Source organism: Crinia signifera, chromosome 2, assembly GCF_055691185.1.
Source record: "Crinia signifera chromosome 2, ASM5569118v1, whole genome shotgun sequence".
In the NCBI taxonomy this organism is placed as follows: Eukaryota; Metazoa; Chordata; class Amphibia; order Anura; family Myobatrachidae; genus Crinia; species Crinia signifera.
In genome coordinates this window covers 396,410,579-396,482,667 of record NC_139218.1, presented here as the reverse complement: position 1 = coordinate 396,482,667, position 72,089 = coordinate 396,410,579, and the positions used below count along the sequence as shown (strand labels likewise).

The following is a 72,089-nucleotide window of genomic DNA, read 5'->3' as shown; positions in this document are numbered from 1 at the left end:
GTCCTTTAAACCGGGAGACAAGGTGCTAGTACTTGTACTCATTACAGAAAGTAAGATTTATACTCAATGGCGAGGCCCTTATAAGATCATAGAGGTGGTGGAACCGGTCAATTACAAGGTTCAAAAGGAGGGTTAGAAGGGAGGGACAAATCTACCATATAAACCTGTAGAAAACATGGAAGGAAAGTACCAGTCAGCCCTCTTTGGTAGCAAAAAAGGTTCCAGAATGCCAGGTACTTCATCCAGCAGTCTCAGCTCTGCTGGATGAAGGTGTCACTGGGCTTATACTGGGTAGCGGCATAAGGCAGTCAGGGTCTTCTCTCCTCCACGGGCAGCAAGGATCAACGCGTTTCATGCGCAAAGCGCACTTTTTCAAGATATCTTTTTTTGAAAAAGGTCCAAGAGGTGGACCGATACGTCGATGCCTACCTGTTGCCATGCTGCCTGATTAAAACCACTTATGCCTGCTTCTAAAAGACTGGTGAGTGACTCCGTTATTGTTCTTATGCATCCAGTGGACTTATATCTAGCCTGCTGATTGGAGTGTCACCCCAGCAAGTGACTTGTACCCTGATGGGAGTGCCAGTATCATTTGACTGTATATATATATATATATATATATATACTAGGTGATTCATCGCGCCCTACGGGCGCTCTTCACACCGTCGTAAGGGGCTGCGCACTCTTAATTTGTGAACGTTTGTATATGAGAAATATGGTTAGAATTGTATGAAAGATGCCCTGTATTGCAACTTGGGTGGGGGGGGGGGGGTCGCGGGAGGTGCCGCGAATTGCGGGAGGGGGCATCGCGAAGGGTGCAGCGAATTGCGGGGGTGGTTGCTGCGAATCGCAGGAGGGGTTGCAGAGAATCGCGGGAGGTGGGGTGGCAGGGGGTGGGTTGCCGCAAATCGTGGGAGGGTGGGTCGCGGGGGTGCCGCGAATCGCGGGAGGGGGGGTCACGGGGTGGGGTGCCGAGAATCACGGGACGGGGGGTTGCGGTGGTGTGTGTGTGTGCCGTGAATCGCGGGAGGGGGGTTGCGGGGTGTGTGTGTGCCGTGAATAGCGGGAGTGGGGGTTGCGCGGGGGGGGGTGTGTGATGCGAATCGCCACAAGAAAAAATCAACACAGAAAGGTCAACACATGTAAATGTTGACATAAGTGTGGCACTTCATTGGTGTCCATGTCGACACATGAGAATGAATATGAAAACATTCAAAAAATGAAAAATAAATCTTCAAAAACTCATGTCAACCTTTTTCATTGTCGACCATAGCCATGGCAGTGTTTTGCATGTGCCATTTAATCCTGGGGCTGCTGCGAATTGCGCAAGGGGGGGTCGCGGGGGGGGGTTCTTTTTGCCACGAATCGTGGGAGGGGGTGTTTTTGCCGGGGGGGTCGCGGGGGAGGGGGGGTGTTTTTGCCGCGAATCGCGGGAGGGGGGGTTCGGGGGGAGGTGTTTGCCGCGAATTGCGGGGTCGCGAGTGTCTTTTTGCCGCGAATCGCGGGAGTCGTGTGGGGGGGTGTTTTTGCCACGAATCCTGGGAGGGGGTGTTTTTGCCACGAATCGTGGGAGGGGGTGTTTTTGCCGCGAATCGCGGGAGGGTGTTGGAGGTTTGCCGCAAATCGCGCGGGGGGGGGGGTGTTTTTGCTGCAAATCGAGGGGGCCGCGGGGGGGCGCTCACCTGGTGGCTGTGGAGTAGCAGTGCTGGGCAATATGGGGAGGCAGAGGGTGTCTGGCACTGTCTGTGGGCTCACTGGGCTGGTTCTCTGTCATGTGAGTCAGTCATGTGAGTCAGAGGCTCCACCCAGCGTTATACACACACACACACACACTTTGAGTGACAGATGTAGCCAAATATATGATAGATATATATATATATATATATATATATATATACATATTTTTTTTTAATAAAGCATCCAAACAGCTGGCATGCTCAGAAGGTGGCACTCAGGGGACTCTTTAAAGAAAATCACTCCGGGCTCATTAAGGAATCCCCTGGGTGCCGCCTTCTTGTTACTCTCTATATATATATAGTGGTGTCTGATGTGAGGCTGCTGTGCCCAGTGTGTCTGCTCAGATCACAGCTGAGATACCCAGAAACTGCTGCTGATGGTGGTAGTATTGTATCCATGCTCTGGGGTCTGTAATACAGGTATGCTGCCTCTAACTGCCAGTGATCACAGATTCCAATTATATTGTGATATACTGCTGTATAAATATATACAGCGGATGCCTCTAACTGCCAGTGATCACAGAATCCAATTATATTGTGATATACTGCTGTATAAATATATACAGAGGATGCCTCTAGGAGCTGGGGTGCCGGCGTTCACAATACCAATGAGGCATCATTCTGCCAGGAGAGCAGTGCCGGAATGCTGACATTAATGACGACGCCAAAATCCTGACTGCTGGGATGCTGAACATAAGTATGCGGGTGGGTTAGGCTTCAGAAGGGGAGGTTTGATTTAGGCACATGTCGTACACAAAAACGACATTGGACCTGAACTTACAATCTTGGCGGGACGTATGACGGATTGTGTGCACATCGTGGGATAAGGATTGGGCTGTGTCTGTGAGAAACGGGACAGAACAAGATTTATCTGTATGTGGTGCACAAAAGTAGATAAGGAAATACATAAAAAATACCTTATATTAATTCTATTAAAACTGCACAATATAGTAAAAGGGCTCTTGTGTGTGCGTATTTATGTGTGGTTTAGGTGGCAATAGGGCTGCACTATAGTATCATCTACTGTATCACTACAACAAACTGACTCACCTTAACATTCAAATAATCAATTCAATAAATAATGGGGTTTTAGTTCATGAATTGATCAATGCATTTAAGCTTGCAGCCCATCGCCAAGGGACCCCACCTCTCTGCAAGTCCTACACGAACAACTGGTTTTCTTAGGAACATATATATGTCTAGTGTCCGTGAGTCTCCGATACCACTGCCATCTGCTGGCAGAGAGTCAAACTACGTCTCTTTCTCACACATGCACAAACACAGAAGGTAGCAGACTAGCTTTCGAAGCTTTTGCTTCGAGCGGGCTTACTAGTGTAAAGGTGCACACACACTAGAAAGATCTACGATCTAAAGATCTGCGCAAAAATTAGCCTTGAAATCTTTTGTCCGTCCTGGACCAAAGATTTCAGGCCAGCGCACGTCTTCACCAAAGATTTTTCTTAAGATCCCGTGTGTGTGTGTTCCTATGGATCTTTTGTTAAATCTTCTGATCTTTCATGCAGCACGTAAGATCAGAAGATTTAGCAAAAGATCCACGGGAGCGCGCATTGGACCGATATCGGCCGATTTTCGGCTGATTGTTGGTAAACATCGGCCGATTTATCGGAAATCGGCCAATCGGCAAAAAAAATCGTTTGTGTGTGGGCACCTTTATAATACGAGTATCCCTTGCAGCACATTTTAACAGATCCCACGTGCTCTCCTGTGCAGTTAATCACCATTTTTTTTACCACAAATCGGCCAATCTAGATCGAATACGCATTCACGCGGATCTTTTGCTAAATCTTCTGATCTGAGAGATTAGAAGATTTAACAAAAGATCAATAGGAACGCACACGGGATCTTTGGTGCGCTTGCCTGAAATCTTTTGTCCAGGACAGATAAAACATTTCAATGCAAATTTATGCGCACATCTACAGTAGATTGCAGATCTTTCTAGTGTGTGAGCACCTTTAAATGGGAATGACGTTAATCTCTACTGTATAAAATACTGGTACTGTGCATTGTCATAATTGCACTTGCTGTGAATTCATTTTGCAATTAATACTAATTCAAAAAAGTATTATACTGTATGAGAGTGGTATTGATCTGTTCCTTTTGAGCTGAGCAGATGAAATGCTGCCCATACACTTATGAGATATTGTATACAATCATTCCATTGAATCACAGACCACATCTGTTCGATGAGTCAAATGATTGAATGCACATTTTATGGACATTGTGATGCGATGTGCGGGCACCCCGGTCATATCTATCGCCTTAGAGGTCTTATGTTCTGTACATTATATTTATCGAATTGTACGTGCGCTCGAATGCTGTTTTGTGCACTTTTGCTTTATCGAACTGTGACGTGCGATAGGTGAAGATTTCTGGTCACTTCCTGGCCGCTCCTCTTCCACCCAATGTGCACATGCTGTGCGCACGCTACTGAGTCCCCAAACTGCAGACAAGGTAGGCAGGCTACACCACTGACCACCAATGATTATTATGCTGTGTAACCACCATTATACTGGCCCACTGCCCAAATTGCTGCCCCACTGCAAGCTACTGGCCGCACAGTGGAATAACTACTGTAAGGCAGGCCCCGCTGCTGCTTGGGGGAGCAAGCAGCAGTGGGGTCTGTGTGGGGGCCTGGCACCGGCACACTGACATGTTGCTGCTGCCCACTGACTGAGCACTGGAGGGTGAGTCAACCGCAGCGCGGGCGCGGTCATGACACAGACAGTCACAAATCCCCACTCATTCAATTGAACTGTACACAGAGCCGGCGCTGTGTACATGATGGGTTGCAGCCTGGGACGCGTCGGATGGGGAAGCAGCAAACTGCTCTCTCTCCTGCTTCTCCATTATGCGTGTGGCACTGGATAAGAGCCGGGAAGCCAGCAGAAAGGAAGCAGACAGACAGCCCCATCCACCCCTCACACTTATTATTGTAATAATAGAGGTGCATTTTGTATACCAATATTAACAAAATGCCATGGGGAGCGCCACAAACTTTTTGGCAGGGGGGAGCAAAATGTATAGTTATGCCACTGTGACCGCGCCCTGTTCACCATTATGATCATGCGATTACACACGATTTCTACATCGTAAGGGGCATGCGATAAATGACATGATTGTACGCACAACAGAAAGCTTACTAATGAGATTTATCACAAGGTGCGCTTCAATGGAAATCGGACCAAATATTGCTTCAAGTGCAATCGTACAGTGTATGGGCTACATAATAGCGGCGTTTCTTATGCGGACATTAAATGCTTTTTGGAACACATTGTGGTCCCGATTCTGGTTCACTCACAAAAGCAAATTCTCTCTTTAATGGATAAAACTATGTGTGCTGCAGGTGGGGCAGATGTAACATGCGCAGAGAGAGTTAGATTTGGCCAGTGAGCCACGTTAATCCTATATGGAGACGGTAAACGGTTGTTAGTTCGACACACCTAAGGTTGACATGGTCTTAGGTCAACACATAAAAAGTTCGACATGGCTGTAGGTCGACAGGGTCATTAGGTCGACACAAGCATTAGGTTGACATGGGGAAGGTCAACAGTCAAAATAACTACATGGGATTTCAGTTTTTCTTTGAGCCGACATGTGCCGACAGGCGGTATTTCCTGCCCGACCATCCACTAGGGCTTGGTGGGAGTATAGAATAGTGTGTCGATACGGTGTCCATGACAACTGTGTCGACATTCGGGACCAAGAAACCTGATAACCCCAGATCAACCTATCGATTGTCATCCTTCCCCATGTCCATCTAATGCTTGTGTCGACCTAATGACCCTGTTGACCTAACCCCATGTCGACCTTCAGTCATGTCGACCCTGAGGCATGTTGACCTTGTGGTGTTGACCTAATGCTTGTCTGTGTAGTGACCGTATCCCGAATGGGAAATAAACCATTTATTGAATAAGACGCTGAATAGAATTAGTTATATATAGAGAAGATTGATTTTGGCACACTGGAATCCCCGCGCAGGTCACTTCAGGGGTGATTCAGCCCCGTGCAAGTCACTTCAGGGGTGATTCAGTCCCGCGCAGGTCACTTCAGGGGTGATTCAGTCCCGATGGTGCGGGTTTGCGTATGCGTGAATATTCCGCATGCACAAACCCCCGGAGTGAAAGCATTCAGCAAGTCTCTTTGCGATGATAGAACTTTTGGGCTTAGAACCCAAAGTCCTCTCTGCGCATGTGTTGAGTGATAAGCGTGCTGTGGCCCTTATTTAGATCTGGTCGCAGTAACATGTGCAGAGAGAGTTACATTTGGGTGGGGTGCAGTGTAAGAATAATGCAGCCAGTATTTGCCCTGCACAGAAACAAAATAACTCTCTCTATACATGTTACATCTGCCCCACCTGCAGTGCACATGGTTTTGCCCAGTTTGAGAACGCATTTGTACTGCGATCAGATCTGAATAATGCTGCTTTCCCACTGCCTAAACAAGTAATGACCCGGTATTTGTAAATGGGTAAGAGCCATATAGACCCTTTCCCACTGCATCTCTTAAACGGTAAATTGCTGTTTAACTGACACAGACACCCTTACTCACACAGACGACCCTGCTGACACAGGCACCCTTACTGACACAGATACCCCTACTGACACAGACTCCCTTACTGAGACAGACACCTCTTAGTAGTTACCAGATCATTCACCACTTTAGTCAGTGCTGTCACAGTGGAGTGTTGAGAGCAAAAGCCTGACTGAAGCGGGTCTAATAGGGTGTGAGAGTTAAGAAAGTGTGTGAGGCGAGAGTAGACCGGTCTCTCCAGTAGCTTGGAGAGGCATGGGAGCTGAGAGATAGGACGATAGTTAGAGAGAGAGTTAGGGTCAGCATTGTGTTTTTTCAGAATGGGAGTAATCACTGCATGTTTGAGCAGAGATGGAAAAGTTCCAGTAGCAAGAGAGAGATTGCAGATTTTATTTATGCCCAGCACAGGGGAGAGATCACACGGTGGTTACTCACCATCAAATTATTTTTTCTCTTTTCGCAGCGTATTCCAGGGCTTACTCTTATACTGCACGATGATGGCCGAATTGGGGGCGGGCACTGACATCATGTGATGTCATCCACCCGCCATGAGCAGGCAGGGGCAGCATTTCTATGGGCGTGCCCACTATTTTAGTGACCACCCCCTATCTGTCAATCAAGCAGCGAGCGCACCAGCGAATTAAAAATTTGCCGAAGGCGCTCGCTGCGAGGGTTTACACATGCACATTATGGAGCATACGCAGAACCCCCACCATGTGCGAATAGATCAGATCTATTTGAATTTTGTACTGCGCTGTACCTCCCCCTCCCCCCCCCCCCCCACCCCCCACCCCACCACACACACACACACACTGGATCCGGCTCTGGGTAGAAGGTGGTGGTGTTGGGGGGTTCGATAACATGTATTCTGATTTGCATTTTTTTTATAAGAGGCATCCACAAAACATATACATCAGTCTATGGCGGCATTCAATCCCGGATTCCAACAGTGAGAATCCGGCCCGTTTTTTGGTTCCTTCCAATTGAAACTCAGTAGTTGGCATTTAATGTACTGACTGTTGAGTTTCGGAAAGTCCACAAATCGTCGAAAACAGTCACGGATTGTCGTAAAACATCCGTGAATATGACAATCCGTGGGCGTTTCCCACTAAACCGATCCGACTTGTTTGAATGTTGGATCTGATTTGTCAGAGTCTGCTTTCAATGTTGCCAGAAACGGCAGCACTGAATAGGTGGCCGAGATTGAATACCGCCCTATGTGTTGCCCTTAAGGACATTAAGGCATTGACAGGAAATGATCATGGAGACGCTGGAAACAAGGACACATATAAAAAGTTCCATGTTCCTTGATTCTAACAACAGGTTTCACCAAGTTCCAGGATTACCCCTTTACACAATTTCAGCAAACAGGAACGAGCTTAGTTATTTTTGCAAGGGAATTCCACTGAATTCAATGTGCCGCCCAGGCATTGCCACAATGCCCCGCCTGCGAACATAGGGGCCTCGTACAGTAGTGCCCGCTTCCCAAGTGTTCACATGCACATACATGAATTGTGAAGGAAACCTTGCAGTGCCAGCTGGCACAAGGGCCCTTATTCTGATTGAGTCGGATGGCTTAGAATGCGGAGGGACGGACGATGGTTGGTGTTTGCGCATGTGCAGAGGCGTATCTGCGCATGTGCGAATGCCTCACACGTACGAACACGGCGTGAGATCTGTGCAGAAAATGATCGTACGGAACCATCCGAGCAGGGGGTGGAGAGGGGCGTGAAGGGCTGTTTGGGCTCATTACCATATGCGTACGCCCCGCGTTTCATGGGCTTTCCTATGAAAACGCTGGGCGTACGTATGGTAATCCGGCCATGACGCACATGTGGGGGGCAGACATATGTCATAGCCGGATGCCAGCTGCCCGCCCATAGCCCTGCTTTTGCACACAGAAATGCCTGAGTGGTCTGGAGCACTCGGTACTGCCTGACCACTCGGTCCAGCATTCGATGGTCGGCGACCATCGAATGATGGGGGAGGTTCCCACAGATGGAGGAGGTGTTCACATGAAAAATCCACTCGCGGTCCGTTCGGTCGGCGTCTTACCACATACGGACGGTGTGAGCGATCCGTACGGTAGGCGAAGCTGAGCACACTCGGTTCCTGTCCAAAAATACGCATCCATCCGAACCACCCTGAATAAAGCCCAATGTGCTGGTAAGGGCCTTATTCGGATCTGATCGCAGTACAAATTTGTTCTCAAAATGGGCAAAACCATGTGCACTGCAGGTGGGGCAGATGTAACAGGTGCAGACAGAGTTAAATTTGGGTGGGGTGTGCTGAAACTGAAATCTAAATTGCAGTGTAACAATAATGCAGCCAGTATTTACCCTTCACAGAAACAAAACAACTCACACAAATCTTACGCTCTCTCTATACATGTTACATCTGCCCCACCTGCAGTGCACATAGTTTTGCCCATTTTGAGAACAAATTTGTACTGCGATCAGATTTGAATAAGGCACCAAGTCTAATCGAACTCCCCCTAAGATTGAACCTCATGAATATAACGTTATGCCGTATGTTATTCTCCAACCAGAGCTGTGGGACAGGGTTTGAGATCAAACAAACATTTGCTTTGTCTTCTTGTCCTACAGGATCCTATATATAATCTCAAGGAAACCCTAATTTTATCCAAAAAAGCAAAGATGGACCAGTTGTTCAATGTCAGCACCCGCCTGGTTCTCCTGGGTCTTATGGAGATGGGACAATTCCAGTTGATGTATTGTGCCTTTATTTCTATTATATATTTATTTGTTATGCTTTTGAGTATTACTATTGTGTCTGTGGTTATGACCGAGTCAAGTCTACACGAGCCCATGTACATCCTCATATGTAAGTTGATCTTCAATGGAATGTTCGGGAGTTCCACCGTGTTGCCGAAGCTGATAGTTGACCTGATCTCCTCATCGAAGACCATCTCCTATGGTGGATGTATGACGCAGACTCTGTGTGTTTCACTCTTTGCATTTTTTGAAATGAGCACGTTTACCCTCATGGCGTATGACCGGTACCTGGCCGTCTGTCACCCATTGCGCTACGTCACACTGATGACCAACAAGAAGGTTCTAACGCTCATCGTTGGATCTTCCGTAATGGACATCATTGCTGTCTTTGGTGGTATTCTGATGACTTGGGCTCTTCCTCTGTGTGGAAATAAGATAAATAATATATACTGCGATAACATGTCCCTCGTTATTCTGTCCTGCTTGGACTCATCTCTCAGTAAGCTCTATTCAGCTGCTGGGGTCTCCTTCTACCTGATTGTCACCATCTCGGTCACTGTCTTCTCCTACCTGCGGATATTTGCTGTCTGCCTGAGAGTCTCCAAAGAGTCCCGTCAGAAAGCCGCCCACACCTTGGTCACCCATTTACTCAACTTTTCTGTCTTCTTGTTGGGAGTTTTCTTTGTCTTCATCAGGTACAGAGTGAGCAGTGTTGACCTTCCCATTATGGTCCATGTTCTGCTCTCGATTACTCCTGCTGTTTTCCCACCGCTCCTAAACCCCCTGATATACGGGGTCCGGACACGCGCCTTGAAGATAAAAATCATTCACCATTTGCAGAAAATGAAAGTCGAGTTAAACTGGATTAAACTCTAGCTGCGACCTTTGGGCCTGATTCAGCGGTGAACGCCCTGTTGATGTTGGACACAGTGGAGTAACTTTTTTACACTGGCGCATGTGCCAAAGCCGCATACACGTTGCCAATGATTAGCGAGAGCGCATACAGAGTGGTTAATATGTAATCGTATATTAAAGGGTGCAGCTGGATGGGAGGGGCGCAGAAATACGTGGGCATTTCTGGACCCCTTTCTGGCCGTATCCCAGTCAGGCCCCGCAGCTCAGGAAAGCCACTGAGTCTGAGGCAGCATAAGGCTGAGGTCCGATAGTGCAACCGATGGGCGCACAGTGTTCCTGCTCCAGTATGTGAGGAGCGGATGTGAGATGTTGGCGCCTCTGTACACAAGATGGCGGCTAAGCCATTAGCAGTCATTGCAATTGTGGGTGCAGCCTGCATGCACCCCTAAAGCAGGCCCAATGTACTGAATGCTGCCCCAGTATTGGCTCATTTGCTGTGCTCCAGGGGACGTCACTGTAAGGGGAATTCCTATCTGGTGGCAGCGTTATAATAATCCTGAATAATACCTGAATCCTGCTGCAAAAGCGGTTTCCATTGGTAAATAAATTCTCAAAATTCCTCTGACCGCCGGCTTCATAAAACGTCTTCTCTCACGAAAAGAGCCGGGAGCCACAAAAAGCGTGGAACAGGAAATTGAATCATCGGAAACGAATGCCAGGGGGCAGGCAGATGACATCACTGGATGTCAGCTGACCACCCTCTTCCTGTACAAGAGCAGCACAAATCTGAGTCACCAGAGAGAGACTTAGTATTGCTAGCGTTGTGGAAATCATTCGTAGTCGCCGACCATGGAATGATTTTGACACTGCACACAAGCTGCGAATGGATGTTTATGCATGCGTGCAGGTGATATTGCTGCGTGTGCCGCGGGTGTTCGTGCAGCCGGCGTTTAGGTGACTCGCAAAGCTGAGAATTTCGCAGCTTTGCGAGTCAACCAGAATGACCTCTTTATACTGTGCTGTACACATGAACAGCAGGACTGGAGAACTGTGCGTCACCATCTGAATGTTATACCAGCACACTGTTCTAACCTGCCAGACCGAGCCTGAGCACTTCGAGGCATTTGAGTAATATCTACTTCAAGGATGCAGATGATATATATATTAATCTGCAACACTGTTGCTTGTCACACAACTAGAGTTTCCCTTAGGTCAGTGGTTCCCATCCTGGCGTACTTGAAAATAATATTAGTTATGGCGGAAAAGAAGAAGTCTGCCTTTGCTATGGCGATGGACCACGTAATTGCTATAGAGATGGACCACGATGCGTAAATTCTGGTGCCGTCTGCAGCATCATCAGCGTCTCCTTGTGCTTTTGCCTGACCAGCAATCCACTGGGAGCCACCGGCGCTGTACTCAGACATCTGCGATCATCTGCCCCATGGGTGGAGGAAGCAGAGGGCATAAGCGGGAACTCCGGAGACAGTATTATTTTGTATTATTTATTTTACTTATTAACAGTTTCTTATATAGCGCAGCAAATTTCCTTGCGCTTTACAATTGGAAACAGTGATTCAACAAATTGGGTATTTACAGACAGTTAAAATGGTAGGAGGGCCCTGCTTGCAAGCTTTCAATCTATAGCCAGTGGGTAGACACAGAGGGACCCGATTCCCGACTGCACACTACTCCTCCTCAGCTATTGGAGACAGTACACAGCCAGCGGCCATACACAGAGGGACCCGATTCCTGACCGCACACTACTCCACTTCCACACCACTCAAAAGTACTGTGGATATTTCAAATTGAGAGGAGGGGGTACTCATAAATGAAAAACCTAATTAAGGGGTACGGGATAGAAAAAAGGTTGGGAACCGCTTGCCTTAGGGGAATAGGAGGCAGCTTCAGAGATAAGTCTAGTGATTTATACAGTACAAAATATTACCATAGTGATAAGACGGGTGTGGTATAGGGGTCCGACAGTCAGAATCCCGACAGTCGGGATCCCGACTGGCCAGACTCAGACAGCATGGTGAGCGCAATAAAGCCCCTTGTGGGCACTGTGGCTCGATACACTCGCCACCTATTCTATTCTCACTCTATGTGGGTCGTGGACCCCCACGAGGGAAAATAGCAGGTGGCGGTCGGGAACCCGGCTGTCAGTGTTTTGACAGTCGGGATCCTGACGTCAGGTAAATGCCTGTCGGTATCGCGACTGTCAGGACCCCGTCCGGCACCCGATAAGACAATCCTCCTACAAAAATAGGGATTTGTATAGTAGCAACATGGAATTAGAATTTGAATAACAAATAACCAGGACGTGTCTGATCACATTGCGAATTGAAATGTATTTTCTCTGAAGAACAGTAATGTAGATATCAGTAGCATTTACGGTCTATCACTTTTGGAAACATATTACTGCCTATTTATTAATTTCCAATAATATGATTCGCAGATCATTGAATATATTGTGTATCATGCCTGCTTTTAGCAGATTGATTGATTGATCTGACTTTGTAATATATCATAAAATATATGTGAACACTTTGTGTTGTGTTGAGTTCCTAAATATCTATTGAGGGCACATAATATACGTATCATCAAAACCATTAATCTAACTTGTCAATAGGTTTAGTGCTATAGAATAAGAAGCCTGGAAATTCTTCTCCATACGAGAGTCTGTCGCTCAGTCGACCACCTTATATTTAATACATTACACTTTTTCTTATTTTTCACACAGGCTGCTGCTGCCGCTCTCCCCCACTCAGCAGTCGGCACTGAGCAGCATGTGCTGAGCGGGGGAGAGAGGCTGTGCTGCGGTGGAAGCCTCTGCTCTCTACACCCACTGCCCGGTCTCTGCAGCAGGGGAGGGGGATCCCAACAGGGCCAGTGCAAGTCCCCCGCCCACCCCAGGCAAATCCCCGCCCGTGCCGCCCGCTCCACCTCTGGGGGGGATTTCATCGCAGCGCTCCGGGGCGGGGGAGGGGAAGGTTGCGGACGATAATGTGGCACAGGGGGAGGGGGGGGGTTGCGTTAATCCACGGGCGGGATGGGGGAGGGCTCACTGACTCACCTGCTTTCTATGGTACCTCTCCTCAGCGGCTCAGTACCGCCCTCCAGTGGCCTAGTCCTGCCTAGTGGTAGCACCGGCCCTGGATCCCAACTGTCGGGCTTTTAATAGTCACTGGTCTACTGATGCTGTCCCTTGTCTTTGTCACACTGGTGATCAGGGAGATTTTATGCTGATCTGTGACAGACAATTGACCTGTGTATATATGTTTTTATGTTATGATGCAATTTGTTATATTAAATTTCCTTTGCTAAATGGCCTCTGCACTAGGTTTATCTTCTCTGCGACAGAGGTACACCCCTCCTGCATGTTATATCACTTTATATACAGTATGTCACATAATCAGATTGTTTGCATGGGGACTCCAAAAAATGCCCAATCCCGGGATTCCCAGGATTGGCCTCTAAAAAAAAATAATAAAATGACCCCACCCCCCTAAACTGTCCGCTCCGCACATGTCATTATAAATGCCCACTAAGCCTGCCCCCCAACAATCCTCCCATCCCCCCTGTGAGTGACAGTGCAGTCGACTCACTCACTTTGGTGGTGACAGGCAGGAGCAGGAGTCAGTCTCCTGCGGAGGGGCATCTAGGGGCAGCACAGCGGGCGTGTGGCTGGGCGTCCGGGTTCGGGACAGTGATCTGTGCTGACAGGCATACGGCAGCCGGGATGCGCAGTGTAGGGATGGCCATCGACCTTCGAAAAATCATCGATGGTTTGTGGCCGATGTCAAATAATTTTGCCATCGATGTGGGAGAACCAGATAGTTTCCCTACATCGATGGCAAAGGAGAAACGATGTTTCCTTTTTTCTTTTTCTCAAGGTGCCGGGATCACGGAGCATAGCTCCGCCCCAGACACCAGGAAGTCCCGCCACCGAGTTCTGATTGGCCCACTGGCCATTCAGTCAAATATAATGGATGACCATCCACAGCTAAAACAATCGATGGTTATCCATCAAATATTTTGCCACGATCAATGGCTGGGTGCAGAATCGACATCGATGGCAATCATCAATGGCGTCTGCACTGATGGCGATCCCTAGCGCAGTGTGACATGTCAGGGGTCACGCTGCACAGCCTGGGTGCCGCCATGCCTGTCAGCACAGATCACTGTCCCGAACAGCGGCACCGCCGGGGGTGAGAAGACTCAGCCGGGCAGCATCTGAGCCATATACTAAAGTGCCCGGCTTTGAGAAAAAAAAAAAACAAGTTAATTTTACACGGGGTACTAATCCCGGAATCCCAGGATTGGAAGCTTCTGGACCACAAATGTAGAGAATGTAAGGGACAATTCTCGGGGTATGAGGTGGTAGGAGCAGGTTGGGGAAAGAACCACCCCAACACTACCATCAGGACAACCCCAGGAACTGGCGTGTATGTGAGAATGTTTAGCCCTGAGAAGAGAAGGCAGCAGGAGAAGAGGTGTCAGAGGGAGCAAGCCGGGTTTCAGTAATGGCTAGGAGATGGAGAGGAAAAGATCATAGATGGGGACCAGTTTATTGCCAACAGATCCGGCATCCCATAGGTCACATGATAGTAAGAGTTTGCAGAAGAAGATTATCAGGGTTGGCGTTGGATGGAGGTGAGAGTTATATGGAGGGCTGGGATACAGAGCGTAGGGTGAGCAATAGAGTTCCTAATTTCAGTAACAGAATTCACCCGTTCTTTGTATTGGTTTTCTGGTTAACCTCTATTGACGTTTCTATAACCTATTACAGATCACTGTGATTAGTCGTTAAATGGACGATTCTACACTAGGTTTGTATAAACCAGGAACCAAGTCTCTTTGCAAAGCAGATGTCCAACCTGAAGACCAACAAGTCCCGGATGGAAACTATGGCCAATATCAGCACCAGCTTTGTGCTCCTAGGACTCGTGGAGATGGAAACCCTAAAATACCTGTATTCTGCCCTCTCTATACTTCCCTATTTCTTTATTATACTTGAGAGTACAATTGCAGACGTGGTGATCACTGCTAAAAACCTCCACGAGCCTATGTACATCCTCATATGCAACCTACTCCTCAACGGTATATGTGGGAGCTCCTCATTCTTCCCGAAATTACTGATGGACTTACTGACCATCTCCCGGGCCGGCTGCCTTGTGCAGTTATCATGTCTGAACATTTTCACCTATTTGGAGATCGCCACCTACACGATCATGGTGTATGACCGGTATGTGGCCATTTGCCACTGTCTAAGATACCTCTACCTAATGACCAATGAGAAGGTGGTACAGCTCATAGCTGGGAGTTTGATCTTCTTGGTTACGGCAGTCGCCATCGGGACGCTACTGACAGCGGAGCTTAGTTTCTGTGGGACAGAAATCCAAGGTTTTTTCTGTGATAAAAATGTCCCTCTTAATCCTGTGGAGACTCCACCTTAAATAAAATACACGGAGCAGCAACGTGGGGAATTTATTTAATTTTGACCGTTTCGGGGATTACTTCTCCTACCTGAAGATAATTCTTATTATTCTTGCACTGTGAAAAGAGTCCGGGAATAGAGCACTGCGCACCGTGATAACACATTTACTCTGCTTCTCCGTCTTCATGACGGGTGTCCTGTTTGCTTTCATTCGGTATAGACCCGCTGCGCACAATCTCATCACTCTGGCGGCCCTGGTCACCCCTCCTCTCATCAATCCTCTTATATGGGTGGAGAACGAAAGCTCTGAAAATTAAAGTGATTCGCCACCTGCAGAAATTACATTTCCTGCGTTGTAATGTACAATACGTATTCCAAAACCGTGACCATTAATAAATGTCATTAATACTTTGTACAGTTTTACTTCCTACACAGGCGACAACCACCTGGACAAGTAACGTCCAGCATGCAATGTTCATTCTTGGACCCTGCATCTTTCAAAACCTGTGCAGTTTCCTCTTCACTGGCTGGGGTTTTTTGCTCTGCTGTGGTACTCTAGCACAGACCTGGTCTGTATATCGGTGCTGGAATACAGAACACACTGTGCTAGATGTGCCACAGCATGAACACTACAACACGTAAGCATTTTGGTAATGATGAGAAAACCTACAAAAAGAAGGTTGTGCTCCTAGTGTACGCTAAGTGTTATGGGTGTGGTATGCGGTTCTAACAGTCAGGATCCTGACTGGCCGGACTCAGACAGCGTGGCCATCGCAACAAAGCCTCTTGCAGGCTCGCTGCGTCACCCCCACGAGGTAGAATAGCCGACGGCCATCAGGAATCAGGCCATCGGTGTTTTAACAGTCGGGATCCCGACGTCGGGTTAATGACTGTCGGGATCCCGACTGTCAGGATCCCGTCCGGCACCCAAGTGTTATTACGCTGCAATGTACATCTATGTATGATACCAGGTATCCGAATGATAGGTCATCAATGTCTAGGTCCACACCAAAAGCTCGGCATTGACATAGACGACATAAGCAAATGGTCAACACAAAAACTCATACACTATTTTTTTTCACTCTGGACTTTTTCAGGCTTGACGATCCCTATGGACTCCAATTGTGAATGGTAAACTGTGGCCTGAAGCATTCAAAAAAGGTACACGCTACATTCATTTGGGGTCCGCATGTTCTGGTGTCGACACTGACACACAAAAAAAAGTGAAAAAAAAAAACTTATGTCGACCTTGCCCACGTTGAGGTTTTGCTTGTGTTGACCTATTGACTCTTGACCTAGACCCTGTTGAGCCTTTGAACCGCACCCGTATACTCTCGTATCTGCTTATGGCTGGTACATCCGTCATGGAGGACATTTAATACTGGCAAGTAAGACAAATAACGGACTTGGGGAGAGGCCAGAAAGAGGCGCGGACCCTAAAACATTAACACATTGAAAGCGAAAAATGATAACAATGCTAAAATAAACTATATCAAATAATTATAAAAATAACTTTCCGACACATAAAACACAAGGGTGAAATAACAAAGCCGGAGTTTATTTTAACACCAGTGTCACAATATCGCTGCAATAAAAAAAGCGAGAAAAAAAGTTTTTTTACGACGTAGAAAACAAACTGAATATTACCACAATGAGGTCATCATAATATAACAGAGGAATCACCTGACAAATAACCTTCTATAATCCATTAAACCACATGGATCACGTGTTACGTTAAGCTCAGGACCGGAGGGCAGGACACCGCTGTAGGCGTAAGATCTTCTCGGTCGCAGTTTGGAACACACGGATCTATATATTGTGATAAACTCAGGTACAGCTATCTCTGCCTGTAACGAGATGCAGTAACGCTATCAACCAATTAGATGCTGGGCTTTCAAAAAACCCAAGTGGGGAATTCAATTGCTGGGAAACTTCTCGGCCTGGCCAAATGTGCCGCACTTTATCGCAGTGGGATCTTGCACAAATATGTGCAAATCGGGCATTTAGCCGGCTGTGCGAGATGGGGCTCAGCTGCAACAGCAACCTGCATCATTCACCAGGAATTGAATATCCCCCCCCCCCAAAATCTTCATATCGGATACCATCCCTGGAAGCAGAGGAAGGCGGCTGGTAAAATCTGGATCACGTGGAACTACAAGTCCCAAGACCTGGCACTGTAGCTCCCCCATAACCAGAGGGTCCCAAGATAAAGGCAGAGAACATAAACGGTTACAAATTAAGTTTTAAAGACGAACCTGGAACATAAAGGAACCTTCCTGAAATGACAATTTGGGGAGCTTCCATCTAACCCCATGACCATTAACATTATACATAAACTCCCAGGACAGGGATCCTATTGTGCGTACAGTATATCCAGTTTCCCCCACTGCCAGCAGATGTCATATTGTGATGCAATAAATGACAAGGGTTTACACCTCTACCCTTCCCCCAAATTAGTGCATTGGAGGGATAGGTACAGCCCTGTGTTCTGCACCGATTACTATGGTGTATGGAGACCTCTGCTGGTCAGTGTTAGAAATGCACAAAGATCCACAGGTAGGGGCCACATTACGCAGGGCTGTAATGAGCCCCGCTCCTTCCCATCAGGGGTCATTTCTACTCACGTATTCTCACACGTATCCAGCCGCAATATAACCCAATCAGACTGACTGAATCACGCCTCACATGCCAGGTAGAGAGCATACCGAGGCAACTCCATATTCCTAGTGGTCATTCCTGCTTCTTTCAAAACCCATGCAGTTCCTTTTCCCTGCCTGGGGTGTCACTGCTGTGGTGCTACTAGCACAGTGTGGTCTGTATTTCAGCACAGATATGCAGACCAGACCTGTGCTGTAAGCAGCAGAGAGCGACACCCCTGGCAGGGCAGAGGAACTGCACAGGTTTTTAAAGATGCAGGTGCTAGAATGAGTCAGAGTCATCAGCGCCGTGTTCCGGAATACACGCACATAGTTGGATACGGGGATGCAGTCTTGAAAATGTAGTGGTATGAACCCGAAATTTCTAACACACACAAAAAGGGCAGCGACCGGGGCAGGGAACACGGAGCCATGTACACACGCCATGTACACACAGAGCTTAGTAACACCGTTCTATGTAACAGTGATCCAACATACAGAGAATACATCTTTCCCAACTCCATGGGACGCCATACGGCACAAAGTAACAGCCTCCGCCCCTCCTCCTCACAGCACCCAAAGTAGTATTCCTATATACAAACACAAAGAATAATCATTACAGCCCAAACGCAGGGCACAGACTTATACACAACAATGCAACAAATATACATAGTGCTCAGTCGCAGCACAGACCAGAAGCGGTGCATTGAGAAACGCATATAGTAGTGCAATACAGTAGCCCCCCCGGACTGATATCTGCAGACCAGGGGGTACCGGTTCCAATTACAGTGCAAAAAGGCGTTGGTCCGAACACAAGAAGCAGCAGTGCGGGGGTCTTGGTGTATGTATGGACAATGCAGCTCAGGGAGTACCAGCAATGGGTGACCAACGCCACGGTGCGTAGCCATGCAGAGCTCAGACACACCATGAATAAGGCCAATTATACCACTATGCGGCTGCTATACTAAAGCTGTAATTATGCAGAATGTTACTAATTAGGCTGCTGTGATATTTACTGACGTGCGGGAATAATAAAGTGGTATTTAATGCAAGAATGAGACGTCTATCTATATATAACATAACTAAAGTGCAGAGCGATCAGAACAGAGGTGATCTGGTCACAGTTATGGACATATCGAATCAAGGCATTTCATTGGTTAAATCCGGCACATTCTTCTCTGGGATTGGTCCCAGCCTTAAACTCTCAGAAACTGGGTTTAGCTCAGAAAGAACCTGGGGGCAAATATCAGCGTGGGCAACGTAAAATACGCCAAGCAATTCATGTGCCAGAGCAGAAGTCGGCTCTAGATATGTTCAGGATTAGGGTAGAGAGGGCAAGAGGGGGGGGGGGACAAGAATGGGGGAGAGGGCAAGAGGGGGGGACGGGCAAGAGGGGGGGGGGGAACAGGGGGTCAAGAGCAGGGGGAATGAGGGCGAGAGTGAAGGGTGAAGAGGACGAGAGTGAAGGGTGAAGAGGGCGAGAGTGAAGAGGGCAAGAGTAAGGGGGGTGAGAGGGCAAGAGAGGGGGATGGGGTAAGCGGGCCAGAGCCTTTCAGTGGGGGTAGGAACAAGACATGAGCAGGAAAGGGAAAAAATTTGGGGGAGTGGGGAGAATGAGGGAAAGGCACCAGGTGGTGCGTTATCACCTCCCACTATATACTCCCCATTATATACCCTGGGGAGGGATAACCACTTCAGCAACGCAAGGTTTCAGGGATCAAGTTCCGAAAGAAAAATTCTTTCGGAACTTGATACATTTCAAAAGACAGCAGTTCCCATTATAAAGAGGGGAACTGCGAAAACTGGAAAAACGTGACAGCTGTGCCCTCCATCTTCCGAAAAACCGTTCAATAGCATCTTGTTACATTTGTGTGATACTCATATTTTCTGTTAATGGCTGGTTTTCGCATACATTTTCTCACTATCCCCTTGATAAATGCGTCCCTAAGTGAGAGCAGAGGCACGCAGGGAGAGTGACACCACTATCCCTTATCTCACCACACAAATACCCAACATTACCCTACATGTCTCAGACACAACTAGAATACGATGTATGCCTTACTAATGATCCGGATACATGCTGCAATCCCCTCGGCTGGAGTGAGACATGGGGCGCACTGTCCCCCACATGCCGCAGCAACGGATAAGAAAATGGAAGAAATTCTTTAATTTTTAATCAAACAAAAAACTCAACTCCTAAAACAAAGTCTGCGCAGCTCTGACCGAATGCATCGGTTTCTTAAAAGGCTAATTTCCCCACCAACAAGAAAAGCCACATTCATTGGGTCACCATTAGCTGCTGCACCGGGTAAGTGCTGGATTACTGCACATTTGGGCCACAGGTAAGTACCAGTCTAAGCCAAAGATATATAAAAAAAAAAAAAAAACATTTCCAGTATCTACACAGTGAGTAGACACTGAGCAAACAGGAAAGTAAAAAAACAATCTAGCTGTACGAGGAACATTTATATCACCCCCCTCCCCAAGAACAACCACAACACTCTCAAATATCTAGCGTAGTGTCGCTACAATCTATAGGATAAAAACAAAAGGTGAATCGTATATATAGCATGTAGGTCAGAAGCTGTATTTACAGCATTTGTACATGGAATTGCAAGAATAGAAGGTGGGTTTTAGCTTGTGAAGCCATTTACAGGGCTGACCGTTAGAGTACGTATGGAGGCACTATTCATTTGCCAGTAAATTAAGGTCTAAAATGGAAGAAAGAGCCAGCAAAGAAAAAAAAACACTGCTGCAATACTCATTCTTGGCCACAAGATGGCGCACCTGACACATCATGTGTACAACAGCATCAGACAGCTTTCTACGCTGATTTTACGATAGTCACACGCCTTTGCCCAATAACATATTGTAAGGGCTGTCAATACACTTTTTTTAAATGAATGCTAACAGCAAAGTATCATTTATTTTTACTATCATAAATGTAATAAATTGGCGTAGATATCTACTAAAGAATATATCTGCCTTCGGGCATTCCTTCTTGTCCTGGGAAAAAGCCTCTACAATAAACGTGGGAGCCTCGTAACGATTACGATGTGGATGTGTGACGGCTTCTACACAACCGAACAACCACCAACATGAATCAGAATGTGTAGTGTGCCACAATCTCAGAGCGATGTCGCCATCGCAACAAACAAGAACATGCTCCAACTGAATCCAGACACCCAAATCTAGATCAGTACCGGAGTTAGAACGAAACTCAGAGAGGACAAGCCAAAGCTCACGGCATTTGCTTCAAAAACGAATACATAAATAGTAAACGCAATAATAAATTAACACAAAAGGCATATTAACACAAAACTGCAAAGACAAAACACAAAGCATCTTAGGCAAAAAAAAATTGTAACCCAAGTTCTCAACCAAGGCCAGTGACAAGAGCAATGCCGCAGGTTTAACCGCCGTTTCATTTCCGTAGGGACTAGAGGGACCGACTTCACCTCACTAGCTTCTACAGGATAGATTGTCATGTATATGGTTTCAGCACTTAAACAAGGCCACCAAAGGTGACCGGTCCACTTTAGGTGGAGTATACAAGAAAGAGCAGCCGGTGGCAGGCCCCAATCACCCGTACATAGACACAATAAAGTATTTGGTCAAAAGCGGACAAACAGAATACAATCACAATGCAGAAATACATCAATCGGAGGGAAAAAGATGAAAGATTAAGGATATCCCTTTAAGAAGTCGCCGTAGGGTGATAACTCGCATCCCGTCCTCCCTGCTGCAATCGAACGCTGCGTTTGCTGATTCAATGTCCACTTATTGCGGATATCACCCCGGTAAGTGCAGGTGAGAGCGAGGTGTAATCTGCCCACAAGCTGGAGATAACCCCTCACAGCGCTCTCCAGACCAACCCGTTCTTGCTGGGTTCCAGGAACTCCTCCACCAGCACCTGGATGACCTTCTTCAGCTCTTCCTCTAGGAAGCTCCGGTCACTGGAGAGAGATACAGACACATTGGGTAACATGCAGAATGAACGCTCGCCCAGCGGGTCACTGCGCTGCTACTGGGCTCAGCACTCACCTCTGTCCGGGTCTGCCGCACATTTCGGCATAGTACTTAATCTTTGGTTCGGTTCCGCTTGCTCTCAAGGTGGCCATGCAGCCATTCTGAAGCGTAAACGTGATCATCTGGCTGTTCCTGCTCACGGGAAGTAACTGAAAGACACGGGTGAGCTGGTGAGGGCAAAGTGCTGGCCTCCAGGGGCCACGGAGATCACACTAAAGGTGCCCCATACACTGCTGGGACGCAGGAAATCTCTCCTGTCGGGCAGCTTACAAAATACTGTATGAGGTCTTTTTGGATACAAAGTATAATATGCAACCACAGCAAGGGCTGTGGGATCAATCATATCTTTACTGCAGTCCCCGTGATCTCTGACTTCAATCTGCGCAGAACCGCATATCGGAGTGGGATTGGCGATAACACACGTATGATTAGAATCTTTTCAACACACTTCTCAAGCGATTGATCAAACTTGTGTGAAAAAGAGCCCAAATCATGTAAGTATATGGGGGCTCCAACATCATCAGACCCTTAAACACTATAAACACAGTAGCTCAGGACTAGAGATGCAGATGGCGGTTATAGTATGTATATAGTTCACTGGGTATATCAGTCCGGCCACACTGGTGCTCACAATCTACCAACAGTCCATGTTTATAGAATGGGTCAGATTGGAATGCAGCAGGTTTAAAAACATGAGAGTTAGTAATGACTGCACCTGTGCACCAGGCGGTCTGGAAAACATGACCCGTTAGTAGATCTCGAGGACCGGTTTGGCCACCCCAGCCCTAGAGTCCATCGCGGCATGTGCTATGTAGAGCACCACAGTATTGTGTTACAGTTCTTACACAATGCTTGTCCGGCTGGCTGCTGTCGTAGCCCATGGTAACGTCTCGCACATACAGGACCCCATAGGTGCCACACGACTGCGGGTACTGCTTGGGGGCGTTATAATTGCGCAGCCGTTCGAATATCCTCAGGATGGTTGCTGGGTCGTAGCACAGGAAATAGGAGGTTTTCGATATGTGGTAACCGTATCTGGAAATGGTGACAACAAAACGTGCTCAGAGGACGCAGACGGTGCAGAACATCCAGAACCTGCATTAGCTAGGCAATGGGACAAGCTAATGAAACGAAAGAATATAAAAGCAAAACTCTGTGCCTCAAGCCTCGTGCCTCCAGAGCTACTGGAGATGTTCATTACCTTCAAGTCCCCAGCAGTTATAATTACATAGCAGTGAAACAGAGTCAGCATATGCAGGGGTCACTACAGCCGCCACTGCTCCACCCATCCTGTACCAGCCCCGCCCCCTCAGCTCCGCCCATACTGTTCCCGCTCCGACCATCCTGTATCTGATCCACCCCCTCAGCTTGCAGCTTTTATCCATACTAATATATAGAACACAGTCCCCCCATCACTGATTTCCAGCAGCCCGGACGGGGTGCACCCTGCCACAGGCATAATGCCAGTTATACAGAGATCATACATGTGGCACTTCGTGACCCCCTGGGGTGGGCAGGAGTAAGGAACAGGATGTGTTACAATGACCGCTGTCTGCCACAGGCCGCCCCACAACTCACGTCTCATAGATGTGGATGAGCTGACGCTCCATGTTCATATTGAGGCTGTCCAGGTAAGTCGCCATCTCTGCAACAACCACAGCGGCGCTCACGCCATCTTTGTCCAATACGGTTGTGCCGCACATGAAGCCTGAAGGTAGAATGAGATCGCAGAGAACAAGATTTTATTTATATTTATTGTCTGTTTGTAGAACCTAAACTACAGCACTGGCGGCGTTATATACAGGAGAATGATATAAGGCAGAACCAATACACCCGGATGACTGGCGGCGTTATACAGGAGAATGATATAAGGCAGAACCAATACATACGGATGACTGGCGGCGTTATACAGGAGAATGATATAAGGCAGAACCAATACATCCGGATGACTGGTGGCGTTATACAGGAGAATGATATAAGGCAGAACCAATACATACGGATGACTGGCGGCGTTATACAGGAGAATGATATAAGGCAGAACCAATACATCAGGATGACTGGCGGTGTTATAACGGAGAATGGTATAAGGCAGAACTAATACATCAGGATGACTGACTTTGTTATAAGGCTAAACCAATGACTGGCAGTGTTATGAAGGAGGCCAATATAAGGCTGAACCAATACACCTGGATAGCTGGCAGTGTTATATGGCTGAACCAATCCATACAGATGACTGGCGGTGTTATAAAGGAAAATGATATGATATAAGGCTGAACCAATACATCCGGATAACTGGCGGTGTTATGAAGGAGGGTGATATAGGTCAGAACCAATACACCCGGATGACTGGCGGTGTTATAAGGCTGAACGAATACACCCGGATAACTGGCGGTGTTATGAGGAGGGCGATATAGGTCAGAACCAATACATCCGGATAACTGGCGGTGTTATGAGGAGGGCAATATAGGTCAGAACCAATACACCCGGATGACTGGCGGTGTTATAAGGCTGAACGAATACATCCGGATAACTGGCAGTGTTATGAGGAGGGCGATATAGGTCAGAACCAATACACCCGGATAACTGGCGGTGTTATGAGGAGGGCGATATAGGTCAGAACCAATACACCCGGATAACTGGCAGTGTTATGAGGAGGGCAATATAGGTCAGAACCAATACACCCGGATAACTGGCGGTGTTATGAGGAGGGCGATATAGGTCAGAACCAATACACCCGGATAACTGGCAGTGTTATGAGGAGGGCAATATAGGTCAGAACCAATACACCCGGATGACTGGCGGTGTTATAAGGCTGAACCAATACATCAGGATGGGCTATGATGCAGAGTAAATGCTACAGGGAGGGGGGATAACACAGCACTGTGAATGCAGAAGCGTTATGTACGACCCCTCTATGTAACCCTTCTAGAATAAGTATTATTGCAATGATTATGCACCTATAGATTCCTCAAACGCAAACAGGACCGTCTTCCCTTCATCCAGGAGAATTTTCACTCTGTTGCCAATCCACTTGAATCCTGGCAGAGTCTCCTGTAAGAGAAGGGCGCAGGGTCTAAACACAGAGACCGTCTCTGCAGACATTACTAGTGGAGCCCTGAGAGGCCATCCGCTTACTCACTCCCCCTCCATCATTATGTACTGGGGTCACTCCAAGTCACATCAACACACTGATTTTATCTCACCAGCTGAGATCTTGGGGTGCATAAGTCTCAGACTCCTTATTCCAACTTGGAGGGAGCCATATATAGTTCTTACAGTAAGAGAGCGCTCGCCAGGCTTTTTTTGTAGAAGGTAAAATATAATCTTTAATCCAACATTAGTCCCGGAGAACAGGTCGACATTGCGGGCATTGCCGTGCCCTTTGTCAAGACATACAACAGGACGTATGAGAGCAGCAGACCTACTCTCCCATGTCTGAACAGCCATTATATACCAATACCCAAGTATCAGGTGCAATCACTTTGCTCATTACTGCGGACCGGAAGTAGCACAGAGTAATCACAGATACTAACAGCTCTATAACTTAATGTGCAGCCGCAGACCACGTATACAAACACACAGCTGATACATTCAATCTAAATGCCCACCTTAGACATTCAATCTGGGGTCACAGGGGCCAGGTGCCCGCTGTATACAGCGATCCACGCTGTTCATGGAGCGCAGAAGCCGGCAGTTGCCGCACTTCCGCGTTGCACCCCTCAGTCTGGTTTGAGCTGGACATCCGGCATACACGCTCCTGCTGGAGCACATCCGGAGGCTAGTGCCGCACTTCTGCGTTCCACCTCGTATAACAGATAGAAATATGGTGTGGAACGCAACCCCTTTACTTCCGCGCACCACTATATTTATCAACTATACCATTATGCTTTCATGTGCCAAACAGAGGGGAGATTGTATAACTCAACTTTAAGGGCCCCTTACACTTATGAGATTTTGTCAGATTTGACCCAATTCAGGTGGACTGAAGGTGCCCATACACGTTACAATTATTGTATACAATATCGCATCTCATCCGATCTCGGTTTTGCGATGACATCAGATGAGATGAGATCTAGTACAAAAAGTATGTGCAGCACGTACTTTTTGTACTAGATCTCATCTCATTTGAGGTCATCGCAAAACCCAGATCGGATGAGATGCGATATTGTATACAATATTGTATACAATAATTGTAACGTGTATGGGCACCTTGAGTCAATTTATCTGACAAAATCTGATGTGCCAGATGTGTAGGACACAATGCACAATCCTGTGCTATTGGGTATAACCAAGAGATTGCAAGAGATTGATCCTCATGCACATAGGATAAATCTCGAGTCAATCAGGTCTAACTTGTTGGACAATAAGTTGAACAAGTGTAAAGGGGGCCTATACTCTTGTGTGTGTACAAGTGTATATTAAGCAATTATCTTATTCCCTAGTTTGATTGTGTTAGCAACCCGGTGCTTGGCATTGGTATAAGGCATCTCAACATAGAATACAAAACATATATATACAGAAACAGAAAAACATATCATTTAAAAATCATATCTAACTAGGGATATCAGTGCTATTTACAGGCTGTGGAACATCAGTGTGTGGATATTATAAACTACCGGATCCTTCCATTTGGACCAATTATAAGAAAACACTTAGACTATTTTTCTCGCTCAGCTCCTAAGGGGCAACAGTGTACAAATGGTGCATCCAGTAGGCTTTACTAAGCCCTCGACCACCACCTCTAGGCATACTGTACGTGGAAACCAGTCAATTGCCATATAACGCAATGTTGATATCTGATGTTTAGCCCCAACAAAATGGGCTGCTACTGGCTTGTTGGTTTTCCCTGTGGAATAGGCAAGTATGATTGAGGATTTAGGTGGGCATATCTGTTCCCTCAGAGTTCTTATGGTTTTGTTAACATGCATTAGTCCGCAGAGACAAACCAAAAAAATAAAAGGATGTAGTGGAGTTGGCAGTAAAGTCTGTGTCTCGGGGGATCTTCTTCACTGTGCGGATGTCAGAAAGACGATCCAGTAGTTAGGGATCTGCACGTCGCGCATCCCAGGCACGTAAATCACCCTGTATCTTTAGTGTAAGCCATCTCTCGGAAGCATCACTTGTAGGACCCATATTGGGACGTAATAAATAGTCCTTTAAATTCCACCCCTAGACACAATCAACATTGGTGGTCCGTGGGCCCAGTTGCTTGAAAGCCACATCTTCTTGTATCAAGGGCCAATGTTTTTTGATGGCCCTCTGAGTATTTTTTAAATTTCACCTTCTTCTACAAAAAAACCTGGTGAGTGCTCTTACTTTAAGAAATTTAAATATATATATATATATATTGCATTGCATCGCATGTGGCTATATGGCATGCGATGCGATACAATGCATAAGATGCCATACGATTGAAAATCGTGGGCACCGTTCTAGGAAACAAGTACCTAATAATAAAATGAACATTAAGAACTAAACTCTGTTAATTGGAACAATTATAATAATCCCTGCCATTTGCCATAATGTGACGCGCTTATCATAATTTTACCTACTGCGACCTCATCAGGTGGGTCTAACATTCCCAAGGTTATATTCCAGGCCATTAAAGTGATTCTTTAATAAACAATTCAATGGGGGGGAGGGGGGGGAGAGGGTGTAGCCAGGGATGGACGCACATCAGGAGAGGTATAAAAAAAAATTCTCCCATTTGGTTTCAAGCAGTAGGAGACTGGTGTGCATAGGATCAATCATGGTTCCCATGGAACAACGTTGGGACACATTACAAGCATCCCTTATATTAATAGTCTGTACTCTAGCTTTGTTTTGCAGGGCGCCGCCCAATTTATTTACTTGTAACTGTGCGCTCCCTCGGCCGCGATGTTGAAGTCCAGTCCAGTCCAGCAAAGGAGTTGAATGTCCTGTCAGCGCTGCGGGGGAGGGGATGCGGCTGGAAGAGCTGACAAGCTGCTCAACTCAGAGCAGAGTGTCAGCTTTCCCAGCCGCATCCCCTCCCCCGCAGCGCTGACAGGACGCTCACCTCCTCTGATGAGAGCAGCATGTCAACTTTTCCAGCTCCCTGGGCAACAAGCATGCAATACTCTCAATGGCAACCAGCTTGAAACACCCCCCCCCCCCCCCCCCGGGCAACAAGCATGTAGGCAAGCAGCACTTATGTTGCATAATATGTGATAGGCATAATGGTGTGTGGCATAATGTGTAATAGGTATTATGATGTGAAGACATAACGGCAGATTCTGCCCCGATGGTCAGGGTAAACGCATTTGTGTACACGTGCAAACCACGAACGCAAACAGCCTTGGCGATTTACACTGTCGCCGGGCCATGTACAGCGAAGAGGGAGGTGGCGGACGGGGGCGGTGGCAGTGCTGGACATGGGAACGCCCAGCGTGTCATGGGTGTCCCTACGAAAACGCTAGGCATTCCCATGCGTATGCAAACGGAACAAAGTGTCCAGGTGGTGGGCGGCTGAGGTCACATGACAACAGCCTCCCGGCCTGTCATCGGCCCAGCGCCACAGTCTCCACTGACTTACATTTGTGAACACTGGAGTAATCATTCGATGACACAGACCTTCTAATGATTTCTTCTGCTGCGGGCACATGCGAGGGGATACGGTGCGGGGGTGGGGTGTCCTTTTTTTGTGTGGGTGGGCACTCTGGGACTCAGTAGGTAGGCATTACGATGTGTGGTATATGTAATGGGCAAACTGGTGTGTGACCATGTGTACTAGGCGTAATCCTTTCAAAAAAACGTATACATGATTTTTTTAGTTTCTAATGTAAAATGTTCCCTGCTCGTGGCCAGCAACGTGCCCTAAACAAATCCTAGAATGCACACTAATGTGTACGTATGGTACAGTAGTCTCATTCATGCCCCAATTTGGCAGTAGCATCACTAGTGGTTAGACCAACCTCTAACTGGAAGCCCTCCTGGGCAGCAATGGCCCTCAGGATGGTGGAGGAGACGTTGGTGGCCAACATGTAAACATCCTTGACGTTCGATGTCGTCGCCGAATTCTTCCAGCAAAAGTACATCCACCACCCGAGAAGTGCAGCCAGCTCGTTACCAGTGAACACCTTCCACCGGCCCCTGCAAGACAGCGCAATTATCCCGATACCGCACGTGTACAGGTGATAGACCAGCAAACGCTACAAACGCATGAGAAATATAAATCTCCAGCAATTCCTGCAGAAAATGGTCCTGTCCCAGGAGGTTTATTCTACAAAAGGTTGGATAAATAATCATCAGCAGAATACTCCTTTGTTGTAATTTCCTTCTATTTTCTTACATCATGGAATAAATCAGATTAACTAGAGCGTCACCCCCACCCGGAGTGCCAACATGGGGTGAAAAGCTTCACCAGCTGAATATGAAGTGCTTTCCATAGGCCTTGAAAGACCTACTTGACCTTAAGGGGCCTACACACATGGAGATGCTGAAGCGTTCTGAGCAATGCTAGATCACTCAGCAAGATCTGTCAGCGCACAGCTGTGTGTCAGTGCTGTGCGATCTGCCAGGGACAGTGTTCTCCGGTGAGAAAACCGGCCTTAACCGACCATTAAGTAGACTATCATACAACAAGTCTTCTGTCCAGAGAGGAGCAGAGGAATTGGGAAAGCTGAGCAACTGGCCTCATAACAGGTTTATTCTTGGAGATTCCGGGGGATCATAGACAAAGGCACCTGGGAAAGGCGGACAGAGAAGGCAGCACATGAAGCACCTGGCTGTGCCGTCATGTCGCCCAGCTCTGCAGGAAATGTTTGTGTGACCACCAGAGGCTACTGATGGACACAAAACACAGTGCAATGGCTGCAAACAATAACCTGAACCAAAGCTACCCCACTAGAGGCAGAGGCCCCCGACGACGATGCAACTATCCCTGGGATGAAACGTGCTAATAAAAATAAAACAAAAATGGACTACGTGGCTCAGTAGGCCAAAAAAAATAAAAAGAGGAAACAAAGAGACTTTGTCTTTAAGGATTACTCAATATCAGCAAAATCTCCATAGACAGACAGTGCAGTCCCTCCGCCGTTCAGCTGACGCGGTAACACCACTTACGTGTCCTGAACTTCAGCCACGGCTAGCCGGTCAGCATCTGGGTCTGTGGCCAGGACAACACTTGCACCCTCCTTCTCCGCCAGCCTGAGTGCAAGCTCCTAGGGCAAGCAGAGCACAACACGTTAAAAACGATGACCTCTCTATAGCGTATCACATGATGTGTCCTCAAACAAGCGTCAGCGACCTGGTGACATCTATAGTGAGGATCCATCACTGCGGAGGCCGCCTACCCTGTAACGCACCGGAGATCTGATCTGAACATGAATGAAGAAATGACCCTGACCGTTATGTAGACGCGGGAAGAGGCCACTATAGGGGACACTATACTACTGGAACATACAAGTCTAGTTAAAGGCAAACGGCTCCTGCAATGTACTTTCACTGTGACAGTTTTTACTTTCAATTTTAGCTGTGACAGTTTTAAGCCCACAAACTCTCAACCCCACCCCCAGTCCCTATCTCCAATCTGTCTTCACAGCTCCCTTCCTCCATGTCCAGCAAGTTTGAAACAGATCAGTGTCCCTGCAAAAATTGCTTTCAGTTCTGTTATGACCTCTTTTGACACAAAGGAGTAATTTGGTCCACCAAGTGGTCACTGGTGGTACTTCACCTCAGAGGAAGTATAGGTGTGTAATATAGATTTTGAGGTTTGTGAGGTTCCCCCCAACACCCCCGGCGTGATCTCCACTTACCAGCACGCACTCTCCTTCCTCGGGGTTGGGACATTTCACAGTTGAAAAGTTATGGTCGGGGTCCTTCTGTTCGGGGACCGGAATGGGTGGGTTGAACCCGAACACCGTGAAAGCAGATTGGACGTAGTCGTGGCCAACGCCATGAAAGGATGTGTGGACGAACTTCAGCGATGTCTTCTGGTTCAGCTCCCTGCAGAAGGTACGGAACGCGGAGATCAATCCCAGGCGACTTATCACCAACGCTCAGTTAGTGCCCATTTATAATCAGGCAGGTAACACAATGACGTACAGATCTCACAGGCAGGATCCGGGTACCCGGCCAGGCACTTATGTCTGGATAAGCAAAGGCTAATGATGCGGAACCAGGGTTAGTAACTGCCAAGCTCGTAAGGCTTCTCTAATGTTGGTTCCGCAGCTGGGGGGAGACCGGTGTGAGATCCTTCTAACTGCTCACAGAGATCTAGGGAGGAGATCTATCATACAATGAGTGGAGACGTGGACCAATGGGGGAGAGGCTGGCAGTAACTAACCGAGCTTCAGGGTAGCATTGATCCAGAGCGTTCTGAGCGTTGGTAGGTAAAATCTGATGGGTTTGCGCTGCTTGATACATCGCCCCCCCCCCCCCCCCCCCCCCCCGGATCCCTACATCTCCCTCACACTACAAGCCAAATACCTGTGGAAACAAACCATTCGGAGGTCCTCCATGTAGCGCTTGGTGACATCGGCCAGGGGGTCTTTCATCAGTGGGTTGCAATCCACCAGGTCCTCGCTCCACGAATCGGCCCAGGGCTCCGGGACCTGTGCCACGCTGTTCAGGATCTCTTTGTCATGCGGGGAGGTGATCTGAGCCCCGTTTTCCCAGTACACCTGCGCGGGGGGAAGAGATCCCATATATGTGTGACCGAACAATTGTGCTATCGGGGCAATTCTCCGCTCTCCTGATGCTTGGGTCAGGGGACCGGGTCATAAGAACAATACACTGTAACATACACATGATCACCTTGTATCCGTTGTCTTCTTTCCGATTGTGAGACGCTGTGATCATGATTCCAGCGACAGCTCCGAGCCTCTGAACAGCGTAAGGCTGAGAGAGCGAGAGAGAGGCCGGGATTATTCAACTGACATAAATAGCAAATGCACAGCTTTCCGAGATAGACGAGTCATCACATGATCAATTTCACCACCCAGGACAGCGTCACGTGATCGCATTCATCACCAAGGACCGTGCGCACAGTGCCACGTGATCAATGCCATCACCATCACCAAGGACCGTGCGCACAGTGCCACGTGATCAATGCCATCACCATCACCAAGGACCGTGCGCACAGTGCCACGTGATCAATGGCATCACCAAGGACCGTGCGCACAGTGCCACGTGATCAATGCCATCAATTAGGAGTGTGCGCACAGAAGCCATCTTCCCAGGTGATAGAATCATGTAGAGCATTTATACGGTACAGTGATACTCTGATGCGGACAGCTGGGAGTACGATGTGACGTGTGATAAGTGACACCGCCAGAACCTGCCACTTACCACAAATGGAGTGGGGACGTATTTGGAGAACAGGTACACGGGGACGTCCCGGCTGAGGAGCACAGCTGCTGCCAGCTTGGCGAGTCTGGAACATAAATCAGGACATGTGCAAGTCAACATATGCTAAAGTGTGGGAGAAGGGGGGGGGGGGGGTACAGATGTAATTCCAGGAATATTACAGCAACCACCAAAACCATTACTTCCCCTCCGCAGGACACGCGTGTACAGAACTCTGGTGGTGAGCGGGCACTACTACACCGGGGCTTCACAACAACTGCAAAATCCCCCCCAAACTAAGTACCTCTGTAGGCCCTAAGGCTTCAAAGCTATCTTTAGCAGTGTCCGCCTGAGTGTTCTTAGGTTCTTTTGCCCTATAATCATTAGGAAGGAATGTTCCAGACACGGTCAGTAATAAGGCCCCTGTGTGTGGCAAGGCGTGGGTAACACAGTGATAGGAGGCCTGTAATGTGGGGTGAGCCAGTCTCGGGGGCTGTGATAGCATTAGCAGTTAGCTCAGTGAAGTCCTGTCCTGGGCACTGGGCAGAGAGAACTGATGGGCACGCTCCTGGTATTTGTGGTCTGCAGAGGGAATCAGATACAGTATGGGAAGATCACCCCATCACTGCTGCAGGACCTCCCCAGAGAAGGGCCACGCTTGGAGGCTGCAGTGCCGGACACTTACCGCTCGCTGCTGCAGTCGCTGGAGACTTGCGCCCGGGTGTCATATCCCACCACCAGACCTCTCTGCTTGAAGTCAGGAAAACATCTCCCCAGATAGTGGTACATACCCTGCAAGACAAACAGCATCCTGCCAATAGTGTGTATGGCGCCTGGTAATAGGTCACGAATAATAAGATGATCTAAGTGACCTATAGGAGGCCACTAGCTACATCCACATGTAAACGTATAACAGCCCCTGAGCGCAGCACACGGGAGGATCTAGCCGATGAGTGATCACTAACCCATATCACAAACAGTGGTTAAGTTGGATCACACTGGACGATATTTGCAAGGATTTTGCAGATTCGGACAAGACATAATGACATAATCTAAATATTGTCCATTGTGTACTCACTTTATTGTCTGTACATGCAGGACAACGGAGGATATTGTCAGCAAGAGCCCCCTTGTGCTAATCTGTGTCTCCCTGCAAAGTTACGCTCCAGATTCCATACTCCCGCGCTATGCTCCCAATTCCAACCTCCCTTGCCACCTTCCCCATTCCAGCCTCCCGCGCTACACTCCCAATTCCAACCTCCCGTGCCGCGCAACCTTCCCCATTTCAGCCTCCCGTGCTGTGCAGCCTTCCCCATTTCAGCCTCCCCATTTCAGCATCCCGTGCTGTGCAGCCTTCCCCATGTCAGCCTCCCGCGCAACCTCCACCATTCCAGCCTCCCGCGCTACACTCCCAATCCCAACCTCCCATGCCGCGCAGCCTCCCCCATTGCAGCCTCCCGTGCCGCGCAACCTTCCCCATTCCAGCCTCCCGTGCCGCGCAACCTTCCCCATTCCAGCCTCCCGTGCCGCGCAACCTTCCCCATTCCAGCCTCCCGTGCCGCGCAACCTTCCCCATTCCAGCCTCCCGCCCTACACTCCCAATCCCAACCTCCCATGCCGCGCAGCCTCCCCCATTGCAGCCTCCCGTGCCGCGCAACCTTCCCCATTCCAGCCTCCCGTGCTGCGCATCCTTCCCCATTCCAGCCTCCCGTGCCGCGCAACCTTCCCCATTCCAGCCTCCCGTGCCGCGCAACCTTCCCCATTCCAGCCTCCCGTGCCGCGCAACCTTCCCCATTCCAGCCTCCCGTGCCGCGCAACCTTCCCCATTCCAGCCTCCCGTGCCGCGCAACCTTCCCCATTCCAGCCTCCCGTGCTGCGCATCCTTCCCCATTCCAGCCTCCCGTGCCGCGCAACCTTCCCCATTCCAGCCTCCCATGCTCTGCTACTGGTACCTTTTTTCCTGTTTTTTTTTCCCCTGTTCCCATTGCTGTATCAATGTCCGTACACCGATCAATGTACTACCAGTGTCAGTGGATGCCAGACTCCATCCCTGGGAACCCGCACAGAGGGCTGTGACCTGAGATTCAGGTGAAGAAAAGCCCAAACCTCCTTGTGGGGTCCTTGGTGAACACCCTGGTGTTACACTACGCACCTCTGTACCGGGTCTCTGCCAATCCACTATCCATCCCTGAGTGTGTGACACATACCAGTGGGTCATACATTACATACATGAGACCCGTAGGCAGGATGCAGTAACATACTACACTGGCAGGATTACACCAGTAACATACCAGGGGGTCATACACTACATACATGAGACCTGTAGGCAGGGATACAGTAACATACTACACTGGCAGGATCACACCAGTAACATACCAGGGGGTCATACACTACATACATGAGACCTGTAGGCAGGGATACAGTAACATACTACACTGGCAGGATCACACCAGTAACATACCAGGGGGTCATACACTACATACATGAGACCTGTAGGCAGGATACAGTAACATACTACACTGGCAGGATCACACCAGTAACATACCAGGGGGTCATACACTACATACATGAGACCCGTAGGCAGGATGCAGTAACATACTACACTGGCAGGATTACACCAGTACCATACCAGGGGGTCATACACTACATACATGAGACCCGTAGGCAGGATGCAGTAACATACTACACTGGCAGGATCACACCAGTAACATACCAGTGGGTCATACATTACATACATGAGACCCGTAGGCAGGATGCAGTAACATACTACACTGGCAGGATCACACCAGTAACATACCAGTGGGTCATACATTACATACATGAGACCCGTAGGCAGGATGCAGTAACATACTACACTGGAAGGATCACACCAGTAACATACCAGTGGGTCATACATTACATACATGAGACCCGTAGGCAGGGTGCAGTAACATACTACACTGGCAGGATCACACCAGTAACATACCAGGGGGTCATACACTACATACATGAGACCCGTAGGCAGGGATACAGTAACATACTACACTGGCAGGATCACGCCAGTAACATACCAGTGGGTCATACATTACATACATGAGACCCGTAGGCAGGATGCAGTAACATACTACACTTGCAGGATCACGCCAGTAACATACCAGTGGGTCATACATTACATACATGAGACCCGTAGGCAGGATGCAGTAACATACTACACTTGCAGGATCACGCCAGTAACATACCAGTGGGTCATACATTACATACATGAGACCCGTAGGCAGGATGCAGTAACATACTACACTGGCAGGATCACGCCAGTAACATACCAGTGGGTCATACATTACATACATGAGACCCGTAGGCAGGATGCAGTAACATACTACACTGGCAGGATCACACCAGTAACATACCAGGGGGTCATACACTACATACATGAGACCTGTAGGCAGGGATACAGTAACATACTACACTGGCAGGATCACGCCAGTAACATACCAGGGGGTCATACACTACATACATGAGACCCGCAGGCAGGGATACAGTAACATACTACACTGGCAGGATCACACCAGTAACATACCAGGGGGTCATACACTACATACATGAGACCTGTAGGCAGGGATACAGTAACATACTACACTGGCAGGATCACACCAGTAACATACCAGGGGGTCATACACTACATACATGAGACCTGTAGGCAGGGATACAGTAACATACTACACTGGCAGGATCACACCAGTAACATACCAGGGGGTCATACACTACATACATGAGACCCGCAGGCAGGGATACAGTAACATACTACACTGGCAGGATCACACCAGTAACATACCAGGGGTCATACACTACATACATGAGACCCGCAGGCAGGGATACAGTAACATACTACACTGGCAGGATCACGTCAGTAACATACCAGGGGGTCATACACTACATACATGAGACCCGCAGGCAGGGATACAGTAACATACTACACTGGCAGGATCACACCAGTAACATACCAGGGGGTCATACACTACATACATGAGACCCGTAGGCAGGGATACAGTAACATACTACACTGGCAGGATCACACCAGTAACATACCAGGGGGTCATACACTACATACATGAGACCCGTAGGCAGGGATACAGTAACATACTACACTGGCAGGATCACGCCAGTAACATACCAGGGGGTCATACACTACATACATAAGACCCGCAGGCAGGGATACAGTAACATACTACACACTGCACAACATTCCCTGGTCCTCTCTGCAGACAGCTCTGATAAACACAGGCAGCACGTGCAGAGCATGCTCCGCCTGCGTGCTCCGTGTGTGAGCAGCACACTCTCCCATCCCCCAGCATACAGGAGAAGCAGCAGTAACCACAGACAGCATAACACACACACAGCGCTCTCCCATTAGCAACCAGGCTTACTCCACATACATGTCACACATGGCAGGTGCCTGCAGCCAGCTCTCGTCCCCCGGTAACCCCCCCCCCCTATCCGATACTGCACCTGAGCCTTTTAATTAACAGGTGTGGTATGCTGACGGTCAGTACGCAGACATTGATGCACCACCCTGTGCTCTCTCTAGGACTCTCAGTAGCCCTGTGTCGGTCCGTAGCGTCGGATGGCGTGGTCAGACATTGATGCACCACCCTGTGCTCTCTCTAGGACTCTCAGGAGCGTCGGATGGCGCGGTCAGACATTGATCTACCACCCTGTGCTTTCTCTTGGACTCTCAGTAGCCCTGTGTCGTTCAGTAGCGTCGGATGGCGCAGTCAGACATTGATGCACCACCCTGTGCTCTTTCTTGGACTCTCAGTAGCCATGTGTCGGTCAGTAGCGTCGGATGGCGCAGTCAGACATTGATGTACCACCCTGTGCTCTCTAGGACTCTCAGTAACCCTGTGTCGGTCAGTAGCGTCAGATGGCGCGGTCAGACATTGATCTACCACCCTGTGCTCTCTCTAGGACTCTCAGTAGCCCTGTGTCGGTCAGTAGCGTTGGACGGTGTAGTCAAACATTGACGAACCACCCTGTGCTCTCTCTAGGACTCTCAGTAGCCCTGTGTCGGTCAGTAGCGTCGGATGGCGCGGTCAGACATTGATGCACCACCCTGTGCTCTCTCTAGGACTCTCAGTAGCCCTGTGTCGGTCAGTAGCGTCGGATGGCGCGGTCAGACATTGATGCACCACGCTGAGCTCTCTCTCGGACTCTCAGTAGCCCTGTGTCGGTCAGTAGCGTCGGATGGCGCGGTCAGACACTGATGCACCACCCTGAGCTCTCTCTAGGACTCTCAGTAGCCCTGTGTCGGACAGTAGCATCAGATGGCGCGGTCAGACATTGATGCACCACCCTGAGCTCTCTCTAGGACTCTCAGTAGCCCTGTGTCGGTCAGTAGCGTCGGACGGTGTAGTCAGACATTGACGCACCACCCTGTGCTCTCTCTAGGACTCTCAGTAGCCCTGTGTCGGTCAGTAGCGTCGGATGGCGCGGTCAGACATTGATCTACCACCCTGTGCTCTCTCTAGGACTCTCAGTAGCCCTGTATCGGTCAGTAGCGTCGGATGGCGCGGTCAGACATTGATCTACCACCCTGTCCTCTCTCTAGGACTCTCAGTAGCCCTGTGTCGGTCAGTAGCGTCGGACGGTGTAGTCAGACATTGACACACCACCCTGTGCTCTCTCTAGGACTCTCAGTAGCCCTGTGTCGGTCAGGAGCATCGGACGGTGCGGTCAGACATTGATGTTCCACCCTGAGCTCTCTCTAGGACTCTCAGTAGCCCTGTGTCGGTCAGTAGCGTCGGATGGCGCGGTCAGACATTGATCTACCACCCTGTGCTCGCTCTAGGACTCTCAGTAGCCCTGTGTTGGTCAGTAGCGTCGGATGGCGCAGTCAGACATTGATGCACCACCCTGAGCTCTCTCTAGGACTCTCAGTAGCCCTGTGTCGGTCAGGAGCATCGGATGGTGCGGTCAGACATTGATGTACCACCCTGTGCTCTCTCTAGGACTCTCAGTAGCCCTGTGTCGGTCAGTAGCGTCGGATGGCGCGGTCAGACATTGATGCACTACCCTGAGCTCTCTCTAGGACTCTCAGTAGCCCTGTGTCGGTCAGTAGCGTTGGACGGCGCAGTCAGACATTGATGCACCACCCTGAGCTCTCTCTAGGACTCTCAGTAGCCCTGTGTCGGTCAGGAGCATCGGACGGTGCGGTCAGACATTGATGCACCACCCTGAGCTCTCTCTAGGACTCTCAGTAGCCCTGTGTCGGTCAGTAGCGTCGGATGGCGCAGTCAGACATTGATGCACCATCCTGAGCTCTCTCTAGGACTCTCAGTAGCCCTGTGTCGGTCAGTAGCATCAGACGGCACGGTCAGACATTGATGCACCACCCTGTGCTCTCTCTAGGACTCTCAGTAACCCTGTGTCGGTCAGTAGCATCAGATGGTGCGGTCAGACATTGATGCACCACCCTGAGCTCTCTCTAGGACTCTCAGTAACCCTGTGTCGGTCAGTAGCATCAGATGGCGCGGTCAGACATTGATGCACCACCCTGAGCTCTCTCTAGGACTCTCAGTAGCCCTGTGTCGGTCAGGAGCATCGGATGGTGCGGTCAGACATTGATGTACCACCCTGAGCTCTCTCTAGGACTCAGTAGCCCTGTGTCGGTCAGTAGCATCAGACGGTGCGGTCAGACATTGATGCACCACCCTGTGCTCTCTCCAGGACTCTCAGTAGCGTCGGACGGCGCAGTCAGACATTGATGTACCACCCTGAGCTCTCTCTAGGACTCTCAGTAGCCCTGTGTATGATCTGAAATAACTCTCCCTCTTGCAGCAGCGTGCATGTAGGTGATCAGTACAGATGGGTGTGGTACAGGGTTCTGACAGTCATTAGCTCGACCTTGGGGTCCCGACTGGCCGGACTCAGACAGCATGGCGAGCGCAACAAAGCCCCTTGCGGGCTCGCTACACTCACCATGCTGCGGGCACGCACCCCTATTCTATTCTCCCTCTATGGAGGTCGTGGACCCACACGAGGGAGAATAGCAGGTGGCCGTCGGGAACCCGTGCGTCGGTATCCCGATGTCGGCTAAATGACTGTCGGGATCACGACTGTTGGGATCCCGTCCGGCACCCGTACAGATATGTCCTCACACAGAATTGCTGCAGTCACTTCATACAGCCTCTTCCGGCGCGCCAGATCACATGATAATCTAATGCCGGACGATATGTACGCACGGTATGCAGTCATTGGGTCACCAGCATGATGGTCGACAGGCGGGAAGGTCGACATACGTGTTTTCATTTTTTTTTTTTTTGAGCAGACATGTGCCGACAGGCGGTATTTCATGCCCTACCATCCACTGGGGCGTGATGGGAGAATAAAGTAGTGTGCCGAGCGTAGCGAAGGGATGCAGTGCTAAGTTTCAGTGTCCATGTCGACTGTGTCGACATTCAGGACAAAAAATTGTGGAAAAAAACCATATCGATCTTTTTGACTGTGGACATAACCCATGTCGACCTAATGACCCTGTCGACCTAGACTCATGTCGACCTTCCTGCATGTCGACCTAGACCCATGTCGACCTAATGACTGTCGATCAACATTGTGGAGACTTAATGATCCATATCCGTACGCACAATGTGACTAGGAATATGTACACAAAGTGCTGCAGCTTTATTCCAATGCAAGTTCTTATGTCTCCCCCCCCCCCCCCCTCCCCAAATACTGCACACACTGTCACTGCACACGGATGCCCTCCCCAATCACTGCCAGGTTCCAAACACCACCATTCCTCACCGCCAGCTTTTTCCGCCTTTAAAGAGCAATGTCACTGCCAGCTTCTGCCCACTGCATACATCACTGCCAGCTGATGCCTCCCACACCTCCCATATACCATAGTAACATAGTCGTTGAGGCTGAAATAAGACGTTAGTCCATCGAGTACAACCTATGTAACCTGTAACTACTGACGTGAGTAAGTCATATCTATAGGATTCCCTTAGTGGCCAGTTTTGATGTCAATTCATTACCAGTAGTTGCTGTAATCACCCCACCGGCAATGAGTTCCAGAATGTTACTGCTCTAATGGTGAAGAATCCTCTTCTTAATTCAGTACAGAATTTCTTTCCCTCGAGCCTCAGTACATGCCGCGTGTCCTAAGTATAGGCCTGTTACTGACCAATCATCTCCCAGTTCCATATGATTCCCAATCCTGTATGTGAACATACTAATCATATCACCTCTCAGCCTTCGTTTCTCCAGTGAAAACATATTCAGCCTGGTATAACCTATCTTTGTATTTTAGTGATTCTAGACTTTTTACTACTGTGGCGTAGTCGCCCTTCTCTGTACCGTTCCAATTCATTTATGTCCTTTTTAAGGTGCGGTGCCCAGAACTAAACACAGTATTCCAAGTGTGGTCTCACCAATGCCTTGTAAAGAGGCACTATCACATTGGCATCCCTTGAATCCATACCCCTGTTAATGCATGTCAGTGTCCGGTTTGCTTTTGCCACTGCACTTGAGCTGTGTGCACTATTACCCAATTTCTCATCTATGATGACCCCCAAGTCCTTCTCTACAGCAGAATTCCCTATAATAACTCAATTTAGCCTATAAGTAGCTTGTTCATTTTTGTTCTCACTGCCAGCTTCTATCCCCCCACAGGCATCACTGCCAGCTTCTATCCCCCCATACCTCCCACAGGCATCATTGCCAGCTTCTATCCCCCGATACCTCCCACAGGCATCACTGCCAGCTTCTATCCCCCGATACCTCCCACAGGCATCATTGCCAGCTTCTATCCCCCCCACAGGCATCACTGCCAGCTTCTATCCCACCCCCATACCTCCCACAGGCATCACTGCCAGCTTCTATCCCACCCCCCATCTCCCACATACAGTAACTGACATCTGACATATATCATCACTACCATACCATCTGCCATATACCACTATACCATCACTGCCAGCTCCTGCCCCCTACATACATCCCACATGCCATCACTGTCAGCTTATCCCTCCCACATACAGTAACTGCCAGCTGCTACCCCATCTCTCCCATAGACGCCACTGCCAGCTTATCCCCCCACCTCACACATACCATCACTGCCAGCTTATCCCCCCACCTCACACATACCATCACTGCCAGCTTATCCCCCCACCTCACACATGCCATCACTGCCAGCTTTCACCCCATCCCCCACACACCTTAGACAGGCCATCACAGTTAGCTTACGCCCCCGCATTATGTCACTGCCAGCTTCTGCTCCCCCGCATACCTTACACATACTGTCACACCAGTCCTTCCATACTGCTTTCCCCCCTTAAACCTTCACCCTTCCTACCCTCATACATCCCACAGATCCTGAGGAACAGTCTTTCTTTCAACATGAAAGTATAAGTGTGAGCAGACACCGGAGCTGCACATTATAAGATGGAAACAACATAAGACTGAGCATTAGAGACACAAAGGCAGCGATTACATGGAAGATCCTTGTAATCCTTTTCCTTTCACATCGTACTTACTGCATAGAAATGTTCTAACCCTGGCGGCTCGCTGCATGTGTACGCTGCGCTGTACGGACACTTCCCCGGGCATGCAGAGGTGCTTTACCCCCATAGCTGAGATGCTGGAAATATCAGGGCATCAGCAGGACGCGGCAGATGGCAGCGAGGGATTTATCTCCCAGTCATGAATTACTCACTTTGTGATGATAAAGTGCTGAGTGATGGCGGCTAGTGGCGGAATCATTGCAGCGCTGTTTGCTCTGCTCTTATGTAACCTTTGCTCAGCTGCATGACAGTAACACCAACAGCGACAGTATTTACACAGCTACGATTACAGCGCCTTATGTAAGTGCCTGCTGGGCACAGACGCCAGCACCTTGGACAGCGCACAATTCTATAAGAGTGTATACTATGTCCTGCGCTATGGAAGCGTGTCCTTTATGAGTAGGTAGCGCTGCCAGGAGACCACAATGCCCCCCGTCCATATATATTACTGTACCCACATTAATAGGCCTTCTGCAAACCAAGCGCACTGATGTATCCAGCAGTGAAGGATCAATAGTGAGGTGAGGCAGCCATCTTGGGCACGCTGCACGGCATTCCCATCACTGAAGACGGGAGATCGGGTGCGATATAGCTGTTCAGTAACGCCCTGATATAATAAATATATTCGCTGTAAGCAGGAAATCAACAGTCACAACTACTGAGAGCAAAGAATGGATGAAACACGGTACTGCTTTTACTGGGGTGCAGTTATATCACAGGCAGTCTGGATGTGCGGTGACAGAATCCCGGAGCCAGAATGTCGACCTAGAGGAGGATGCCGACTCAGGAATCTCGACAGCGGCATCCTGAACGTAAGTATGCTAGAGCGGGTTAGGGTCAGGCCGGGGAATGGGGGAACAATGGGTTAGGCACTTAGAGGTACTGACTCAGATGGTTGGGTATAAGTAGGCTGCACGTAATTACACACACACACACACACATGGGACACACACAATGGCAGCCATACAGAGGCCGAGAATGCTGCGGGACAATGGAATCCCAGGTTTGTGAATTCTGTCAATGGGACGCTTCTAAATAAAGTTATAAAATCACAATTGATTGCGGAAACTGACCACGGAGCAGAAGCCGCTGCATATGCAGATATGACTTATAGACTATAAGGGGGGTTCACCACTTACCTGTGTGGTCTGTATGACGGTCAGGTCATTGATCTTGGAGAAGCCGGCCCCCATTGCAGAACGTAAGCCAGCTGTACCAAAGGACATCCGGCAGCACAGCCTGTCACGCAGCTCCTTGTTCTTCCCATCCTGGAGCAGGGCCTCAATCTGCGCTCTGGTTTTAGGGTTCTGTCAGGAGAGGGAAGAGACATGGTTACAGGGGTCTGGTGGGAGGAAAGCGGGATAACAGCAGGAGATCATCAGTTACAGATGTAGAATCGTTATCCCCATGGCGTCTAGTGCCATGTGATCGCTGCAAGGTGCTTACTGACACAGGGTGTAAGGTAACCTGTGACCTGCCTGAGCGCTCAGAACTGACAGGAGGTAACCCATCCACCCACGGTGCACTGTGTGTACTGGAATGAGAACGGGAGTCTGGGAGGACACAGAGTAACCTGCTGACTGCTGTAGAGAACACCCAACCACCCACGGGTGCACTGTGTGTACTGGAAGGAGAACAGGAGTCTGGGAGGACACAGAGCTGACTGCTGTAGAGAACACCCATCTACCCACGGTGCACTGTGTGTACTGGAAGGAGAACGGGAGTCTGGGAGGACACAGAGCTGACTGCTGTAGAGAACACCCAACCACCCATGATGCACTGTGTGTACTGGAAGGAGAACGGGAGTCTGGGAGGACACAGAGCTGACTGCTGTAGAGAACACCCAACCACCCATGATGCACTGTGTGTACTGGAAGGAGAACGGGAATCTGGGAGGACACAGAGTAACCTGCTGACTGCTGTAGAGAACACCCATCTACCCACGGCATCTACCCACGGGTGCACTGTGTGTACTGGAAGGAGAACGGGAGTCTGGGAGGACACACAGCTGACTGCTGTAGAGAACACCCAACCACCCATGATGCACTGTGTGTACTGGAAGGAGAACGGGAGTCTGGGAGGACACAGAGTAACCTGCTGACTGCTGTAGAGAACACCCATCTACCCACGGGTGCACTGTGTGTACTGGAAGGAGAACGGGAGTCTGGGAGGACACAGAGCTGACTGCTGTAGAGAACACCCAACCACCCACGGTGCACTGTGTGAGAACGGGACTTTGGGAGGAAACAACCAATCTCCTCCAGGAAGCCTAAAGTCTCCCAGTAAGTTCTAAAGGCGTCCGAGGAGACAAGCCGCAAACGATCCCCCCTGAACCGCGAGGCAGCAAGATTACATACGATACATCGTATTAGATTCCAGGCCTGCGGGATCAGATTAATCCATAGTGCAGGCTTTGCGATGAGCACGGGACCAGGCATCCTATCAGCTGAAACACATGCAATACGACATTTTATCCGATTTATCAGATCGCGCTGTCGGATTTGGAGGATACTCTATCACATGCACGCTAGTGTGCTACCCGTGTCATATACATCTCCATGAATTAAATAACCACTCCTGTGCGAAGCCACAGTGGGCGCTGGTAATACAATACACTATACGTTGTGTTCGTGAGTCTGTTTCATTATGGAAGCACCTGTTGTCATATCACCAGGTAACAGGAGGACACAGATGACTCTTCCTTTGTGTTTATACAGAGATTGGGTGTCTGGGAGAACCTCTGATCACTGTGTAACATCTACAGCTCAGGACACACAGGGTGGGACTGGCAGCATACACTCTATGGCAGAGAAAGGGTCACTGGACAGACTACGGAATCATGGCATCACCTGTGTGCAGACCCAGGGCTGTACTAACAGATCTCCTCCTCGCAGCAATGGGGACAGCCAGGGAACGCAATACACAAACGTGAGAAACAAGATACTCAGACAACGCAGTATCACCGGTTGTTTATCCTCCGCTCCTCATTACAGTACCAGGTGAGGCAGCCATCTTGGGCACGCTGCACAGCCACCAATGAATGGAATGAGCTGTAACTGGAGATACGGTTGCACTCCGGGGAGACACGATACAGAAACATCAGTGTCATATGTACCTGCCTTGGAAAGAGCAGCGTGGGCATCATTGTACTATTCAGTGCTGAAGCAATCAGGCACGGCCCACACCAACAAAACTGTTGCAGGGCATGCTGGGATGTGTAGTTCAACAACAGCTGGACTGCCAAATGTTTCCATCACTGCTATAGACTATATTGCACATGTACAGGGCTGGCATAAAGCTCCCTGCCAGCAGGAACAAACACTAATCCTCTATAATCCTGCACCAGCGCGGCGTCCATCAAAGTCACATCACCTGGGTCTTCTCAGTCACATAATCCATACATGCACCATGACACGCATTCCTGATCCACAAGAGCCGACTCGCAGCCAGTAAGATCAAACCCTGTGTGTGTGTCCTCTACACAGCGCACACAATCACCAGTGCTTTACACGGAAAACTATTTGGCCACTTACATTGGTTCCAGTGGAGCTTGCACTGGGGGAGGGGGGGGGGGTCAAACCCGAATTCAGCTGTTGGGACGTTCACCGACAGTCGGATTCACGGCAGATTTCTACCAGTTCCGGCTGAAACTCGACAGTCGGTATTCAATGTTCCAACTGCCGAGCGTCGGAACAGCCGCGCTTTGTCAGAAACTGCCGCAAATTCGGTAACTAGCGGCCGTTTCCAACAATTCAGATTTGACGCTAAAATAAGCCGAATCTGAAAGCCTTCAATGGTGTCGGAACCGGCAGTCATGTGAGAGGGCAATACTAACCACTATGCCAACCATGCCACACTATCATCTCTCATGATGTGTACACTCCTGGGGCTGATGAAGCTGAACATATACAGGTTAATTAAAGCAGCACATGCTCGGGGAATCCCAGTCCCTTCACGCGGGTATGGGTCATAGGATCAACATGGACAGGGCTTAGGCGGACACAGGAAATAGGTCAACCTGCCAAAGGATGACAGGGTCAGAAGGTAGCCACAAGCATTAGGTCGACAATGAGGCCGACATGAGATTTTCACGTTTCTTTGTCCCGAATCTCGACGCCGTATCCGTGTACCGCTGCACTCTCCATGCTTCCGTCTCACTCTGTTCTCCAACCACGCCCCAGTGGACGGTATGAAATACCTACCGCATGTCAGCACAAGTCATCACAGAAAAACTCACGTCGTCCTTCCCATTCTACACCTAATGCTTGTGTCCACCCTACCCATGTCGACCTAACATGTGTCCACCATCATAGTGTTTACCTAGTGATCATATCCCGTTCCACGCTGTAAGCCCCTCCCAGTCCGCCTTGCCCCAAGCGACCAACCGCCCATCTCGCATCTTATTTGCATAAATAAAACTGGGGGTCACAGAACTACATTCCTAGCATTCACTGAGCAACTGCTGCGCGACATTTGTCACCTATGTGCGACTGAGTCTGTATACAGACAGCTACGATGCAGTGACCTTTAATCACAGCAAGTTCCGTTGCGTTTGATCTGCCACTTTGCAAATGCGCAAAACCTATTCCTGCGCGATTATTGTCGCAGCGCAGCGTCTCAGTCACGCCATGAGGTTACGGAGCGGATGTTACCCTGCTCTTGATCTTTATGGGTCAATAGCCTGTCTGGATGGAGAACAAGTTCCAGCACCAGCATACAGAATGACATCACACGCCGCTACAGGTGTCCCAGATTACAGGAGCCTGACAGACAGATGACATCACACACACCTATATGTGTCGCTAGGAGACACGTGCAGGTCTGTGTTATCGCAGGACTGCTGTGTGTGACCTCTGCACCACGTATCAGCCTCAGATTACAGGAGCCCGACAGACAGATGACATCACACACACCTATATGTGTCGCTAGGAGACACGTGCAGGTCTGTGTTATCGCAGGACTGCTGTGTGTGACCTCTGCACCACGTATCAGCCTCAGATTACAGGAGCCTGACAGACAGATGACTGCTATCAGTCTACAATCAGCCTGTATAGCCCAGCGTGGTGTGAAGTGCAGGCAGAGAGCAGCCAGGGTTACACATGGTGTGAAGCGCAGGCAGAGAACAGTCAGGGTTACACGTGGTGTGAAGTGCAGGCAGAGAGCAGCCAGGGTTACACATGGTGTGAAGTGCAGGCAGAGAGCAGCCAGGGTTACACATGGTGTGAAGTGCAGGCAGAGAGCAGCCAGGGTTACACGTGGTGTGAAGTGCAGGCAGAGAGCAGCCAGGGTTACACATGGTGTGAAGCGCAGGCAGAGAACAGTCAGGGTTACACATGGTGTGAAGTGCAGGCAGAGAGCAGCCAGGGTTACACATGGTGTGAAGTGCAGGCAGAGAGCAGCCAGGGTTACACGTGGTGTGAAGCGCAGGCAGAGAGCAGCCAGGGTTACACGTGGTGTGAAGCGCAGGTAGAGAGCAGTCAGGGTTACACGTGGTGTGAAGTGCAGGCAGAGAGCAGCCAGGGTTACACATGGTGTGAAGTGCAGGCAGAGAGCAGTCAGGGTTACACGTGGTGTGAAGTGCAGGCAGAGAGCAGCCAGGGTTACACGTGGTGTGAAGTGCAGGCAGAGAGCAGCCAGGGTTACACATGGTTTGAAGTGCAGGCAGAGAGCAGCCAGGGTTACACTTGGTGTGAAGCGCAGGCAGAGAGCAGCCAGGGTTACACTTGGTGTGAAGCGCAGGCAGAGAGCAGTCAGGGTTACACATGGTGTGAAGTGCAGGCAGAGAGCAGTCAGGGTTACACGTGGTGTGAAGTGCAGGCAGAGAGCAGCCAGGGTTACACGTGGTGTGAAGTGCAGGCAGAGAGCAGCCAGGGTTACACATGGTGTGAAGTGCAGGCAGAGAGCAGCCAGGGTTACACATGGTGTGAAGTGCAGGCAGAGAGCAGCCAGGGTTACACGTGGTGTGAAGCGCAGGCAGAGAGCAGTCAGGGTTACACGTGGTGTGAAGCGCAGGCAGAGAGCAGCCAGGGTTACACATGGTGTGAAGCGCAGGCAGAGAGCAGTCAGGGTTACACGTGGTGTGAAGTGCAGGCAGAGAGCAGCCAGGGTTACACATGGTGTGAAGCGCAGGCAGAGAGCAGCCAGGGTTACACATGGTGTGAAGCGCAGGCAGAGTGCAGCCAGGGTTACACATGGTGTGAAGCGCAGGCAGAGTGCAGCCAGGGTTACACATGTGTGAAGTGCAGGCAGAGAGCAGTCAGGGTTACACGTGGTGTGAAGTGCAGGCAGAGAGCAGCCAGGGTTACACATGGTGTGAAGTGCAGGCAGAGAGCAGCCAGGGTTACACGTGGTGTGAAGTGCAGGCAGAGAGCAGCCAGGGTTACACATGGTGTGAAGTGCAGGCAGAGAGCAGCCAGGGTTACACATGGTGTGAAGTGCAGGCAGAGAGAAGCCAGGGTTACACATGGTGTGAAGTGCAGGCAGAGAGCAGCCAGGGTTACACGTGGTGTGAAGTGCAGGCAGAGAGCAGCCAGGGTTACACATGGTGTGAAGTGCAGGCAGAGAGCAGCCAGGGTTACACATGGTGTGAAGTGCAGGCAGAGAGCAGCCAGGGTTACACGTGGTGTGAAGTGCAGGCAGAGAGCAGCCAGGGTTACACATGGTGTGAAGTGCAGGCAGAGAGAAGCCAGGGTTACACATGGTGTGAAGTGCAGGCAGAGAGCAGTCAGGGTTACACGTGGTGTGAAGTGCAGGCAGAGAGCAGCCAGGGTTACACATGGTGTGAAGTGCAGGCAGAGAGCAGCCAGGGTTACACGTGGTGTGAAGCGCAGGCAGAGAGCAGCCAGGGTTACACATGGTGTGAAGTGCAGGCAGAGAGCAGCCAGGGTTACACATGGTGTGAAGTGCAGGCAGAGAGCAGTCAGGGTTACACATGGTGTGAAGTGCAGGCAGAGAGCAGCCAGGGTTACACGTGGTGTGAAGTGCAGGCAGACACCAGCCAGGGTTACACGTGGTGTGTGAAGTGCAGGCAGAGAGCAGCCAGGGTTACACGTGGTGTGAAGTGCAGGCAGAGAGCAGTCAGGGTTACACATGGTGTGAAGCGCAGGCAGAGAGCAGTCAGGGTTACACATGGTGTGAAGTGCAGGCAGAGAGCAGCCAGGGTTACACGTGGTGTGAAGTGCAGGCAGAGAGCAGTCAGGGTTACACATGGTGTGAAGTGCAGGCAGAGAGCAGCCAGGGTTACACGTGGTGTGAAGTGCAGGCAGAGAGCAGCCAGGGTTACACGTGGTGTGAAGTGCAGGCAGAGAGCAGCCAGGGTTACACGTGGTGTGAAGTGCAGGCAGAGAGCAGTCAGGGTTACATGATCAGCAAGATAAAGTGCAGGAATGTGTGTGACATTTCCCAGTCACAGGTCAGCCAGTACGCTGTATGTGCCAGGACCGCTCCACGCTGCAGGACACAGGAACCTTGGGGAGATATAAATATAACATGACTTCCCCGGCATTCCATGGACCGCAGACAGGAATGGGGGTCAGTACCCGCTATTATATGTCATGCACAGCTATCTGCAAAAGGTTGTCATGGATACAGAAATCAGCCGCGCATAAACTGGGAAAGCAACGTTATACAACCAACCACAGTACAGTCAACTATGTATTGTGGTGACACAGGGTTAGTTCCACCAGAGAGCGCTGTATTTATCTGGTCACAACTGCCCTGCAAAGGGTTAAGAAGGAGCCATCCAGCCTCAGAGAGAGGGCTTTGCAGCCAGGTAACAGAACCAGGTTCCCTGCAAAGCCAGGAATGGGTCTCTGAGGTGTGCTTGAGGGAATAAGGGGTGGGCTCAGGCATACAGCTCTGGTCCAGGTTTTCGGACCTGCACAGCCACAGGTGGGAACTGTGCTAGTTGCAGTAGAAGGGATAAAAACCTTACTATGTTTGCTGCTCAGGGCGCTGATGCCTGGTAGGGGCCAGCTAGTAGGCCTAAGTATTGTAGCGCCAGGGACTTGGACTGCCAGGGCCCGGAGGCACCGCGCACAAGGAGATAATATATTGCTTTGATTGTTGATATAAAGCTTGGTTGCTGTGAAATGGATTTGTGGCTTGTAGGTCATTAAATACATTCACAAATACTGGAAACTGCCTGCCGTGTCCTATACTGAACGGCGAACCTGCTACAGTATCAGATCTCATTGGTAGAGAGGGAGATGTATGAAGCAGATCAGTGACGTTGCCCACCCCACCGCCCAAACACACACACACCCCCAGCAGCATTACGCAGTAGGTGACCGGCTCTGAGGAAGTGATTGCCGGTCAACCGCGTTATTATAAAGTCCCACCCACTTCAAAGCGTTCTGGGGTCCTGGAGTAATTCCTCACACACAGAAGGGGTCTGTAGCCTTTATCAGACTGTTCCGTGCTCCCCCTCCTTCCAGTGTGTGATAAGCAATGCTCCTCCTTATTAGGACGTGATGCTTTTAGTACATCGCACGGGATTTCTCAGACTCTACCGGGTTTATTTACAATGATGGGAGTTCTATTTACTGAGGGATGTTGCCCATAGCAACCAATCATAATCTATGTATTAGAAGATAATAGATGGGACCTAAATCTTTGCCCATAGCAACAACCCACCCATCTGCAATAGAATTCCCATCTTAGTAAATTGTCCCCTAACAGTGACAGATATGATGAGCTGAGGTTATGTACATGAAGGCGGGTACAGGCTGACGCTCCGATTCGGCTGAAGAGAACCGGTTTGCACCTTAACATTACTGTGACCGGGGTTGGTTCTGCCAGATCTACAGCCCTGCGTTCCAAGCAGCCAACTCTCCACCTCCATGAGCTGGGAGGGGGGTAGATGTGTCTCCAAATCTGCTGCTAGCTGTGCCACGGACCATACCAGCAGTAACGTCCAGCGCGGTGACTGTGCACCACAGGGCCCTAACATCTGCCCCTCTACATAGCCGCTATTATAGCCATACACCATGTCAAGTCTAAAGTAGGCAGCGGCACAGGCAACGCACGCAGCGGCACAGGCAACGCAGGCAGCGGCACAGGCAAAATGATGTCCTCACAGTCACGCAATGGGACATCAGGTGAATACGGCCATACCTGCTGCCTACCCTCTCAAAACATCTGGTAATGGGGCTCATTCACATATACTAAGCGCAGGGCGCCACGATGATACAGCCTGGCACACGTCATGGGTTTTCACCTCTGCACACTAGCCGCACACCTAAGCCTGCGACAAGGAGGACAAAGCGCACAGGACAGTGCCGTCACATCAGTCTGTTATTTCATAGCATTACTGTACATACTGTATAGAGTGTGAGAGAGATAGTGGAATAGAGGTGTAGTGGTGTAGTATGTACTGTAGCAGAATGTATAGTTGTAGCACTGTGGGTACAGAGGTGTAGTGATATACTGTATAGAGTGTGTGAGAGATAGAGGAATAGAGGTGTAGTATGTACTGTAGCAGAATGTATAGTTGTAGCACTGTGGGTACAGAGGTGTAGTGATATACTGTATAGAGTGTGAGAGATAGTGGAATAGAGGTGTAGTGGTGTAGTATGTACTGTAGCAGAATGTATAGTTGTAGCACTGTGGGTACAGAGGTGTAGTGACATACTGTATAGAGTGTGAGAGAGATAGTGGAATAGAGGTGTAGTGGTGTAGTATGTGCTGTAGCAGAATGTATAGTTGTAGCACTGTAGGTACAGAGGTGTAGTGATATACTGTATAGAGTGTGTGAGAGATAGAGGAATAGAGGTGTAGTGGTGTAGTATGTACTGTAGCAGAATGTATAGTTGTAGCACTGTAGGTACAGAGGTGTAGTGATATGCTGTATAGAGTGTGAGAGAGAGGAATAGAGGTGTAGTGGTGTAGTATGTACTGTAGCAGAATGTATAGTTGCAGCACTGTGGGTACAGAGGTGTAGTGATATACTGTATAGAGTGTGAGAGAGATAGAGGAATAGAGGTGTAGTGGTGTAGTATGTACTGTAGCAGAATGTATAGTTGTAGCACTGTGGGTACAGAGGTGTAGTGATATACTGTATAGAGTGTGAGAGATAGAGGAATAGAGGTGTAGGTAGTGGTGTAGTATGTACTGTAGCAGAATGTATAGTTGTAGCACTGTAGGTACAGAGGTGTAGTGATATGCTGTATAGAGTGTGTGAGAGATAGAGGAATAGAGGTGTAGTGGTGTAGTATGTACTGTAGCAGAATGTATAGTTGTAGCACTGTAGGTACAGAGGTGTAGTGATATGCTGTATAGAGTGTGAGAGAGAGGAATAGAGGTGTAGTGGTGTAGTATGTACTGTAGCAGAATGTATAGTTGCAGCACTGTGGGTACAGAGGTGTAGTGATATACTGTATAGAGTGTGAGAGATAGAGGAATAGAGGTGTAGTGGTGTAGTATGTACTGTAGCAGAATGTATAGTTGCAGCACTGTGGGTACAGAGGTGTAGTGATATACTGTATAGAGTGTGAGAGAGGAATAGAGGTGTAGTGGTGTAGTATGTACTGTAGCAGAATGCATAGTTGTAGCACTGTGGGTACAGAGGTGTAGTGATATACTGTATAGAGTGTGAGAGATAGAGGAATAGAGGTGTAGTGGTGTAGTATGTACTGTAGCAGAATGTATAGTTGTAGCACTGTAGGTACAGAGGTGTAATAATATGCTGTATAGTGATGCTGTATATAGCTGTAGTAGTGTGAGGGGTATAGAGGTGTAATAGTGTATGATGTAGAAGAGTGTACAGGTGTAGTGGTGTGAGGGAATAGAGGTGGTATATGATGTAGCAAAGTGTACAGGTGTAGGAGTGTGAGGGGATAGAGGTGGTATGATGATGTAGCAGAGTGTACAGGTGTAGTGGTGTGAGGGAATAGAGGTGGTATATGATGTAGCAGAGTGTACAGGTGCAGTAGTGTGAGGGGATAGAGGTGGTATATGATGTAGTAGTGTGAGGGGATAGAGGTGGTATATGATGTAGCAGAGTGTACAGGTGTAGTAGTGTGAGGGGATAGAGGTGGTATATGATGTAGCAGAGTGTACAGGTGTAGTAGTGTGAGGGGATACAGGTGGTATATGATGTAGCAGAGTGTACAGGTGTAGTAGTGTGAGGGGATACAGGTGGTATATGATGTAGCAGAGTGTACAGGTGTAGCGGAGTGTACAGGTGTAGTAGTGTGAGGGGATAGAGGTGGTATATGATGTAGCAGAGTGTACAGGTGTAGTAGTGTGAGGGGATACAGGTGGTATATGATGTAGCAGAGTGTACAGGTGTAGCGGAGTGTACAGGTGTAGTAGTGTGAGGGGATAGAGGTGGTATATGATGTAGCAGAGTGTACAGGTGTAGTAGTGTCAGGGGATAGAGGTAGTATATGATGTAGCAGAGTGTACAGGTGTAGTAGTGTCAGGGGATAGAGGTGGTATATGATGTAGCAGAGTGTACAGGTGTAGTAGTGTCAGGGGATAGAGGTGGTATATGATGTAGCAGAGTGTACAGGTGTAGTAGTGTCAGGGGATAGAGGTGGTATATGATGTAGCAGAGTGTACAGGTGTAGTAGTGTCAGGGGATAGAGGTGGTATATGATGTAGCAGAGTGTACAGGTGTAGTAGTGTGAGGGGATACAGGTGGTATATGATGTAGCAGAGTGTACAGGTGTAGTAGTAGTGTGAGGGGATAGAGGTGGTAAATGATGTAGCAGGGTGCAGGTGTGGTAGTGTCAGGGGATAGAGGTGGTATATGTTGTAGCAGAGTGTACAGGTGTAGTAGTGTCAGGGGATAGAGGTGGTATATGATGTAGCAGAGTGTACAGGTGTAGTAGTGTCAGGGGATAGAGGTGGTATATGATGTAGCAGAGTGTACAGGTGTAGTAGTGTGAGGGGATACAGGTGGTATATGATGTAGCAGAGTGTACAGGTGTAGCAGAGTGTACAGGTGTAGCAGAGTCAGGGGATAGATGTGGTATATGATGTAGCAGAGTGTACAGGTGTAGTAGTGTCAGGGATTACAGGTGGTATATGATGTAGCAGAGTGTACAGGTGTAGTAGTGTCAGGGGATAGAGGTGGTGCAGTGGCACATAGCGGTGCATGGCTATAGATGTAGCGGTACATATCTGCGCTCACCCTGTCCCACTGCAGCCACTTGCAGACGGCGGCGTCCAGCTCCGGGTCCCCGGTGGAGCGGTGTATGAGCAGGTTGGAGTTGACATCCTCCCCGGGGTCCCCCATCCTCAGTCCCCGGTCTCCTCCGCTACACACACGGCGCCAGTCACCGCAGCACTACGCAGTCAGCACCACCAGCTGAGCAGCAACACACACAGCCCTCGGCCACTGCGCATGCGTCTGTCTTGGCTCACACCGACCGCACTGCGCATGCGTCTGGCCTGGCTCACGCTGGCCGCACCGCGCATGCGCAGAGAGCACGGAACGTTACATAACAGCGAATTCCCCCGTCACCGACCAGACCGCAGTAGCGGGGGAGTCTGGCGCGCATGCGCACTCCTACTTTTTTCCTATAGCACGCGAGTGAGATCACCAGTATCTCCATATTATTATTATTATTATTATTATTATTATTATTATTATTATTATTATTATATTTTTTAATTATTATTATTACGCCTTAGCTTTATTATTTTAGTAAAACCTATTCATTTTTGCATTCTACATTATAGCACAGTATTGTCACTTGGAGACCTGCACATTGCGTGCTGGAGACTGTGCACCATTTATCCCACTGGTGCAATTAAGATGCTGTATCTGTAGGTCCCGGTAGGGAACTCCCGTCCCTTCTGCCTGCCGTGGTATATCCCCAGCGGGACATCACAATCCTGTTGTTACCGTAGTTTGTGTTAAAGACACAGGGCCTGATTCAGCCGTAGATGAACCGACGTGGAGGTAGGAGGGCCCTGCTCGCAAGCTTACAATCTATAGGGATAATAGGAGGGATACATAAGAATACAATTCTAATGCCCAGTACATGGCCTCAGGGGGAGGGGCCACAGGCCTGAAAGGCCCGACTATACGACATAGTTGCCTACCCTCCTGCATTCTGCAGGAGACTCCCTGAAATAGCAGCAATCTCCCTCTCTCCCTCATTAGTCTAGCAATCTCCCTCATTTCACCTAACCCAGATTACATTGTTAAATGTTTTAGGGAAAAAGAAATGAGAGAAAGATACTGTACATTTACATTGAATCATCAGCGCCATTTCCCTGCACTTTACCACGTACTGTATAGTACTGTAGCTCTTACTAACTGCTTTGGGGCTCATCTACATTTAGATATAATATACTGTACATTATAAAATGACTATTTTAAAAGATTCCTCTCAGATGTAGCAATACACAGCCACGCTTCTAGGTGCCACGTTCACAATCTCTTTTCACAATATCTCCATATATGGAACTAGACACGCCCTTTGGGTGGAGCATGACACGCCCTCTCAACCTGTGCAAAATTCTACTACCAACTATAATCTCCCTGAAACTCATTTTCAAAAGTAGGCAAGTATGCTATACGACCAGGGGCCAGGAGGGCCCCACAATTAACTGCCCCCAGGCCGAGAGGGCCAGACTACTGTACCCACAGGCTGGAAGGGCCTGACTCTGCCCACGGGCCTAGTGCCCGATCACCCAGTGGTCTAGGGAGGGGGGTAGGTGGCCCAGAGGCCACCTACCTGATGATGGGAGAGGCAGAGGTGGGGAATTTCATTAGCTCTTTTGCTTGCCACCCTTGCTGACCTCTCCATCTTCTTTTCTTCTGCCGCTGGCCAGCGGCAGCGCTGCTGCAGAAGGCGCCAGAGATCTTCTTTGATGATCCCGGCTCTTCTGGCCTCTTCAGCGGCCGCTGGAGCTGTTCTGTCCACCGCTGTCTTCGGTGCCGTCCTCCGGCAGCTTCTGAGCTCTTCCGGAGCGCTCCTGCTAATTGGCCCACCACGGTCTTTCCTACTGGCTGCCGATTCGGAGCTGTGATTGGCTCCTGAATGGCGCCAATGTTGGCGGCCAAAAAGGCGCCAATTAAAAGCAGCTGCCTCTCTCCACCGCAGCGCCGCTCGCCCGCTTAGACTGTCAGTGCTGGGATTGGTTCTTTGATCCCAGTGCTATCTGGAGCTGTGCCCCGCTGGGGACACAGCTCCATCTCCCGTGCCCTGGGGGATTGGTGGTAGTAACCCTACTGACCCGGGGGGGGTGATGGTGGTAATGCTACTGACTAGGGGGTGGGCGGTGGATGGAAACGATATTGACCCGGGGGCGGGGGTGATGGTGGCAATGCTACTGACTAGGGGGTGGATGGAAACGATACTGACCCGGGGGGGGTGGTTTTGATGGTGGTAATGCTACTGACTAGGGGGTGGGGGGTGGATGGAAACGCTACTGACCCGGGGGGGGGGGGGGGGGGCGAAAACTCTAATGACCTGGGGTGGGCGGGTGCTCCCGCTACTTCCCTGCTTCAGTGCCTAACCCACCGCACTTCCACGCTGAAGCAGCTCATTGATGATGTCAACCAAGTGCGACCAGCGGGCGGCCATCTCAAAACTGGTCAAAGCTGCGGCCGGCAACCAAAAGCGACCTGCGGCCGCCCATCTTCAAGCTGGTCAAAGCCGCGGCCATATTTACTATGGGCAGAACAGGCAGGGGGGAAAGCGGCGGCCCGGGCAGGGGGAAAAGCAGCCAAATCTGGACCAGCCCACCGGGAAATGGCCGGTTTCCCGCCCCTGGCTGGGAGCATGGAAGCTGTCCCAGCACCGGGGCACATTACTACATTCGCAGCAGGGATCGGAGATTCCTGCTGCGGTTCCTAATACATACATGTTAGCTAAATCCCTGAAAACAGGTTAGCCGCAAATATTATGTATCACCCAAGTGTACTGCACATTTGGGTGATACATAATATTTGCGGCTAACCTGTTTTCAGGGATTTAGCCCCAAATCTTGAATGATAAATGGGCCCCATAAAATGTAGTGCACCCATTTATTTCAATACTTACCCTCTGTATTCCCACTTCAGCAGCAGCAGCACTGCAGTAATTACCAGGAGAATAGCCCAGCCACCATTTTCCCAGTGTCTCACACATATGCATTAAGAAAATCACTGTGAAAACCATTTTCCTGGAGACCTGCGCATGTGCAGTAGGCTCTTGGACAGTGCTCGGGTCCCTTAGTGACACCCAGAGCCTGGAGTATACAGCACTGCCAGCCAGAGAGGCGCTGGGGAGGCCCACGCCACATTACACGATGCCATACCTCCCAGCATTTAAACATTAGATATTGTGCGGTGAAGGGCACTATGGTGCATGGCCAGTGCTGCGTGAGCTGCTGACCATGCCCCCAGCCCCTCTGTCTCACTGAATAGATGCTGTGGACAGCATCTATTCCCGGAGCAGCGGCAGGCAGGGAAGTAATCACAAGGTAATTGGCCACCTAGTCTACCATAATGGGGTAATGGCTGCCGAGTCTGCCGCAGAGCGTGTGATTACAGCAGGCGGCACAGTAAGCGTGTGGCAGCTGAGCCGTGTTTACACTTGAAGTATAACTTGTTCTGTGAGACCTGCGGAAATGTTACTGCAGCCAATGTAAACATGGTGACATCACAGACATTAATAACACTGACTTACTTCAGTACTGAGAAAAGCAGGTACTGTGCGGTCTCCTAGCTAACGATATAGCTGCCTGTGCAGAAGTCAATAGGCCTTCCATCTGATTCGCTGAGAGAATTCTCTCAACCAATCAGCGCTCATACCCCATTACCTGCCATCACCCGCAGCTACAAAGTCCATGCACATAGGTGGGTCCCAGCGGTGCTTCACCGCTGGCACACACCTATGGATCGGACCTCAGACATCGTGGGTGCTAAAGCACACCATCGATGTGCCGCTGATGGGTCCAATCGGACAAGTTGAATGTGCAGCAGGTTCAATCTGTAGGGTCCGACCCGATGCGCACGGGACCGCGCACCGGGTCTGAGGGGATGTCAAACACATCCAATTTGGGATGATTTCTCGGCCCGATCTGTCGGGATGGGGTGAAATCGGCCCAAATCGGATAAGTGTACGAGCACCTTTACTCTGCAGACATTTGTAGCCTTTGTGAATTTTACTGTATCCTTAGTTCAGGGAAGTGAAATTTCCAATGCAAACTGTCTGAACGGACCGATGTCAGGGGTCATCACTAAGGTGACAGGTGGACTGGGATCACCCTGTCGGATGGAAGTGAAATAACTGACCTCAACGGCACCACATTTGTGTGACACACTAAACATGACCTGTAGTTACCTGAGCTCTGATTGGTGCAAATCCTCGTGAGATTACAGCAGATGCGGCTGGCGGGCCTATCGCTGCCAAAACAAACCTAGTATCAATGGTCATTGGCCCTGACGTCTGTAGTAAGCAGACGGTGTCATGCTGTGCCATGTGGTGCGCCAGCCAATCAGTACAGATGGAGCTTCCAGATACTATCATAATCCAACCACTTTGGCAGTATTGTTACCCTGACCGGGTGGGGGACGTCTACCAGGACTATAGGAACACCACACATAGGGGCCGGGTCAGGCATGTTCGCACAGGTCCAACCCTTTGTCAATGTGTATTGCACATGCGTATAGTCTGCAACGCACATGTGCAGGCCCCAGCTGTGAGCGTATTCAGCAAATATTTCCTTCACCGCCGTGCCCGCAAAATACAAAAGCGCTGCAATATCCTTCTTTTCTCGCGCTCATAGAAACGCTGTGCGGGTCCCAGCAAACATAAGCTTTCCCCTGCCTTCTCAGAACCATGGACTGACTTACACCCTTTTCTTTAGTTGTATACTAGATTTACACAAAGACTGCTCATAGGGCGGGATTTACCAAGCAGCGGCGGTACATCCCAACGTCCATTGTCGCGGTGCTCAGTTGGGAGTCCCCCCTGTCACCCAGGAATAGACTCTGTGCACATGCGCCTATTCCTGCAGCCAGAGGGGCTGGGAACATAGCCAGCAGCTGACGGAGATGGGGGCGTGACCTCGTGGCAGCATCACAAGTACAGGCCACGCCCCCAAAATTTTGCCTCGCGAACTGTCCCTTCGCGCTGCAGTTAAATGTTGGGAGGTATGAAATCCCGCCGTTAAGAGCCAGAGTATTCTGTAGATTTCTGCGTAGCTGCTTTTCTGAGATGTCTGTATCACAATTCTACAATACACCTGTAATAAGCGCGTTCCTCCGACCTGTCTCAGGCCAGGGTTGTCCCAGGTAACTCTGTGCTGTTACACCTGACCAGAAGCCAGTGATCATTACTCATTAATCTCACTCTCCTGAGATTATCACTCATTTCCCAGGTGCCATCTGGCTGTTACTAGTGTAGTCGGCAGATATTGTTTTGGACTGGGGAGTGACCTGACACTGCAGGAGAGGCACAGAGGGTACAGTCTGATGTACGGTCTCACTGCCCAAGCCCTTCGCCCCATGGCCATAATCTTCTGTGGTCCCAAACTCCACACCTCATCTACTCTATAAAGAAATAGCTTCTTCTGGGCCCCATAGCAGCTGCACCCCCTGCACCTATGGTAGCTACACCTCTGTATATAACACATGTAACTGTGACAGGGAAGGTGGCCCCTCTCAGCTCTGGGCCCCATAGCAGCTGTACTCCCTGCACCTATGGTAGCTACACCCTGTATATAACACATGTAACTGTGACAGGGAAGGTGGCCCCTCTCAGCTCTGGGCCCCATAGCAGCAGCACCCCCTGCACCTATGGTAGCCACACCCCTGTATATAACACATGTAACTGTGACAGGGAAGGTGGCCCCTCTCAGCTCTGGGCCCTATAGCAGCTGCACTCCCTGCATCTATGGTAGTTACACCCAGTGGCGTAACTATAGAGGGTGCAGGGGGTGCAACTGATATGGGGTCCGGCCGTTTGGGGGGCCCAAGGACCCAACAGGCAATCCCATACATCCTCTATAGTTTCGGCACTGCCTGCATGCTATTGAACATATTGTCTCTCTTTTTTTTTAATTAGCCAGGAGGCAGGGTAGGGTCAGCCGTGTGGCGCACCAGACTAGGTCATACTTGCCTACCCTCCTGCATTCTGCAGGAGACTCCCTGAAATAGCAGCAATCTCCCTCTCTCCCTCATTAGTCTAGCAATCTTCCTCATGTCACCTAGCCCACATTACACTGTTACATTTTTTGGGGGGAAAAAGGAATGAGAGACAGATACATTTACATTGAATCATCAGCACCATTCCCAGCACTTTAGCAAGTACAGTATCTCTTACTAACTGCTTTGGGGATCATCTACATTTGGATATAAGTCATTTTAAAAGATTCCTCACAGATGTAGCAGTACACACCCACGCTTCTAGGTCCCACGTTCACAATCTCTATACACAATCTCTCCATATATGGAACTATACACGCCCTTTGGGTGGAGCATGACACGCCCCCTCAATTTAGCGCTGTACAAAAATCTATTACTAACTATAATCTCCCTGAAAATAGTTTTCAAAAGTAGGCAAGTATGGACTAGGTGGCGCTGCAGCTGTCTTCTTTGTTAGCCAGGCGCTCGCTAATAGCTATGTGCGGGCACCCGGCGGCTCCATAAGAGGAGCAGCAGTAGCATGATGACATGACTTTGGTTGGAGGCAGTGGCGTAACTATATAATTTGCGCCCCCCCGCCAAACTTTTTCGGCGCCCCCCCCTCCCCTCCCCTCCCCATACCCATACCTGACAGAGCGCTGCTCCAGTCTCCGCTGCGCTGCTGCCCGTCCGCATCTTCGGTCACTGTCCCATCACTCGCTCCCGGCGCCGGCTCCTGCTGATAATGAAAAGAGACTCTTAGAAAATGGCTGCCAAAACTGTCTGCAATACGGGGGCAGCCATTTTCTAAGTGTCACTTTTCATTATCAGCAGGAGCCGGCGCCGGGAGCGAGTGACGGGACAGTGACCGAAGATGCGGCCAGGCAGCAGCTATAGCACCGCAGCCCCCCCGGCGCCCATAGTTACTCTGCGCCTCCCCGCCATGGCGGGAGCTGCGGTGGCCTAGTTACGCCAGTGGTTGGAGGGCGGCACAGAGCTCCTCCCCAGGCAGGTACCAAGCGCAGCAGAGAGTTGATGATCGCTGGCAGATACCCGTCCACGGACCCAGCCTGCTGCAAAGCTCACCGGAAGCCACCAACCCACTCAGGAACAGGTAACTGGGTGGGGTGGGCTACCCGGTGTCTGGAGGTGCTACTACCCCCAAATAAGAGCCTGCTTCCCGAGTCCCTTACAGTCTGTGCATGCCAACCCACCATGTGACAGCCTGTCCCTCTCTCTTCTGTGTCTGCCTGCGTGCCCCCCCCACCACAAGTGACAACCTGCAACCCTCCCTCTCTTCTGTGTCTGCCTGCAAATACCCCCCCCCCACAAGTGACAGCCTGCCCCCTCTCTTGTGTCTGCCTGCAAACCCCCCCCCCCAAGTGACAGCCTGCCCCCTCTCTTGTGTCTGCCAGCAAACTCCCCCACAAGTGACAGCCTGCCCCCTCTCTTGTGTCTTCCTGCAACCCCCCACCCCCACAAGTGACAGCCTCCCCCCTCTATCCTGTGTCTGTCTGCAACCCCCCACAAGTGACAGCCCCTTCCTCTCTTCTGTGTCTGCCTGCAACACCCCAAAAGTGACAGCCTGCCACCCCTGCATTCTCCTGCTTGTGCATGTGACCCCCCACCCCCCTCACCTTCTAACTCACCCCTTCATACCCTCCCTTTGTATGACCATTTTCACTCTTCCTCCCTTTCACTTTATATTTCTGTCTTCCCCCTATGTCCTTACACATGTAAAGGTCCATACACACTGGACGATATGTGGCACTGCCGATATTGTAAATGATATCGGTGTTGCTGCAAAAACAAATGATCCAGCGTCACTAACCCTCTGTCTCCATGTCTCCATGATTCCTTCTCTTTCTTGTTTCTCACGCCTTTCTCGCTTATACCCTGTCTCTCTCTCTCTCACTCTCATTCTCTCTTTTTTTTCCAGGAAACCCTCTCTTCACCTGTCCCTTTTCCTCTTCCCAACACCCTCTTTTTCACTCACTCTCCTGTCCCCTAATTGTAGTGAAAACCAAATGGGGGGCCCTAATCAAGACTTTGCTATGGGGCCCACAGAGTTCTAGTTACGCCCCTGGTTACACCCCTGTATATAACACATGTATCTGTGACAGGGAAGGTGGCCCCTCTTAACTCTGGGCCCCATAGCAGCTGCACCCCTTGCACCTATGGTAGCTACACCCCTGTATATAACACATGTTACTGTGACAGGGAAGGTGGCCCCTCTCAGCTCTGGGCCCCATAGCAGCTGCACTTCCTGCACCTATGGTAGCTACACCCTGTATATAACACATGTAACTGTGACAGGGAAGGTGGCCCCTCTCAGCTCTTGGCCCCATAACAGCTGCACCCCCTGCACATATGGTAGCTACACCCCTGTATATAACACATGTAACTGTGACAGGGAAGGTGGCCCCTCTCAGCTCTGGGCCCCATAGCAGCTGCTCTCCCTGCACCTATGGTAGCTACACCCTGTATATAACACATGTATCTGTGACAGGGAAGGTGGCCCCTCTCAGCTCTGGGCCCCATAGCAGCTGTACTCCCTGCACCTATGGTAGCTACACCCTGTATATAACACATGTAACTGTGACAGGGAAGGTGGCCCCTCTCAGCTCTGTGCCCCATAGCAGCTGCACTCCCTGCACCTATGGTAGTTACACCCTGTATATAACACATGTAACTGTGACAGGGAAGGTGGCCCCTCTCAGCTCTTGGCCCAATAACAGCTGCACCCCCTGCACCTATGGTAGCTACACCCTGTATATAACACATGTAACTGTGACAGGGAAGGTGGCCCCTCTCAGCTCTGTGCCCCATAGCAGCTGCACTCCCTGCACATATGGTAGCTACACCCTGTATATAACACATGTAACTGTGACAGGGAAGGTGGCCCCTCTCAGCTCTTGGCCCAATAACAGCTGCACCCCCTGCACCTATGGTAGCTACACCCCTGTATATACCACATGTGACTGTGACAGGGAAGGTGGCCCCTCTCAGCTCTGGCCCCATAGCAGCTGCACTCCCTGCACCTATGGTAGCTACACCCTGTATATAACACATGTAACTGTGACAGGGAAGGTGGCCCCCCTCAGCTCTGGGCCCCATAGCAGCTGCACCCCCTGCACCTATGGTAGCTACACCCTGTATATAACACATGTAACTGTGACAGGGAAGGTGGCCCCTCTCAGCTCTGGCCCCATAGCAGCTGCACCCCCTGCATCTATGGTAGCTACATCCCTGTATATAACACATGTAACTGTGACAGGGAAGGTGGCTCCTCTCAGCTCTGGGCCCCATAGCAGCTGCTCTCCCTGCACCTATGGTAGCTACACCCCTGTATATAACACATGTAACTGTGACAGGGAAGGTGGCCCCTCTCAGCTCTGGGCCCCATAGCAGCTGCACCCCTTGCACCTATGGTAGCTACAACCTTGACTTGATTGGAAAGCAGACATTACAGATTCTAAGGGCCTGGAATGGGCATAGAGCTGTTATCGAGAGCTACCTACAGTTCACGTTTTCTAGATCACCTAACTGGGGCACAGGTGCACTCATTACTCACTGACACATTATAAATGATCCACAGCTGGAGCTAATTACTTCACTTGTGATCCTGTGAGGAGACCTGGAGAACGTTACCTGCTGGTAGCTCTGGAGGACTGGAGTTGGCTGCCCCTGGCATAGAGGGAGTTTACAGGCTTGAAATCACAATGGGAGCCTGATTCAGGCCTGCTTGCTGGGCTGCGAGTGCTCGGAGCCACTCCGCCACGCACCCCCACTGACCCCTCTGAATCAGGCCCTTTGTATCGTTATGTGCTAAATGTTATCACTGAAAATTTGTCAGATTTCATTTTTGGTGATCATTTAAATTGGGATTAATATGTTAGGAAAGGAGCTGGCCATCGGGGGCGGACTGCAGGGACTCCAGTGCCAATGCATCTGGAAAGGGGGACTAGATTTGGAGTCTATCAAGTACTAGGGTGGGCAGGCAGACTCTGTGGCAGCTTGGAGGAGCAGCACCAGCGGGGTCTGTGGTGGGCGTCTGTCAGCAACAGCCAGGGCTGAACTGGCCATCTGGCACTTCTGGCAAATGCCCTAGGCCCCATAGCAGCTGCACTCCCTGCCAGATGGGCCGATGGCCAGGTGGGCCAAATTTAAGTCCTGCTGGCCGCGGCTGGTCTCTCCGCCATTCGGCGGCACTGGCCGCGGCTTAGGGAACATGGCTGCGGCTCAGGTAACATGGCCGCCGGCCTCATGCACTGTCTAGACAGTGCAGGAGGCCACTACAGAGGGCAGGGCTGTGGGCGGACGAGGGGGCCATAGGAGAAACCAGGAATCAGCGCAGCCTGCCTGCCTGTGCCGAATGCCTATCCTCACACAGATCCATTGGCACATTTTATATACATGTATGTGCGGACCGAGTGCCGCCGACATTGGAACGCCCACTGCCCCCTCCCCCGGGCTGAGGGAGCTGCTGCAGAGTGGGGCTTAGCTTAGCAACAGTTGTGCCGCTGGGATGGCCGGACTCCCAGAGGCAGTGACTGATGGTAATCGTGTTGGCGGGTGGTGGTGGAGCACTGACAATGCTTGGACTGTACAGGACTGAGGAGTCAGGACACCACAAGGCTTCGTCCAGAGAGCTTCTCTGAGAGAAGCCTGTGGTGTCCTGACTCCTCAGTCCTGTTATTATGCAGGGGGAGCAGCCTGTGGTGTCGTTATTGTGCAGGGGGAGCAGCCTGTGGTTATTGTGCAGGGGGGGGCAGCCTGTGGTTATTGTGCAGGGGGGCAGCCTGTGGTGTTCTGTTATTGTACAGTGGTGCAGCCTGTGGTTTCCTGTTATTATACAGGTGGAGTAGCATGTGGTGTCCTGTTATTATATACGGGGAGCAGCCTGTGGCATCCAGATTGTGTCATATTCTGTAATGGGTATTACGGTGTGTGTTCCATAATGTGCAATGCCTCCTTTTTTCAGATGCCACGCCTCCTTTCCATGAGTCCACCCCCCCTTTTTGCCATGCAGGGGTCCCGCCTACTGCACGTGGGCCTGTGTGCTCAAAATGCCAGGGCCGATTTCTGGTCCCAGTCCGGCCCTGGCAGCAGCGGATTGGCAGTCACGGCATTTTGCGAAGAAAAACAAAATAAAAAACAATAATTATAGCCTGCGCTCAAAGGAGCTGCTTTTTATTGGTAGGTGCAGTTTTTTGAATAAGAGAAAAAGCACTTGGGGGTGTTTAGTGGTGGGTATATAAAAAACAAATAAATAAATGCCAGATAAAGTTCCCAGCTAGCAGAACTTCTCCCTACTGTCACAGCCGCCAGCGCTCAGAGCCATGCTGGGCGCTGAATCTGACTTAAAGGTGAGAGGGCGGCCTGCTGTGCTCCTGCTAGACCGTCCCAATTAACCCTCCCCTTGAAATCATACTCTGAGACAAGTTTTGGGATTAAATCATTGGCCACAGTTTTATTCACAATCCTTAACCAACGTTTTGCAGGGTGAGGACAGAGAGCGGTGGGCAAGGTGCAAGAGCCTATCAATGCCGATCATTGATTCGCGCTGGGGCGTGCCACATACCTACGCGGTAGGCCCTCGGCAACGCCCCCTCCCGTTCCTGGGAGCCAGCCCCTGCAGATCACTCTCGCCTGGCGCGCAGCCGATGGCCCGCCGTCGAAAGCTGGAGCCTGGCGTGCGGCCCCCACGCCGAGGGTGAATCTGCCACCTCAGCTGGTTCCCCTCCTCCGCCTGCCTTGCGCACCGCCTCTTCCCGCCCTGCAACATACATTAATGCAACCACTGTGACATAATACATAACTCATATCAAATATCATTACCATACATCCCTGTAACAGCTTTGCCATAGCACATAAGTCATACAAAATACTGTTACAATACTTCACTGCAACTAATGCGACATAGCACATAACATATACAAAATACCGTTACAACAAATCACTGCAACAATTGCGACATAGCACATAACTCGCAAAGTGTACGGTTACATATCGACCTGACATGTCTAAGCTTCCTCACGCACTTATGCCATAAAAAAGGGTGGGTGGGTGGGATCGTGTTCTGATGATGTGTGCTCAGCCTCCCCCCTGCCCCAGTCTTTTAAACCCCTTCCTGGCAGTTCCCTCCCCCTGGTGCTTCATTGGCTGCCCTTGTCCCCCAAGTGTGAAAGGGGGCGGGGATACCATCCCGACCCCCCCCCCTTTGTTGTGCCAGGTCACCAGTAGTGCGGCCTGCCCCTCCCCCTTATGCCGCGTCGGCGCCATACCGGCACCTGTGCTCCCTTAAAGGTGAGAGGGCGGCCTGCTGTGCTCCTGCTAGACCGTCCCAATTAACCCTCCCCTTGAAATCATACTCTGAGACAAGTTTTGGGATTAAATCATTGGCCACAGTTTTATTCACAATCCTTAACCAACGTTTTGCAGGGTGAGGACAGAGAGCGGTGGGCAAGGTGCAAGAGCCTATCAATGCCGATCATTGATTCGCGCTGGGGCGTGCCACATACCTACGCGGTAGGCCCTCGGCAACGCCCCCTCCCGTTCCTGGGAGCCAGCCCCTGCAGATCACTCTCGCCTGGCGCGCAGCCGATGGCCCGCCGTCGAAAGCTGGAGCCTGGCGTGCGGCCCCCACGCCGAGGGTGAATCTGCCACCTCAGCTGGTTCCCCTCCTCCGCCTGCCTCTTCCCGCCACTGAGGTTTCCGGGTATTGCCCGGGCACCGAAAAACCCCCACCCTGCACAAACGCCCTTCCCTCACACTCCCTGCGCTTCCCGGAGTGCGTTGTTAACCCGACAAATGCCCTCCATCCGCCTCATACATGCCCTTGATCGTCAGGTTGATATCTGCATGTTGGATAACCCCCCTTCACACGCTTGGCTACTGCCACCTTTACCTTCTTCCTGGTCCTTCCAATGGCTCCTCCTTTCTTTGCCTCGCGCCATACCATCCTGTGGATGCTGCTGGACGACAGTACCCTAACCCTAAGTCGGTGCTGACCGTTCTTACCAGGTCAAGGGATCTGGCATCCCCTAACTCATTACCTCCCCGATGACCAACTATCGTGTCCGGCGTGCCGGCCATCCCCTTGCCCAGTGGCAATGCCTCCCTGGGCCCGTTCCACCTCATCCCCCTCTGCCAGAACCAAAACATTCGTCCTTCGCTCCTTGGCAGCCCTAGCTGCCTGCCGTAAGGCCTGGCCGCAGCCCTGACTTCGGCCCAGTGAACGTAGGAGTGGCCAAAAATCCATATTTGTTTTAGGTTTGCATTCCCTGCGGAGGGGGAAGAGTTAATTATCTGTCAGCTTGTTGGCGACAAGCTTGGCATAAATCTTATAACGATCCGATTTGCACCTGCCCGGCGCTCTGCTCCCAGCACCTGCGTAGCCTTCACTAGCCACGGAAGTGGCCACCCCAATCCTCAATGAAAGGGAGCTAAACCTACCTGTCGGCCACCGCCTGCCGCTACGCCCTTCTTCAGGATAGCTGAAAACTGGTATTTGGTTAGCGGTGACCCGTTCTGCGTGCGCAAGGAAATTCCCCTTGCTCGCTGTCCTCATACCTACAAAGGCCCTAACCACTGCCACCAGGCACGTTGCCGGGTCCGCGTGACGGTTAAGCTGGACCCATTTACCCTTGCCCTCCTGATCCGTCTTTGACTTGTGAATCTTGCACAGCGCCGCCTGCTCAGTTACTGCCACATTTCTATGCTGCGGGCCCTCTCCTGTTGACAACCTCGTTCCCGCCACTACTAAAAGCCATTGCGAATGCCGCCCTGAACAGGGCTGCTTCCCTCTGGCCCTGGCAGACAGTTGTAATCTGGTCCCACAAAATCCACAACCTTTCTATTGTGATGGGTTGCCTTGCGTCCGGCCTCTTCGCCTCCATTCTGGCCCAGCCCCTCCTGGTCATATGCACTGCGAATGACTTCGCCGTGTCGACTCTGCCACTGAGCTTGTCGAAACAAGATGCCTGCCAGCAAGGCGCCTAGCTGGGATTTTGAGGCCTGCTCCTGCCTGAGCTTGGCCAAGAAAGCCAACAGCTGCTGCTGCGCGCTGAGTCTCTCGGCACCTACCGTAACCTGGCAATCCTTCCAGCAATTCCATGCCACCTTGTATGCTTCCCAAGTCCTTGGTGCCGGTGACCGCTCCGCCTGGCTAGCTAACTCGGCTTGCCTATCTGCCAGAGGCATGAAGGGCATGTTAGACCTGCTCTGACAGATTCCCCGTTCTGCCGCGACAGCGTGTCCGCTATCACGCTCTTTCCCCTGGCACATGCTTTTCCCTGAATGTAATATTGTGGTGACAGCGTGTCCGCTATCACGTTCTTTTCCCCTGGCACATGCTTTTCCCTGAATGTAATATTGTGGTGACAGCGTGTCCGCTATCACGTTCTTTTCCCCTGGCACATGCTTTGCCCTGAATGTAATGTTGTGGCGCAGGCATTTCACAACCAATCTCCTAACCAGCCTGACTACTGGTGATGATGACGCCCGCTGGCTGTTTACTGCCTGCACTACCCCCGGGTAGCCGCACCAGAATTGAATTTGCCTGTTGGCCAGCCTCTCTCCCCAGATTGTCACTGCTACCAGTACTGGGAATAGCCCCAGAGCTGCAAGGTTCCTGGTGAGACCTGCCTCCCCCCGCGTTGGTGGCCGCCACTGGGCACACCATTCTCCCTGCCAGTATGCCCCAAAGCCTGTGGCTCATGCGGCCTCCGTAAATAAATGCATTGCGCGATTGGGCCGCATAGGCTCTGGCCACATATGCACCCTGTTTAGGCATTGGAGGAATTCCTCCCATACTAGCAAATCTCTGCACTTCCTTGTTGATGTGCAGAAAGTGATTTTTCCTTGCTATGCCCGCTGTGGCTTGCTCCCGCCGTTGCTTAAATATCCTGCCCATCGGGATCAACCTGCAAGCAAAATTGATGCTTCCCAACAATGATTGGAGCTGCCCTGGTGCAACCGTTCTTGCTCCGGCACAATACCTGACCCCTCTAACCAGCTTTCCCACTTCTGGCAATCTGCACTCCTGCTTGGCCAAATCAATCCCTATCCCCACGTAAGACAGAACTGCTTTGGGCCCTTGCGTTTTCCTGGAGCAATGGGCACGCTGAATTCCTTCAGCATTCCCTCCGCAAGAGGTTGCACTATGGCGAGATGGGTGGCCCTGCCACCACGCAATCGTCCAGGTAGTGCGCAATTGCCGCTGACCCGGTTCTCTCTTCCCAGCACCACTGCCGGCATGAACTAACTGCTTCAATTATGCGCAAGATATAGCGCATCCCCTCGGAAGACATTTGTCTATAAGATGTACCCATCAAAACTTAGCCCCTGTGACAAAAAACTCTCGGGGCGCAGGGGCAGCAGCCTAATGGCTGACTCCATGTCAAACCTTGTCATAAGCGCCCCCCCTGCCTTGCGCTCGGACTATCCTGACGGGTGAGTCGAACGACTGGTATTGCACTGAGCACTCGTCCCTGTCCAAGGGCATCGTTTACCGATGCCCCTTCCGGATAAGACAGGTGCTGAATGAGCCTGAATTTACCAGGTGCCCTTTTGGGAACCAGTCCTAACCATTAGCTAACTATTCCTGCCAATGAGGGGGTTCCGAATGGCCCTTTCATCCTTTCATCCTGCCTAAAGCCTGTTCTTTGATGCTGTTGTCCCTTACCGGCCCCGGCTGCTCCCCAATAGATTTCAGGGTTTCTTGAGTGTCACATTCCTGGTTATAGGTATCCTAACCCCCCCCCTGCTCCCATCCCAGATCCAGCATAGCCTTTGTGTGGCTGTTATCACCCTGGGGGGTGGTGGGACACCGCCTCCCCCCTCTCCCCTGACCCATCAGAGCTACTTCCTGCAATAACACCTAACTGGCATGGTGGAGGCTACTAACCTGCCCTCCGGCCGTATAACAAAGGAATTCCTATGGAAAATGTCCATTCTGCCTCATTGCATACGACAATCCATAGCCAATGCCCGTAAAATCATTTTTACAGCGGCTAACTTATGCCCCTCTTGCGTGCCATAAGGCCCTGTCTTTTAATATAGATTGCCTGTATGTTGGTTTGTTGTCCCTCCGTGTAGGGGGGGGGGGGCCTGAGAAGAACGCCACCCCCCCTTTCCTCCCCTGTACCGGGACGTGTGCCTTCTGCAAACCGCCCTAGGCACCCTTACAACACACCCGCATCATTGCTAACATCCTGGTTCTTATAATGCATAACTCTTTAGCATAGCTCAACCTTCTAAGTCCCTTGCATGTTACCTAGCATTGCTAACACTCATGCTCCCCTTCTTGGCATATTACATCCTGGATAGCGCATATCGGCGTCCTATTATTACTATTATCATCCTTTATCTATGTACACACATATATATATATATATATATATATATATATATATACACACACACACACACAGGGTTCCACAGCACCCGGTTACGGAGTACGCATAATCAAACAGGGACACAGTAACTACTAGATAGCATTGCTAACCTCTGGATAATGTCTATACATATCATGGCATAGTACCTAGTATTGCTAACATTCTGTATACTGTCTACCTCGGCATACTACGTGCTATTCAGGTTATCAACATTTGTTTTACCAATCCTGTGCGTCGTCCGCTTTTCTCCCGCGTCGACCATGGTGACCTTCTTCTCATGCCCCCCGCTATCTGCGCCGCACAATGCGCAAGGAGGTGACATCGATGAGCAAATGGGTTCTGGCTGAGACGACGTGAAATGCTGAAGCCACGCCGACCATAGCGGTGCCCGTCAATTGCTGTCCTTGCCTGCTCCCTGCAGCCCGATGGCCTGCCGACACCTTCTTGGCTTGATGTCTGTGCTCCCTCCCTGTGGCCATTAGGCCCTCTGTGGTGATCCGCGGGCATCACCCTGGCCACAGCCTCATGGTATCCCCTTGCCCGGCTCCTGCCGCCACACCCAGGCGGACTCTGATGCTTTCCTTTGTATCTCCTCCATCCGTGCTGATAAACATGCTCGCCCTGATGAAAAGCTTGCTCCTCTTCTGAGCGACTAGCGCGGCTGCAGCAGACCCTTACTGCTGCACCGTGGTGCTAGCTGCTCCATGCTGGCGCTGCCGATACTACCTGCTTGATTCCTGATATTCCTCCTTGCTGTTGGGCACTTTGATGTGCTGCGGCCACTAGGGGGAGCCCCTCCCAGCCGAGCTACTTTGTGCTGCTGCTCTCTCATCGTGTTCTGATGATGTGTGCTCAGCCTCCACCCTGCCCCAGTCTTTTAAACCCCTTCCTGGCAGTTCCCTCCCCCTAGTGCTTCATTGGCTGCCCTTGTCCCCCAAGTGTGAAAGGGGGCGGGGATACCATCCCGACCCCCCCCCCCTTTGTTGTGCCAGGTCACCAGTAGTGCGGCCTGCCCCTCCCCCTTATGCCGCGTCGGCGCCATACCGGCACCTGTGCTCCCTAAGTGTGAAGCAGCAGCCTGCAGGGTCCCAGCCGTGGCTGCTAGCACGGGACCTTCACTCCCTTGTCTGCCCACCCCATTGCCCGTCGGGTGCCTGCCGCCCCTGCATCTCCCACCTGCTGTCTGCTGTAATGGGTTAGAGAATATTTAGCAGCAGCAAATTTTTATGGTATTTTTTAATGATTTCTGTGTAATTTTATTTGTGTATGATACAGTGTTATAGGGGGGACAAGGGGACCGAACGGTGCAGGGGGGACATAGAACTGCAGGATGGACAGGGGTTAATAGTTCCTATGCCACTGGCCAGCACTGTTATAATGTCCATATGGTAAAATGTCAACATATTGCCATCGTAGGGGTCTAGCAGTTCTAGTGTTGGGTATTTTCTTTTTCTGGAGTTAAAAAATATCAGGAGTGCTGACAGGGGGTGGGGGGCCACAAACATTTTTGGCAGGGGGGCGCCAAATTTGTAGTTACGCCACTGCCCTGCGTATTAGGGCCTGACAATTTCTGATGCCAGTCCTGCCCTCCAACAGCAGCTGATGTGCCGCCTACAGTACAGATAACAGATACTGTACAGCGGAGATGTTAATGCAGCGTATTTCTGTGCCAGTCTGATGAATATTTCATGACTGAAACCCAAACTTCTGCTGCAGACAATAGGATCCGGTTGGTCTCTTCTATTATTTATATTGCAGCACGGATTCCCGGCGTGTTTTGTGGCCAGTTATCGGTATTA

The 72,089-nt window shown here is 50.3% G+C and overlaps 2 protein-coding genes and 1 pseudogene across 2 annotated transcripts; 2 read left to right on the top strand and 1 right to left on the bottom strand.

Moving 5' to 3' along the window:
* Positions 1-8,944: 8,944 nt before the first annotated feature.
* On the top strand, positions 8,945-9,898 carry LOC146058595 (olfactory receptor 4K5-like). The gene has a single exon (XM_083170871.1). The coding sequence runs from the start codon at positions 8,945-8,947 to the stop codon at positions 9,896-9,898; it is 954 nt and encodes a 317-aa protein (XP_083026997.1).
* A 4,877-nt stretch (positions 9,899-14,775) lies between these two features.
* On the top strand, positions 14,776-15,707 carry LOC146058594 (olfactory receptor 5P60-like; annotated as a pseudogene).
* Positions 15,708-16,851: 1,144 nt separating this feature from the next.
* Positions 16,852-54,195, bottom strand: PGM2L1 (phosphoglucomutase 2 like 1). The gene is made up of 14 exons (XM_083170512.1): positions 53,957-54,195; positions 42,960-43,127; positions 32,970-33,076; positions 32,288-32,372; positions 31,754-31,837; positions 31,427-31,620; positions 30,754-30,943; positions 30,062-30,159; positions 28,912-29,089; positions 24,937-25,030; positions 23,558-23,687; positions 22,825-23,014; positions 21,995-22,128; positions 16,852-21,906 (listed from the first exon to the last, which is right to left on the bottom strand). Exons 1-14 carry the CDS (start codon positions 54,059-54,061, stop codon positions 21,804-21,806), a joined length of 1,860 nt encoding a protein of 619 aa, XP_083026638.1. The 5' UTR covers positions 54,062-54,195; the 3' UTR covers positions 16,852-21,803.
* Between the last annotated feature and the right edge of the window lie 17,894 nt (positions 54,196-72,089).

What these genes read in the sequence shown, in the direction of transcription:
- LOC146058595 (XM_083170871.1), top strand. Translation starts at nt 8,945, where the DNA reads ATGGACCAGTTGTTCAATGTCAGCACCCGCCTGGTTCTCCTGGGTCTT.
- PGM2L1 (XM_083170512.1), bottom strand. Translation starts at nt 54,061, where the DNA reads ATGGGGGACCCCGGGGAGGATGTCAACTCCAACCTGCTCATACACCGC. An exon ending in CGAATGGTTTGTTTCCACAG is followed by an intron (nt 30,944 to 31,426) that starts GTATTTGGCTTG and finishes TACCTTCTGCAG; the next exon opens with GGAGCTGAACCAGAAGACAT. An exon ending in TGCGTTTGAGGAATCTATAG is followed by an intron (nt 23,688 to 24,936) that starts GTGCATAATCAT and finishes TTCTACCTTCAG; the next exon opens with GCTTCATGTGCGGCACAACC.